The sequence below is a fragment of the Lissotriton vulgaris genome, unplaced genomic scaffold, assembly GCF_964263255.1.
Source record: "Lissotriton vulgaris unplaced genomic scaffold, aLisVul1.2 SCAFFOLD_388, whole genome shotgun sequence".
In the NCBI taxonomy this organism is placed as follows: Eukaryota; Metazoa; Chordata; class Amphibia; order Caudata; family Salamandridae; genus Lissotriton; species Lissotriton vulgaris.
The window spans coordinates 51,385-123,473 of record NW_028250124.1 but is presented as its reverse complement, the minus strand read 5'-3'; positions in this window follow the sequence as shown (position 1 = coordinate 123,473).

Below are 72,089 nucleotides of genomic sequence, written 5' to 3'. Positions count from 1 at the left end.
GTTGATGGCTGCTTCGTTTGGGTCCTCTGTGTTGGTGGGTGTGTTCTGGCTGAGGGAGGCGGTGAGCTGCTCAGCGGTGATCTTGCTCCAGCTCCGGCGGGGAACCTGTTGCGGGTGGTGGTGGGTCACAGTTTTCCTGAAGCTGAAGTGGACGCAGCTGTGGTCGGTCCAGTGGAGTCCGGTGGCGTGGTTGAAGGAGATGTGCTTGCTGGATGAGAAGATGGGGTCAAGCGTGTGGCCGGCATAGTGGGTGGGAGTGTTCACCAGTTGCTTGAGTCTGAGGTTGGGGAGGTTGTCCAGCAGGGCGGTGGTGTTTCTGTTGTTGTTATTTTCCAGGTGGAAGTTGAGGTCCCCTAGGAGGATGTAGTTGGCGGAGGGCAGGGCGTGCGGGCTGATGAAGTCTGTGATGTCTTCGCTGAATTGTGTGCGTGGTCCCGGTAGTCTGTAGATGAGGGTGCCTCGGAGGGTGGTCTTGGGGTCAATGTGTATCTGGAAGTGTAGGTGTTCGGCGGCGGTGAAGGTTTCGTCGGCGTTAGTCGAGATGCGGATGGTGTTCTTGTGTACGATGGCGATGCCTCCTCCCGTCTGGTTGACGCTGTCCCTCTGGGTGATCTTGTATCCGTCCGGGATAGCGATGGCGATGTCGGGCGCTGAGGAGGCGTTCATCCAGGTTTCGGTGAGTAAGGCGACGTCCGGTGCTGTCGCGTCGTGCAGGTCCCAGAGTTCTACGGCGTGCCTGTGGACGGAGCGGGTGTTCAGCAGGATGCACTTCAGGTGGTTGCTGCTGGTGCTCGACTTGGCGGGGGTGGCGCAGGTTTGGAGGCAGGTGAATTGGCAGGCGAAGGGTCCGTGGGTGCGTTTCGGGGTGGCTCGGTAGCAGGCAGGGTTCCAGCTGGCGTTGAGTGCGTTGAGAGTGGCGGCGTCATAGGTCCGTCAGGTAGTCTTGCATCGGCGGGGGCCAGGGGTCCTGGCGCTGGGCGCGGTCCAGGCGCGGACGGGCGCAGACGGGCTTGCCTTTGGCGCGCCTTCGGCGCACAATCGGCGTATCCGCTGCGCGTCCGCTCAGTCGCCATTTAAGGGTAAGTGGGAGGGAGAAGCAGCTGGGAGGCGGGAGCGGGGAGGACACAGAACAAAAGGGGGCGTGGCCGCGTGAGCGGCGGCGGGAAGCGGGGAGCGAGGCGGGGAAGGCACAGGGGGAAAACGACACAGTTTAAACAGAAGGCAATAAAAAAACAACAATTCAACAAAATTCTACGAAAATACGGCGGAACTGCGGGGGCTACGAACAGCGAGGCAGGCAGCTAGGGTGGCAAGGCAGATGGCACAACGAGGCTGCAAGCAGCAGCGAGGGGTGCGGGGCACACACACAGCTGGTGGCCGTGCGGCGCGGGGGTGTCCTGAAAACAGGTCACTTGTCAAACCATATTCCCAGGTATTTATACTCATTGACAACTTCTAATTTTGTTTCCCCAAGAACCAAGTGCATTTTTTATCTCTCTTCCCAAAACACATTTTTGTTTTATCCTTGTTAACTGTGAGGCTCTTAGATGCACAATATGCATCAAACGCATTTAGCTTCCTTAACCTCACCTCCTCGCTTGCTATGAACCCTCCTGCTCCTCTGTCACGAAGACAGAACAGTCTATGCGCACGGTTGCAACTAATCCATTTAGACCACCCACTCTCTGCTACAGAGGGATAGTCAACAGTAACCTCGCTGTAGTCCCAACCTCCGCCCCTAGTCACGACACGCATACCGCCCCCTCTTTATCTGGTCTCCTCATCAACTGCCACTCTGCGGTAAAGCACGCCGCTGATGTAGCCAATCTCATCCTCAATCTAAACACAGACGTAGCAAACCTGATGTAATCCTGGCTTAACGAATCCTCTTCGCCCTGCCTAGACGTTCTAGTTCCGCCCAACTATCACATCTAAAGGCCGGACAGGCAATCACAAAAAAAAGGGGGTGGCATAGCCTGCATCTACCGCTCCAACCTCCTTATCACTGAACTTCTAGCAGAACCTACGGACTCCTACGAATACCTTGCCCTCTCCGTCTGCAACGGCACCTCCCTTCAGTGCAGACTGCACATCTTTTACCACCCTCCAGGCAAGAATGATATCTTCACAGACTACCTCATGGAAATCATCACATCCAAAGCCTCCCATAACACAAATGACATTTTTCTTGGTGACTTCAACTTGCACTGGGACGACCCCAAGGACTCACAGGTCAACGCCATCAGAGGTTTCTTGGCCGAACAATCCCTTACCCAAGCCTGCTCCCTCCCTACTCACTCGAAAGGTGCCATTCTGGACTGGATCATCTCCAAGGAATCTGCTGTCAATCTTACCTCCATAGATCCTTGCGACTGGTCCGTATACCACGTTATCACCTTCGGTCTGCCTGGCACTCATAAGACATGGACTCCGCAACCGGTGATCCCCAAAAGATGGATCCGTGACACCAAGAACCTTGACCACGAGAAACTGGCTGCCCGCTGTGCATCTGACCTCCCCCCCATATCACCACTGTCGACAACCTCACTGAACACTATTCCACAACGATCTCCAATTGATGACCTTGCTCCGCTAAAACTGAAAAGAACACAGATCAAGGACAGGAACCTGATACGAAATCCCGAACGAATCCCTTTACAATGAGAGGAGATCCCTCCTGCAAACAGAACGGACCTGGAAAAAGCACCCTTAAACTTCTCCGTCAGGCCAGAAATGCCTATAACAAAAATATCATCAACTCTAAAAAAGAATTCTTCAGAACTGAACAGGATAACGCTAAGGGGGCCGTCGTGGAAATTAAGTGAGCTGTTGCCCAGAGTCACACGGTGCTGAGCTGAGCTGCCGCTGGAGCCGGGGATCGAACCGTGAGCCCTGTGCTCTGAAGTCAGCTGCCCTAAATCAGAACCCGCATAGGCCTCTGCATGGGGAGTCTCCTAACCGACTGTATATCGTCCCTAATGATTGGGTAACATGGTCAGGTGGACGTCAGCCAATGGATGAGCTTGTTCTTGAGCGGCCCCTGGTTTTCAAAGCTCCTGAGAGGGAGTTTAGGAGCTTTCATGAGGTCGATCTCTATTGAGCCTTCCCAGGCCCTGGGCCTCACAAAGACACCTTCCCATACAGTCCCCCTGACTGGGACCCTCCCGTGATCTCGCATAGATGTGTTTCCTTCATCCATGACCCCTCTCCACCATCTATGTCCCTTCCTTGTGGGGGGTTTCTCTGTGTTTGCTTTAGAGTGTCCCCAATATTGTATGGCAAGCACTGGGTATATCCTAGTCTCGGGTACTATTTATATTTGTAGTGACTCCATACTTCGGCTCCATTAGCAGCCCTGCTCATTGATGAGGCTTGGTTTTGGGGCCCCCTAAAGCCCACCGTCAGCGCTTTCCAACAAAGTGGCAGCCTTCTCTTTGAAGGATGGATCTGAAGGTAAGATGACCTGAGGACTTTGAGGCCATCATAGAGCTAGAAAATAAGCTGTCTGTTTATTCTCTGGAATCATAAACATGAATGCAAGAAAGAATTCAACCCCAGCAAATTCATATCTTAGAACTTGTTTTCAGACATTCATTGTCATGCAATTGTTCCCAACTTTTTTTATAAAGTATACCGTACCTTCGGGTTCGTTTCATCAAACTTAATACAAATCTCAAGACATTAATAGACATTCATTGTTGATTAATTAAAACCTTTACATTAAACCTATTATCATAACGAGGTCACCTCCCAGACACAGCACTGTACCAGGCAAAGCTTTACAAAGTTCTGACAGATTCACATTTAAATGTTGCTTTCCAATGTCCACATCTCGATGGAAATCATTTCATTTCAAAAATCTTTATTTCGATCACAGATCATAAAAGATACGTAACAATATATACACAGTTAAAAAAACTTATTAAACATGATGTGATCCAGTAGTTAAAACATTTTTAAAAAAACAAGGGGTACGATGAATGCGCTATAAACTTTCACGGGGTCTTTTATACAAGTCTTTTCATCACTCGGCTTCGGGTGAACCACAAGGAGGTTAAAAATTTCGAAAGGGCAAAAACTACAGTGGGAGAGAGGTCTGTCTTTAAAACTCTATAAGCAGGTTGGAAAGATCTGAAGCCCAAGTTCCTGAGTTAATGTTAATGTTAATGTTAATGTTAATGGGTGACTTATATAGCGCACGGCTACTCCAAGGAGTGTCCCGGCGCTTTCTGACCCATTACTGAAGAAAGGAGAAGGACAACAGAAACAAAGCAGAGTTACTAATGAAAAAGCCAGGTTTTCAAGGCCTTTCTGAAGGCAAACAAATTGGGAGTGTGGCGGAGATCAACGGGAAGGGAGTTCCATAATGTGGGGGCGAGATATTTAAAAGAACGACCACCTATTCTGACTTTCTTAATGGGAGGTACAATTGCCAGGCCAAGATTTTCCGACCGGAGAGATCTGGTGGGCTTGTAGAAAGAAATCCGTTTCTGAATGTATGAGGCCCCTACCCGATGGAGTGCCTTATGGGTCAGAGTAAGTGCTTTGAATATGATACGCTTCTTAATAGGAAGCCAGTGCAGGGAGGAAAGCAACTCAGATGATCTGGCGTGCCGGGGTAGGCCGAAGATGGCTCTTGCCGCAGAATTTTGGACAACCTGGAGTTTGTGCAAGAGATAGTCTGGCAATCCCAAGTAGAGGATATTTGAATAGTCAAGCCTGGAACAGATCAAAGCTTGAACTGTCAGCTTCCTGTGGGCCAAAGGGAGCATAGGAAGGAATTTACGCATCATTTTTAATAGACCAAAACAGGTGCCCGTGAGGCCTGTGATCTGTGTTTTCAAGGCAAGGGTGTTATCAATTTTAACCCCGAGGTTTTTAGCGACCAAAGATGAGGAGGAAGGGGGGGACATGCAAACCGGCCACCATTCCTGCCAAGGTGGTTCTACCTGACAGCCGAAGAAGAGCACCTCAGATTTATCTGGGTTGCACTTGAGGCTGCCTCCCTGAAACCAGTTGAAGACAGCCCCAAGGCAGCCACGGATGCTCTCCCCGTCGAACTCCATGCCCTTCTTGCAAGTGAAGAGGAGCTGGGTGTCGTCAGTGTATGATATGATCTGGGCACCCATTGACTCCGCCAGTACCGCCAAAGGAGTCATGAAGATGTTAAAAAGGGTCGGGCTCAGCACCGACCCTTGTGGGACTCCGACATCCATAGGCGGCACCTCGGCGGAGTACGGGGGGGCCCAGACCACTTGTCGACGACCCGCTAGGTAAGATCTCAGCCAGCTCAACACCGTCCCTCTGAGACCGATCTCGTGAAGTCTTCTCAAGAGGGCCTCATGCGGGACGGTGTCGAAGGCCGCCGACAAATCCAACAACACCAGCATTGCTCTTCCACCTGCGTCGAGAACTTCCTTAATGGCTTCGTTAACTTCCAAAAGAGCAGTCTCAGTGCTCAAGTTGGAGCGGAAGCCAGATTGGGTAGAATGGAGTAACCCATGGTCTTCAAGAAAGGAAGAAAGCACAGAATGAACGTGCTTCTCGACGATCTTAGCCAGACTGAGCAGGAGAGATATGGGCCTGTAGTTGGCATGTATCTCTGGATCGAGGCCTGTTTTTTTTAGAAGGGGGACAACCATAGCCTTCTTCCAGGCTGGTGGAACCATGCCACAGGACAAAGAAAGATTCAGGATAGGGGAAATTAAGGAATTCAAAATGTTGTCGTTCCTAGCTAAAAAGCTCGCCGGACACGGGTCAAGCGGGGAGCCCGATTTAATCCTGAGTAAAAGATCCAGAGAATTAGATTCCAATAAAGGAGGAAACTCCGATAGAATGGGGCTAGAATCAGGAGATAAAGACGTCAGATTGGAATCATGCAATGATGCATTAGGGGTAGCTGGAGGAAAAGATTCTTGAATCAATTTGATTTTTGTATTGAAGAAGATGGCCAGCTCCTTTACCCAAGGTTCTGAGAACTTATGCTGAGCTATGCTGGATTTGGGAGAGATAAACTCTTTAACAATGGTGAAGATTTCTTTACTGGAATTTGACGCAGACTCGGGACTAACCAGAATTTCCTGCTCCTCTCATAACCCTTGCAAAAGAAAACAGCATGAACATCATCCTCCTTCGGATGGGCACACACTGGGCAAGTTGCTACGGTGGAGCGAGGTGACCAGGACGCTGTGAATGATGCTAGGGGGAGGCATCCATATCTCCATTGTAAAAATAGTTTCCTCGTTAATACAGGGGAGATCGCATCTAGAGTACTTTCGAGGCAGTAAGAGTCTTTCACTTTCAGGAATAGGTGTGTCAGGGATCCTTCTCGAATGTCGTCGATAGCTCTTGTGAGCATCAGTTCATGGTATGCTTTCACGAGTACCTTTTTTGGAGTCTTTATACAAGAGTTTGAAGGATCTGTCCATAATTCCGGGTAGCCCATCTCCTCGAGCCTTCCCTTGACGTAGGTCAACCACGGGATCCTCTTGGCATTCCGTAGCTCTAGGAATTCCTGTAGCTCCTCTCTGTAGTTTATGAGATCTGGGCTACACCACAAGCGCCTCCAAAAGGTTAGGGGTTTGAGTCCTAACTCCTCTGTTATTGGTCTAATTCCCAGATCTAATCTGAGGGGAAGTAGTGGAGTGCTCTGGGGGAGGGCAACGACCTGTCTCAGGAATTTGTTTTCGGTGGACTGTAATTTAGGAAGTTGAGAATGACCCCACAGCTCTCCCCCGTACGTGACACCCGCCCGGGCTTGAGTTTTGTAAATGTGAATGATTGGGGTTAGTGGGCGATAGAAGGATTTATTCGCCAGACGCATAGTGCCACCCGCCAACTGAGCCAGTTTGATGGTCACTTTAGCCTGGTGCGACGTCCACGTTAGATGTTCGTTTAAAGTGATCCCCAAATATTCAATAGTGTGCACTCGTTCTAGTTGGACTGAGCCTAGCCTGGGTGGGGCTCGATTCTGGGGGTTGGGGTTCAGAATCATAAATTTAGTTTTTTGGGGGTTGATTTCCAATCCTCGATCGGAGCAGAAGTCTAAAAAGCCATCCAAGATGTGTTGAATCCCCATAGGGGATTTAGACAGCAGCAGAGTGTCATCTGAAAACATAATTGCAGGCACCCTGCTGCCTGTCAGCTTTGGGGCATCAGAGTTGGCAATCCTGTTTCGGTGGGCAACAACCCCGTTCACAAAGATGCAAAACAGGGTCGGTGCGAGCACGCAACCCTGTCTCACACCTCTGCGAAAGGGGAACCTTTCGGTTAATTTGTCACCTTTACCACACCTTACGCGAGCGTAGTTGTGGTGGAGTCTCATCAGGATTGCCAAGATGTCAGCAGGGACGTTCAGCTCTTCCATGACTCTCCACAGCCTGGCTCTCTGTACCAAGTCGAAGACGGCACGTAGGTCTACAAAGATGGTATATAGAGTGCCGCCCTCGATTACAGCTGTTCTCCAGTAGAGGAGATTTAACCTGAAAATTTGATCTATGGTCGATACACCCTGCCTAAATCCTGCCTGATAGGGGGACAGGATGTCCATCTCTTCAGTCCAGGCCTGTAGTCGATTCAGAATCAGTCTACTGAAGAGTTTTTGGGATATGTCGATCAGACTGATGGGACGATAGTTGGAAGGAAGCAGGGGGGATCCCTTTTTGTAAATCGGGACCACCTCTGCTCCCCTCCAAGTATCAGGCACCTCCATCCCCCCCAAAATGGCATTGAATATTAATGTAAGATAAGGTGCCCATATCCCAGGTTCCTGCTTAAACATGTCCCCTGGCACCCCGTCAAGTCCCGGGGCTTTTCCAGCAGCTAGGCCTTTAATGGCCTCCCTCACCTCTTTTTCAGTAAAAGCATCCCCTGTGGGACTAGATGTATTTATGAGACTAGATGTATTTATGAGGCCATCGCTGTTCTGGTCCCCCCACCCTCCGCATACAACGCCTCAAAGTGGCTCTGCCATACCATGGGGGCTATGTTAGGCTCTATTGCGGAGGATAGGTCCTCCGTGCCATTAGCGACTACGCGCCAGAATTTACGGGAATCTCTGGTTGTTAGTGCTTTAGCGAGATTTTCCCAATAATCATGGTCCCATTCCGCCCTCGTGTTCTCCAGGAGGATTTTATACGATCTTCTTCTGGCACGGATTTCTTCCTTATTGAGGCGTCCCTTTATAGCAATTAACAAGTGGGCCTTGGCTTCCCTACAAGCGGCGTTGTACCAAGATGTCTTCGGCTTAAGGCCATTCCTTTTCCCTGAGGATGAGAACAGATCCTGCTCACAGGTGGTGATGATGCCTGCATGTATTTGTGCAAGCTCTCCTCTGGTAGCATCATCTTGGACCTTAGTTCCTAACTGAAAGGCATTCTCCAGAAATGGGATGATCCTTTCGTATAGCCGAGGTATTCTATCTAGACTGTTGGCCAATTTCTCCCACTTCACTTTCCTACGATTGTTTTCAAGTAGGAGGCCCGCCTTATCTTTATCCGATCCGAGGGATATGGCCTCATTCCCAGGCAGGGAATAAGTCAATTCCAAGGAATTATGGTCACTATCCGTTCTTGGGGTGACTTTGAAATCGACTATTGCTGGCCACATAAACAGTTTGACCATGATGTAATCCAGTCTGGATTCGCTACCGGGTTTGTTATAGGTATGGTTACTAGGTATATCTGATCTGCAACGGCCGTTGCACGCCCTTAGACCAAGGTTAAGGGTGAGGGCAGTTATCTGCAGGGCTAAAGGAGTCCAAGCCCTTGGGGGCGGTGCCACCGTCTCTGGAATGAACCAACAAGTATCTTCCTCATGGAAAGGACCATCACGTAGTCCAGGCAGTGGTTCGTAATGAGAATTAAAATCACCTCCGATCAGGCATGCGAGTTTGCATGGAGTGCCTTCTGGGAGCCTAGCTAACTCATCCACGGTGCCAGATTCTTTGTGCATTGGTACCGGCCTTGAGTAGATGTTGATGACTAGAAACTTCGTGGAGTCTGGCCACTCAAGTAAAACAGCCAATAAGTCATCAGAAGCGGTCTCTAAGTAGGTAGCTTGACAGCCTAAATCCGTGGCTACCCATGTCGTGAGTCCCCCTGATGGCCTACCCCTTCCCCCCCATTTAGCAGCTTTGAAGAAAGAGGCGAAGCCCGGGAATACTATTTCCTCACGCGCCCAAGTTTCTTGAAAGAGAATTATATTTTTGGATCTGATGTAAGAACCCCACTCTGTGCAGTCTATTTTGCTGGCCAGGCCAGCCACATTCCAGGAGATCACTGTTATGTCTAACGATTGGGTAGTGGCTAGGCCCGTAGAAACAGAGTTGTTGGGGGTACACTCAGAGGGCGCCGGTTGGTTTATGGGGAAGTGGTTCGTGCCCGTGGGTCTGTTGACAGGGGGTGGAGTAGGATACGTCGTGCTTGGGACCTGGCTAAATTCGGCTATGCTGGATGCCATAGAATATGTGTCGGTAGCTGGGGGTGTATTAATCTCAGTTGTGGGGGTTGTTTGTGGGACGCTCCCCTCTTCAGCCGCCTGTCAGTCTACCATTTCTAGACTGCTGTATCGGTTGTGGGTAGATAGATGGGCAGGGTAGTGTGTTCTGTGTGGTCCTGGAATTCCCCTCCTATACCCAGCACCCCCCCCCCCTCCTTCTTGTGACAGTTTCCCAGCCAGCCTCATCCCCGTATGCAGGGAACTGCTCTGTTGGTCTTCCCCTGTATAGCGGGTGGTTATTACTCTCCCTAGGGCAGTTTTCCCAACCCTCCAGCAGCTCTTGGTGATGCCCCCACCTATGGTCCTCTAAATTATACAGATTTGAGGGGTAAAAAAATGAAAGGGGAAGTGGTTGGATAGTGCTGCCAAAATCCTCATCAGAAGCCTAGGTGCAGATGTATGCAGCTGTGTTCGGGTCTCTGAAGGTGACCAGAATACAGTCTCCTCTGATGGATTTCCTGGTGTAGCCCACCCACGTTGCCCTCCTAGCCATGGATATATCGCTGGCTGTTCCTCTCGGGAGTGGTCTATTTACAGAGAGCCAGTTAATAACTTTACTCTTGAGTGAAGTAGTGGATTCAAATGTAAGAGAGTTTAGTTCCGGAACGCCCCGCGTAGGGTGCTGCTTCTGGGGGGAGGTTTATAGGCTTTGGTCTGCGATTAGTGTTTGATTTCTCTCCAGTAAGTGGACGATCACCCTTAGCGTTAGTCGAGGGCAAAACATTATCTTTCAATGGAGGGGTTATTTTTGGGGTGGCAGTTGCTATTTGCTGTGTAGGGATAGGAGCCTTATTTGCATCTGATGGTCGCGGAGCGTTATTTGGTAAGGACTGTGAGGGTTTGGGGTTTGTGAGTGGGAGCTTGTTATTTGTTGCTGTAGGAGGTCCATTGCTTTTAGTGGGTTTTTAGTCCTGATCCTTCTTTTGCTATTTTAGTCCCGCTGTTATCGATTTTCCTTGAGTCGGCGAGTTGCACTGTTGCCTTTTCGATGCTAACTAGTCTAGCTTCGATCTTGATCAATCTAGCCTCAAGGGGACTCAGTAGGGACCTAAAAAGTGTACCTATGTCCTCCAGTGTAATGTCATCTGAGGTAATGTCTACTGGCGCCTTGTTAATGAATTGTGGTAGAGAGGTTGGGTTGGTCGTTCTGGGGAGGGTTGGCGATCCCGGCCTCTCCAACATGGGGGCAGAGGTAGCTCCTTTCCCCCCTTTGCCTCTAGCTTGTTTGGATTTCGGAGTTTTGGTCCTATAATCTTCTTTGTTTTGTGGCTCCTGCTTCTTTTTTTGAATAGCCCCTTCTCTGGTTCCCCTATTGCTATCTTTGTTGGGTTCTATAACTTTGGCTGTCTCAGTGTTCTCTGTTGATGTGAGTTGTGGGATTTGGGTGTTGGGTAAGGCCATGAGGCTCATGTCCTCAAAGTCACTCGGGACCTCAATGGTGAGCTCTGGGTTAGTAGTTGTGGTGCCTGGGAGTGGACATGATGCCTGGTCTGTGCTGTGGCTAGTTGGTAAACCAGATCTGTCTTCTGGGGTTCTAGCTTGGGCCATAGGGCCCATTGAAGATCTCCTTACCCAGTCTATTTCTTGGGAAATTCTGCACTCCAGGACCTCGATTTCCTCAATCAGAAGAGAGCCAGCTTTGGCAAAGTAAGTGTCAATGGGGCCTTTGACGGCTCCGGCCGCGGCAAGGGAGGATGTTTTACTCCTGGTTTCCCTGGTACACATTTCACTGGTGTTTCAATGTCCTCGGTGTGGCAGGCAAAGAGGGGGGGCCCGGACCGGACTCTCACGTACTCGAACGGCCTCAAACGGCCCGCTCTTTGCCCGGTCTTTGCCCCGAGCTACGCCCCGCGCGCGTCCCGCGGTGCGGTGGTGGACAAGGCAATGATATACGAGGAGGTTGGGGGCGTGGCCTCCGGGGGAAGAGGCACCAGCTGTGTAGAGCTGAGGCTGCTGGTCCTCGCAGTCCCCCTGGTAGGCTCAATGCGCTGACTCGCCCACTGTTGCTCTCACCTGGCCCGTCCTCCACTGGGAGCGCGTGTACTCTCTGCCGACTGCAGAGCCGCTCACACCAGCGAGGGACAGCCTTAGGGAGCGGATGAGCGGCACCCGCGAAGCGGGTGGCGCGAAAGGTTAAGTCCGAGCAGGAAGAAAAACAGGCTGCACAGTCCGAGCAGGAAGAAAAACAGGCTGCACAGGAGTCTCTGGCAATCCTCGTGGCAAAGGGAATCTGGTAAGAAACACCGCAAAGGGAATCCGGTAAGAAACACGATGGAAATCAATTTAGGCTGTCAAGTCCCAGCGTAATTACATATTTAATTAAATAAAATATGTGGCAACATCAATGGATAACATAGACCTTTTCCTGCCATCACGCGCATTACTATAGACTACTATAGATTTTACCTGCACTCAGTTCGTTAGTTTTTAAATTTGCGTCGCCGTATTTGCGCTGCTGCTTCTGTTGTGGTTTTTGCTGGGCGCTTGCTACTGCTGTCACTCGGGGCTTAGACAGGCTTACCTGCATATAAATTGTGCCCTCACAAGCCGCTCTTTGTGGGACTTAGTTAGTTGGGTCCCTGGTCCTGGTGATCCGTCCGCCATCTTGGGTAGGTGCTGACGCTCTGGGATTTTCTCAGGCGCCATATTGGTTGGGGTCAGAGGCTCTAGCAGCCGGAAGCCCGCGCGGTGTAATAGTATAATTGAGATGTGTAGGCAGACGCGCAGCGGGTGCGCGCAGCGGAAGCGCCGTAGATGCGCCGGAGGTGCGCCAGAGGTAAGCCCGTTTGCGACCGTTCGCGTCCCGGGCGCCTCTGGCGCACCTGCCTCTCCTTACCCGGCTGATTCCTGCCCCGCCTCCACTGAGGACTTGGAGCCTGAGGCTGGTGGGGAGAACTGTTTGCCCATCCCCACCCCGCACAAGACTTTGTTTTGCGGCCTGTTGAATGCTCGCTCTCTCATAAAGCACCATGCTGAGATTGCACTATTAATAGAATCGTCACAGCTGGATATACTGTTCGTGACTGAAACGTGGGCCACGAAGGACTGTGGCATGGAACTGGGCTGGGCTTGCCCGCCAGGCTATCTGATAAGGCACACCCCCCGTACCTCGGGTAGGGGTGGTGGGGTAGGTTACATTTTCAGAGACTCTATCTCCTTGACCGAATTGGTGGTTAAAGAGGTAGCAGGGTTTGAGCTTATGGGCTTTTCCATCGTGGCTCAGGGAGGCACTCTGGTAGCAGGCCTCTTATGCTACAGACCGCCCTCTCTGCCCACGACAGCCCTTCAGTCCCTGATCGACTTGGTCTACGACCTTTCTAACTCTCATACCAATTTCCTAGTACTGGGTGACTTTAACCTGTGGCCTTCTGGTCCTCATGACCTGGCTTTTCGAGAACTGTGTAAAGCCTGCAGCAATATCCAACTTGCTCAATTGGTCCGGGTACCCACCCATGATAGGGGACATACACTAGATTTGGTATTTGCTGATAAAAACTTAGTTGTGGTAGAAAAGGTCGTGGATCAGGGTTGGACTGATCATTCATTGATTGTTATGTCCCTTCTCTTGCCTGCCCCGTGGAGACCTAACAAACCGGCCAGCAGGAAGCTGAATCGGCAATGGAACCGCCTCCTTAGGGAGCCGATTCGACCCGCACCGCTACCGGGAATTTTTCAGGTGGAGGAGAGCGTGGACAAGAGCTATACATCTCTCTGTCGGCATATTGTATCATCTCTTGATGATCTGGCCCCTTTGCGTAAGGTGAGAGACAGGCCTAGAGGCCTAAACGCCTGGTTCAGTGAAGAGCTTGGACAGTTTAAACTTCGCTGTAAACAGGCGGAGCGTACATGGAGGAGAGGATACAGGGAGCAGGATAAGGCGGCTTATAAAGCAGCCCTGCATTAATACAAGGCCCAGTTAAGAATCGCCAAAGCTAAGTTCTTGGAAGACACTCTGGCGAAGGCCCCTAACAAATTTCAGACCCTGTTCAGACTGGTTAAGACTTTGTCTGACCCGCCATGCACGGCGTCTACTATACCGGCCTCGCAGGCATTGTGCGACTCGCTGGCCCTTGCATTTGAGGAGAAAATCAGGACTATCCTGACTGGACTCAAAAGATCTGAACAGTCTGTAACACCCGCAGTCTCTCTTTCGGATTCCCCTGACAATCTGGGATCCTAATGGGCGTCTAGCAAGGAAGGTCTGCCTCAGTTGTCCAGTTTCCCTGTTCCCTCGTTAGAGGAGTTTGTTATCCTGGCAAGTAGTGTATCGTCAGGATCACCGCTTGATCCAATGCCTCATAAGATCTGGAAGGCCTTTCAGGGTGAGCTTTTCCCTCCGTTGCACTCCATCTGCTGTCAATCATTGACCACAGCGACAGTCCCAGACAGCTGGAAGATGGCAATTGTAACACCTCTGTTGAAAAAGGCTTCTTTGGACCCTCTCTGTTCGGCTAATTACAGGCCGATTTCGCTACTACCATTTGCGATAAAAATTCTCGAGAGATGGGTCACAAGAGCTTTATCCAACTTCCTGGAAACAAATCTGTGTCTGGATGCTGCACAATTTGGCTTTAGGCCAGCTCACGGCACCGAGACGGCCTTGGTCACCGTGTTGGATGATCTGCGAACGCGAGTCGACAAGGGCAAGTCTGCATTTCTGGTGCTACTTGACATGTCGGCCGCGTTCGACACGGTGGACCATGAAGTATTACTTGGCCGTCTTCGGAACGCGGGAGTGAGTGGTCTGGCCCTAGACTGGCTCACTTCTTATTTGGACAACAGACAACAAGCCGTGGCATTACCACCATTTCGATCAGCCACTCGGCAGGTGAAACAGGGAGTCCCTCAAGGATCGGCGATTAGTCCGATCCTATTCAATATATATCTCCGTCCCTTGGTAGCACTGATAAAGTCATTCGGCATATCAGTCATCAATTATGCCGATGACACTCAGTTGATTTTTTCATTTGAGGGATCGGAGACTATCTCAAGGGATGCCTTTCACGTTGTATGGCAGCAACAGCAGCATGGCTGCGAGCCAATGCGTTGCAATTTAATGGGTCAAAAACAGAGGTACTTTACTGCTCCTTGGACCGAACTCCCCGTACACTACCGGACGATTGTTGGCCAGCGTCCATCCCGGGTTCGGTGGAGGCGGCAGAATCAGCTCGCAATTTGGGAGTTCTATTTGAACCCAATTTGCAGCTTGATGCTTCCGTAAACAAGACGGCAGCGACGTGTATGGGTTTGCTCCGTGCTTTACGGAAAATCTTGCCACTTCTTCCTCGTGGCTCCAGAGCCGAGGTAGTGCGTAGTTCCATCCTCAGTAGGTTAGACTACTGCAACGCACTACTTCTGGGTGCCCCAAAGACTCTGGTCCTAAAGCTCCAAAGGATCCAGAATATGGCCGCCAAATTGGCCTTGTCCCGACCGCGGTCTGCCTCTTCATTGGCAGCTCTAGCCGATTTGCATTGGCTCCCAGTCCAGCAGAGAATCGCATTTAAAGCTCTATGTCTTGTTTTTAGGGCCCTGCATGGACTGGGACCAATACCTCTTCAGAATCTCTTCTCCTGGTATCAGGCAGCCAGACCTCTGAGATCCTCTTCGGCGTTCCTGGTAAAAGTCCCTAAAATAAATAGAGTGAGAATGGGTGGTCGTGCCTTTAGTTTTACGGACGCCATGTTGTGGAATACTCTACCTCTGGCATTGAGGAGCTGCCATGATCTGCCTACTTTTAAAAAGGACCTTAAGACTTACCTTTTCCCCAGAGTAATGTAGCTTATGTAACAGATGTTTGGATAGGTCTCAGCGCCAGGATACCCTTTGGGTGACAGCCGCGCTCAACAAGCAATAAATACAAAATAGCAATGACCACCCCTCCCTCTGATGATACCACCCCCCCTCACCATTTTCTTTATTTGCAAATGAGTAGAACATTTAAAAACCCTCAAATACCTATTGTTACATTTTCACCAACTATCTTGTCGAACCTCTAGATCATATGAAAATAAAAAATGTGGTTGCATTTATATTGGCAATTTCACCAGCACGTGTATCTCCTAAAATTGTAAGAATTTTAACCCCATTGGTTATTTCTTCAAACTGAATATTTGTGCCTGGACAGCAATAGAGTGAACCTCCAGCTACCTTCAAGAAATTGTTCTGTATACTGATTTCTACCTTGAATTTTTAATGCTATGGTATAGAAGGCAGGGATTCCACGAATTGAACAATATTCCCATCTCTGCAGACTCCCAACATCTCACGGCCTCGCCTCGCAGATCGATGCTGAACACGGTCAAACTCAAAATGTAGCTCCCCATTTCTGCACTGTGGGGGATGACGAGGTATATTAGTACATGTATTAGTGAATTAAGCAGAGGGTGCTCAGCACTCAAGCATGTACATTTTGTGTAGATGAAACTTATTTATTATCCACAAATGTCAAAACAACAACAATATATCAAGATCTTCCCAAAGAAAAATGAGGAAACCACTGATACATCTTGATTGTATTTCCTACCTGTGGTGTTTCAAGCGTGTTCTCTCTGCATAATCACTTGGACCTTACCGAATCAGTGCCCGCCACCTCCTTTGCCGGCATCGCCGTCCTGCCTGCTGTACTCGCTCTCCTCCCGCTGTTGCACCACAGGAACACCTGTGCGGCCGCTGTGTGGGGGAGAGCTCGAGGCGCAGAGGGACTACAACTCCCAGAGGTCTAAGCGGCAGGAAGCCGTTTCCGGGGAAATTGCGCCTGGTGGCGCTTAAAGCAGAGCGTCATTACCCGCGTAGCGCGACGCGCGCGGGAGAAGCCCAGGCCAAGGGCGGGCCCGTTTAAGCCCGTTAAAGACTGGGAAAGACTGGACTGGGCCACCCTATTTTCGCTTGCTCAACGACACTCTCCTCCCCCCCATTTCTGGACACATCCACTATCATGACTACTAGAGGTAGCAGGAGTAAGACGGCACAGGGTGCTGCACGGAAGATTAGTCCCATTGATCACTACATAACTAGGGCTAACGAGGCGATTGATCAGGGCATAATTCTGCTTGAACGAAGGGTATCGCAGGATTTGGCCCTGGCCAAGCGATCCTCGTTGGGTTCCCTAGCCGCAGCCAAAACACCAATACTACTAAGGGAAGCCAGGTCACTATTAGAAGTACGTGTAGAAACACACACTGTGCCAAGCATGGTTGACCTATCGGCATCCCTAGAGTTCTCGGAATCACAATCATCTATGCTGTTGGAAAAACGCCCGTACTCTTTGCAAGTCCGAACCGGGAGGACCCTATTGAAGCTCCAATCAAGGGATTGAGGGAGGGCGCTATACCTAAACAGAAGAACCAAAAGAAATCGCTCAAAGCCAAACATCACAAGAAACACACTCACAACAAAGATCCGCCTATCATCCAGGGAGCAGGACAAGTTAGTCTAACACAGATTACATCTTTTTTAATTGATCAGCGGAACAAACACATTGCCAAAACACCCTATGTGATCTGGGGGGGAGACCTTAATGCTTCACTATGTAACTATTATAAAAACGGTACCTGTGGTCTTCAGGATGAAAATGGATGCCCCTAACACACTTTACGCATACGAACTTAGGTAATTGTCTAAATGAGTGTCTATTTTCTCTAGACCTAGATTACGCGAATGACCTTGTGGATCCACCCGTTGATTTTTCGCCCACATTCCACGGTAGGGGTCTTTCAAGTGTCATCGACTACATACTATGCTCCCAGTCATTAAAGGGTCAACTTGAATCTTTTAATACAGGCTCAGATATCAGTAGTGACCATTTTCCTATTAGTGTCAGCCTGTCAATTAAAAATGCTTTAGCTCACTTAACCAGAGCTAGTTTGCTGAATCAACAAGCGCTGTCCATGGATAAACTAAATGGATTTTCTGTAAAATGGTCCAAAATCTACCCAGTCGCAACGACCAGTACAGTGGTATCCAGAGCTCTTCCTTTGATAAATAACTGTTTAGCACTAGACTCCTCCCCCCAACTGATTATAGCCAGCTTCCTGGAAATAACCAGAATTATACGGGATGAACTGTTCCGTAACCAAAAATCCAGTAAATAAAAAACCAAAGGTTGGTTTGACTCAACCTGCCGTAAGGCTCTAACTAATTTAAAAAGAGCAGTCCATAAACAGGTTAGAGATTGTGCTGAAATCACTAAACTTAGGCAGGATTATAAATTAGCACAGCAAAAGCGCAGAAACGAAATTAAGAAGAACTTGTGGGCCCAGTTACACAAGAGCTGTCTACGCAAAGACAGTTCTCTGTTCTGGCGCACGGTAAAATCACCATTTCTGGCAGACACCTCATCATCCCAACACCTCGATGTGGCGGTGACAGCCGATGAGTGGGTAGCCCACTTCTCTAAGATATTTGGCGGTCCCCCAGAGGATAACACAAATGAGATTCAGGTGGCAGGTGATCATAACAGGGACCAGATACTTCCCATTGACCTCCACTTCGACCACAAGGAGGTCATTCACGCACTGTCATCTTCCAAAACTGGCAAGGCCCCTGGCCCGGGCGGGGTCCCACTAGATATCTTTGTACACAATCGGGAACTCTGGTCACCCCTAGTCACCCAGGTCATGGCAGCAGTCACCAAAATAGGCCTAATAGACTCTTGGTCCACCTCTATTTTGCTTCCAATTTTCAAGAAGGTCGAACGCAACAATCCAGCATGTTACAGGCCCCTCTCCCTCCTGGACTCCTTGGGGAAAGTCGCTGGCCGGCTGATCCTGGAACGTCTCCAGGATTGGGCGTCCACAAATAACATTCTGACTGATCTCCAGCACGGTTTCCAGGAGGGACCTGGTACTGTTGAGCAGGCATTGAACCTAGCCCTTCTGATTAGTAAATATGCGGGGGCCAAAGGTGGTAACCTGTACTTAGTCTATGTTGATCTTACCGCAGCATTTGACTGTGTCATCCACTCTAGGATGTGGTCCATTCTCGTTGAACTGGGGGTAGATCCTCCTCTTATTAAATTTCTCAGTGAACTCTATTCGGACGCCACTGCGTGCGTTAGATATGGGATTGACAGTGAATTATCTCCATCATTTCCCGTGAATAAGGGCGTCAGGTAGGGCTGTGTCCTGGCTCCCTTCCTATTCAATCTATACACCAATGGTCTGGAAGCGGCCATGCTCGAAGGGAGTCAGGATCTTCCATCCATCAATCAACACCCTATTCCCGCCCTGTTATACGCGGACGACTCCGTAATTTTAGCCAGAACGCTGAACCAGCTACAAAGACAGCTCAACAAATATTGCCATTTTATGCTCTCTTTAGGATTAAAAGTGAATAAAAATAAAACCTTTGTTATGCACATTGGCCCCAGGGTTAAGAACCCCAAACCACTATTTATTGACCACGTTAGGTTGGAACGCACCAGGGAATATCCCTATTTAGGAATTTTAGTGGATGACAAATTATCTTGGAAACAAGCCATGACAAGTAAAAAGCTACTCTTCCAGAGAGCAACCTCTGCTCTAGTTTCCTTTTCAAGAAGACTAGGCAAACCTGCCCCAGTAGAGTTGCCAAAAATATATCATGCAAAATGCCACAGCGTAGCAACATACGGCGCAGGGGAATGGGGTTATGCTCCCTCGGATATCTTGCAGACGGTTCAGAACGGGTTTTTAAAATATTTACTGGCACTACCCCAAAGTGCCCCAATATACGGTTGCCACATTGAGGTGGGTATCAACTATTTGTCAGAATATATTAGATGCCAGCCGATCTTATTGTGGCACCGTATCTGGACCAAAACTCAATGTCATTTAACATGCACATTGTAGGAGAGTAGGGTCTGCAATCCTATGATCACCCAGATTTTTTGCTTTAGTTTCACTGGTTTACGACTTTCTCGGGCTGTGGGCCTGCCAATCAGACCCACAGCCTAGCTGTTCTCTCGCTAAATTGATGTGTGTACCTTAGGTGCATTTACCAATTGGTACTGGGCCACCTTATCCGACCCTGTAACTCAGGGCATGGGTGTACCCAGGGCCTACCAGGGGCTGCAGCATGTATTATGCCACCCCTGGCTGGCCTCCTAAATTTGACACAACTGCTGCATGACAGCTGGGGCAAAGTTGTGTAATCACCCTTTGCTGTAGATATAGTATACCTATATCTAACCCTAAAATGGACACATAGATTCCTATCAGTCACTCCTATGGCAGGCCTTGACAATCCTGAAGGCAGAGTGCTTGGAATCGTGTGAGATGGTGCTCTGGCATGAGCTGAGCCTGTCTGCAGCTTGCGGAACCAAGTCCTAATAGCTGTTCCATGATATCGCATACCATATACTCTTAAGTGCATTATAATCCTCGCGGTTAAATGCTATCTTTGGTATTGCTTTATCAAAACATGTCGAGTAAGGTGTCATACGAATTGGAATACTAACCCCTCGCCAATTCTGGCAACGGGGTTAGCATTCCACCCTTCTAGAGGGACACGACATGTATGTAATTGTGAACCCCGGTTAAAGTTAACTCAAGCCTCAGCATCACAAAATGGATGCTGCCACCACAGACACAAGTCTGACCTCCTGCTGCTGGGAGTCCTTCCAGCGAGGGGAGCCTGGACAAAGGGTTTCCTGTCAGGGGCGGTGCTAGCACCGTCCCAGACAGGGTTTTGTGTATCCTGGGTAGGCAGGGCTTTACAGGAAGGTGACTGCTGAGTGGCACCCCGGTGCTCACTACGCATCTGCCGGCTAGAACCAGTTCCAGGGGCACACCAGCCCCTGAGCTGGGGAAAGTCCAGCATGGGAGAGGGGTGTAACCACCCCCCTTCCTGGTCCCACCCCTAGGGCAGGACCTAGTCATGTACCCACCCCTTTCTTTAGGATAAAGGCAGGAGCGGGGACCCTTCCAAATTAGATCATCTTTGAATCAAGATACTACTTTCTACGAAAGGAACTCTCGACTTCTTCTCAAGATTTCTCCCAATCCATGCATTTGCGGTTACTCTTAATGGCTCACAAAATACTTCCTGTCTTTAGTGATGAAGGAGTTTTTGTGACTTCCTGTTAATACACATTTTGCAAAAACCCGGTATTTGTACAGTGCCACCATAAGGGTCTCTAGACTTTGGGGGCCGTGGGGGAGATTACGTGAGCTATTGCCCAGAGTCACATGATGCTGAGCTGATCTGCCTCATTACGAGCAGCACGTTTATTTGCCATATGTGTGGCAACTCCTCTTACAGCAAGTATCACAATTATTTGTTTTGTAATAAATATCATCAGCTCCAACGTGTCGATAATTATTGGGGGGAAACGCTCAGTATTTAGTAAGACATGCAAACAATTTTGGTGCGGAAAGCAAAGAAAACGTACATGTTACGCCCCCCCCCCCAAAAATGAATTGGGTGTTATTTATTGACCTCAATAAACGTTGACGCTGCAGACGTTATAAAGTGTGATAAATGCCATACCATTTACCAGACGTATGTAATGGGGGTATTAGACTTTGCACATTATCTCTCTACATTTGTCAAAGAATCTCTACAATTCTCAGTAAGTGGCAATTCAAATTTTTGAGTCCTTGGTAAATTGTTGGGACGATTCGGGTAATCTCTGCATCACATTAGTTTTCAAGTGATAAGGAGTTTACCAATTTTCCTGAAATGTTGGCATTTGTGAGAAAAGCTGTGTAACAGTTGGACCATCAGCTTTGCCAAGCATCACGCATATGGGGTTAGACCATGCGTGGTGAGGGAAAGCGGGAAAAGGAGGTTCACTTGAAAGGGGATCTCTATGGGCATTGGGGTTTGGGGCATTGGGGTTTGAATATATTAATGCGGCCGTCCAATTCTTTCCGAGCCATCCAATTGTTTCCGAGCCTCTCTTTGGTGCAGCGGATGGCAGCAGATAATTCTAAAAACTGGCATTGACATTTAGAGGCCCACTGGAGTTCAAATAACAATAATTGTAATTTTGGGAACATCGGCATAATACTAATTACCTGAGACACCCCACTGGGCCATCCACCCTTCCATCCATCCATCCATTCATCCATCCATTGACCCATCCTTCATCCATCCGCACCCTTCTAGCCCCACATCCATCCATCCGTACACCCACCCATTCTTCATCCGCCCATCCATCCATCAATCCATCCATCCATGCATCCATCTTGCCTTCCCCCTTTCACTTGTCAGGCCACACACCCTTCGTCTGTTCACCCACCCTCTCACCCATCCATCCACCAGCCCATCATCCATACATCATTCATCCATGCAACCATCTTCCATCCACCCTTTCATCCATCCATTCATCCACCCAGCCTTTCTCCCGTCCATCCAACCACCCAGCGTTTCACCCGTCCAACCATACACCCTTCATCCATGCATCCATTGATGTACATGACGAAACAGCATGAATAATGATACAGCATACAATCTTGACAGTATTAATGCCCTAACATCCTGAACATCGCATAATTTTTTTTCTTTACGTTATTTCTCAAAAATGTGCATGTGGAATTAATTCTTTGTAGCAGTTGTTGCAAGTTCGGGATTCGAACTGCTGACATTCCCCTTCATAAACGTTCCCGTTTAGCTCTTTATGCTATCATACATTTTTAATGGGAAGCTGGTATTTAGAGACCCAACTTGTCTTCTGTGAATGGTTATTTGGACAGTCAGCACTGTAATATATTGTTCGGCCAAATATTCATTTTTGTGCATTACAAGCGACAGTCACTCACTTTCTCACCCATCCATCCACCTATCATTCATCCACCAGCTCATCATCCATACATCATTCATCATGGAACCATCTTCCATCCACCCTTTCATCCATTTATTCATCCACCCAGCCTTTCTCCCGTCCAATCAACCTCCCATCATTTCACTCGTCCAACCATACACCCTTCATCCATCCGTCCATCCACCGATGTACATGATGAAACAGCTTTTCATGTACACGTAACAGAAAAATTATACAGCATACAACATCCTCAAAAATGTCCATTTTGCATAAATTATTTGTAGCATTTGTTGCAAGTTGGGGATTCGAACTCACGACCTTCCCCTTCATAAACGAATCTTTTATCTCTTTACGCTATCATAAATTATTTATGTATCTTCATGTGCCTTCATGTGTTTATCTTCAGGTGCCTCAGCGTGGTATTTGCCGGTATTTATTTCAACAGCGCCATCCAAATCAGCCTCCAAACAGCCACCCGGTGTAGATGCTATGCAATCGCTAGCGCCTTAAAGGTCCATGCGATGTTATAGCATGTTTCCCGACACCCGCCTGCCCCGACATTGTTCCCGGAGCATTACCTGAGCCACCGGTACTCACTTCTCCGCTCCGCCGCTGCTCCTCCCCCGCCCATGTCCGCCGCCCCTCAGGCGCCTCTCCTCCCCATGCTGACGGGAGCACGCACGTCGCGGCCGGCGCTGCTTTGGGGGGGACTACTTTTTAAAAAAATATAAATATTGTAAATAACGTTTTATTTTGTCATTTATATAGCCTATAACCATCTAGACACCCTGACGATTTCAACGGTGTATTGGGTGTGTAGATTGGCGCTGTGGTTCCCGAGTTTACTTGCCTCAAAGCTTGAAAGTTCTTACTTTATTATAGTTGTATAGATTACACTGGGCTGTTTTTCGTTCCACCCTCAATGTACCCAACAATCACATTTTTTTAAGCAATGTTAAGCCCTCTTTTAGCACAAGAGTGCCCTCTGCCCATGCCAACATTTATAAGAAAGGGGCCGCTGTTTTGCTGTTCACGCATTATACACAATCTCATTATCAGTAGCAGTGCTCGGACATTGTCATGTTAGTTTTGAGTATTGAGTGCCGTGTGCGCTAAGTTAGCCAGTCGCAAGAGTTAATGATGGTTAATGAAGAGCATCAACAATCGCAGACTCACGCACGGGGTTATTGATTATCGGTATTAAATAAACGTTGTATTTTATGTCAAGGAATTTCTAAGAGGTAAACACAATGCAAGTTAACTTATTAAATTATAAATATCTGCAGAAGGGCAAAAAGTCTATTAGCTGGCACCACAACACTGCCAAAAATACAAATGTGAAGACATGGCGCCACATTTCATGAAAATAAGTTATTTGCTCAACTTTGACAGACATATTTCACACACACTCTAACACAGGTCAGGCCTGCTGACTTCTTTACAGGGATTTGATTACAATGAAAGCTGTTGGTTCTTTAGATGAAACTTTGTAAAAGACCAACAAGAGTTTTCCTTGGCAGGACACCCTTTCAGGACCTTGAGGGGGTCATGCAGGGCGAGATAAGAGGCAAAGTTAAGCCTGACAATGATGAAAGGGCTGTGTGTGTTTGTCTCTGAGTGTGTGTGTGTCTGTGTGTCTGTGTGTCTGTCTGTCTGTTTGTGTGTGCTTGTGTCATCTCGAGGTTGTCTAGCAGAACATCTGTTGTATAAGATGGTTGCACATTATAATGCGTTGTAAATATCATTTACAAATATATTGTCCCCTTGAGAGTAGAATAGCTGTTTAACTCACATTTTTAGATAGCATTTAGAGTACAATATTTATATCAGAAAATATTGTAAGAACAATATCCTGCTCCCAGACCTTTTTCAGAAGGGATGTTTAACTGGGATATTGTGTCCTGTGCAGCACATCACCCTCACCCAGATGTATCCAGTATGACCAGGCAGGTGATTTTCTTTTAGTGCCTATGGTGGGTGGGGGAATGGGGGGGAGGTGCTAGTGGCCCCAAACCATAAAAGAAGCAGCTTGTAATTGCAGAAACATGTCCATTAACCCTTAGTGGCGAGGATGCATCTCTTTGATTGTGGTGAGTTCACTGAGTTACAGAGGTTGGTGACATTATTTCACAGTATTGAGGTTCCCACTTCCACCTTCACTGTCACGAGCTTTGAATCAGAGAGTTGGGGCAGTCTTGAACCCTGGTGGTGCTGAGAGAGGCAGGTGCAGGCGCAGCTCTCATGCCAGAGACCCGGCTGGACTCGATGTGTGCACGTGACTGTGACCAGCCGGATCCTCAACTTACCCTGGCATGAGAGGGTGCTCAATCTGTCTGTCTGTGTCTGTCTGTCTGTCTGTGTTTGTTTGTGTGTGTGTGTGTTTGTCTCTGTGTGTGTGTGTGTGTCTGTCTGTCTGTCTGTCTGTGTGTGTGTGTTTGTCTGCGTCTGTGTGTGTGTCCAGGGCTCGAGTCCGGGTACCACGCGGGTGGACGGCGTCCCCCCACTTAGTTTACCAGGAGCTCGATAACTGGAGCAAATGGAGCCACACATTCACTCTTTGGCCTCTTTTCGTGACGTCACTTCCTGTTGTGACGTCAGCGTCCCCCCACTTCTTTTTTTAGGACTTGTGCCCTGTGTGTGTCTGTCTGTCTGTGTGTGTTTGGGGAAGACGCGAGCAGAATTGATACTGCTTGGTAAGAGCCTGACTGAATACGAGTCTCTACCCAGGAGTTAGACCAATATTGCCAGGTCGGAACCACGGGTGTGGTAGACACTGCGTGAAGCGCGCTGCATGAATGAGTTAGATTATTGGCAGCTAGCACATTGTTTTTTAAAAATTGTAATCTGAAGTTCTAAAAATTGTAATGTGAAATTTTTAACCATAATTAGATTGCGCATACCTGTTTTACTTTCACCGTTCACCGCCACATTGCTCCCCGTTCCACCGCAGCGAGTGCTGATTGTGTGGAGGGAGACAGCACGGCACAGAGGGAGCGAGCGTCCTCACTTCCTGGGGCACACCACACGCGGCCATCTTGGCTGAGGCTTACGGTCTAGTTGTTGGATAGGACCGCGCCCAACCTCCTACTTAAAGCGCCTATGGCGACGACGCGCAGCGGACGCGCGCAGCGGGCGCACCAATGGCGCGCCGAAGGTGCACCAAAGGTAAGCCCGTCTGCGCCCGTCCGCGCTCTGGCCGGACGCAGGGCACGAAACGCTGTCCATCCGGTCAATACGGTGAAATATAGCAAAGAGGAGCTATTATCACTACACACTAGCTCCCATGCCTGTCAGCACTTACTGGACCTATCTTTATGGAAGGGCCCTGTCAGTTGTCGGGAATGTAAAAAAGCCTTCCCTTTCTCACACATCTCTGCACTCACAGCTGGCAGTAACAAACTTAGGGGGGAATTAATCAATGCAAGGTCTATGTCTAAGCACGCTTTCCACATCTATAACCTAATAACTGAAAATGACCTGGATTGTCTCTTTATCACGGAAACGTGTCTCAAAGCATGGAGTATCCCTGACATAGTACATGCCATACCGCCAGGCTACCGTATACAAAGGCTGGATAGAGAGGAACAACGGGGAGGAGGCGTGGCTATTGTCTATAAGGAATATTTGAACTGCTCTATGATTGAACTGCAAGAACTGAAAGGGGCCGAAGGCATGGGTTTCCACATTAAGGTCAAGGACACCTTCACATTCGCAGGCGCCCTGGTCTATCGCCCCCCAGGTTCATACAAGGAATTCCTGGAGACTATTGGGGATGCACTTAGCAACCTGGCACTCAGATTTTCTAATTTCACGGTACTCGAGGACATAAACATCCATTTGGATTCCCCCAGTGACCCGGCAGCGGCCTCATTTAAAGAAACTATGGATGTTCTTGGTCTTACCACTCACAGGGCAGGACACATACTAGACTGCATCTATTCTAATCTCACCACACTTAAAGTCAACCCCCCATGATCCAGACATGGTCAGATCATGCGCTGGTCCCTTTCAACCTCCTATTGGAAGGGGACTGGAAGAGCAAGCAGCCTGGAAAGAGCTATCAGGCCAGAAATGAGGGATGGAAAGCAATAGTTGGCCATCCAGCATTGACTGCGATGGCCAGTGACTGTAGGCCCCCTATGACATTAAACCCGGAAACTGATAATAATAACTTTAGGGAGTGGATGACTCGGCTCAAAGACAAAGCGGGTCCCGCCAAGGTTAGGAATAGGTCTGCCCATAAGAGATTATCGGCCCCATGGTTTGACCAGTTACTTAAAGAAAAACAAGGAGAGGTACATAGGGCTGAACGTATGTGGCGGAAAGAGCATCATGAGGAAGATCGCTGTAAATATAAAACAGCCAGAAGCGTATACAATGCGCTGATTAAAAAAGCAGAAATAAAATGTTACACGACAGCAATAGAAACGGCTAATAACAAACAAAAAGCTATCTTTAAGATAGTAAATGGCTTCAACAACCCCAAAATACTAGTGCAGGAAATCCCACCTTCTGAAAATCTCTTTAATATAAATGCGGACGTTTTTGTACAAAACGTACAGGGCCTCACTAAGGACTTTGCAGTTCCTGTCGAAGAATTAGGGGAAGTTAGCAGTAGGGTGGACTGCCCTCCGTACTCTCTGGCGATGTTTCAGCCTATAAGCCAGGAAGAGACTCACGGGGCAATACTGGCAACCAAAACAGGGTCGCCATTTAATCCATGCTCCCCAATGCTTCTACATACATTCGTGGATACTGTCAATCCTGTAATTAATAACATCATAAATGCATCACTGGCCACGGCCATCATCCCCTCAGAGTGGAAACTGGCGGCGGTCAAACCGCTGCAGAAAAAACATCTACCTGACCCCACCACACTATCCAACCTTCGACCAATTTCACTGCTCCCTGTATTATGTAAAATTACAGAGTCATTTGTAAATAAACAAATCACTAAGTTCCTTGAAGACAACCAGGCCTGGCACCTTAACCAATCAGGTTTCAGAGCACAACACTCTACTGAGTCAGCTCTCCTGTTCACCACCGATACCATCCGTATGGCTTTGGACCAGGGTAAGAAGGCTGTCCTGATCCTTTTAGATCTGTCGGCAGCCTTCGACACGGTCTCACATACCCTCTTGATTGACCGGCTAGCAACATATAGCATAACTGGAAAGGTCCTGGACTGGATTAAGAACTTCTTAAGTGGCAGGAGACAAGTGGTCACCCTGGGTGATTTCTGCTTGAAGGAAAAACCACTTACGACAGGAGTACCGCAAGGGTCTAGTCTAAGTCTGACACTTTTCAATGTGTACACCACCCCTCTGATTAGGTTGATATCATCCTTTGGTATTGATGTGGTTGTATATGCGGACGATACTCAACTGATCCTAGTCCTTGATAAAGACACCCAGGACTGGGAAGAAAATCTGAAAGGTTGCCTGACGGCCACATTCGACTGGATGGGGAAAAACCATTTGAAATGTAATACGGGCAAAACAGAAATCATGCCAATGGGCCCTCATAATGACTTTGTCCCTAAACTCTGGTGGCCGGTGAACGCAGAGGTACCGCCTCATACCACCAATGCGGCACGTAATTTAGGCATCAAGTTTGACACCGCTCTGTCTTTCAAACAACAGGCACTGGCAGTAGCAGGGACCTGTTTCAACGTCATCAAGGGACTAAGAAAAATTTTCTGTCAGCTAGGAAAATGGTAGCGGTTGCTCTTGTGACACAGAGGTTAGATTATTGGAACAGCCTATATACAGGGACCAATAAAGTGGTCACGCACAAACTTCAGATGGTGCCGCTTGCAGCCACTAGGCTGGTGTTGAAATGTATTTATTTATTTATTTATTTAATTTGTATAGCGCGTTATAACCACCGGGGCCTCTAAGCGCTGAGAAATCCTCTGCAACTGCTGCATTAAATACCTTGCACTGGCTACCAATTATCAAACGGGTCCTTTTCAAGATCCTAGTTATTACATTTAGAGCCTTCCACTCTCAGGGACCAAAGGACCTAAAAGGGAGGTTCTCTCGTTACCACCCTGTGCGTAACTTGCGTTCCTCCAATGCCAACCTGTTGTCTGTCCCTGTTTTCAGACTGAGTTCAAGGGGGGTAAATCTTTGCCAGTTCTAGGGTCAAAGGCTTGGAATAAACTCCCCCCTCATCTCCGTTCCATAGAGCGGGAACTGGAATTTCGAAAGGCACTGAAAACCTGGATCTTTAAGCTTCCTGACACCTATGCAAGAGTACTAGTATGAAGAACTGGCGGAACTACTAATAGCAGCCTGACCAGTGTTTATATCTCCCTGGTCAGTAGTGACACCTAGATGCTCCCTGGAGCGATAGTTGCGCGTTGCAAATATCTGTTTACATTACATTACATTACTGTCTGTGTTTGTCTGTGTGTGTCTGTGTGTGTGTGTGTGGCTCTGTGTGTGTGTGTGTGTTTGTCTGTGTGTGTGTGTGTGTCTGTGTATGTGTGTGTCTGTGTGTGTCTGCTTGTCTGTCTGTGTTTGTCTCTGCGTGTGTGTGTGTGTGTGTGTGTGTGTGTGTGTGTGTGTGTGTGTGTGTGTGTGTGTGTGGGTGTCTGTGTGTGTGTGTGTCTGTGTGTGTGTGTGTGGCTCTATGTGTGTTTGTCTGTGTGTGTGTCTGTCTGTGTGTGTGTTTGTCTCTGTGTGTGTCTGTGTGTGTCTGTCTGTGTGTTTCTGTCTGTCTGTGTTTGTCTCTGTGTGTGTCTGTGTGTGTCTGTCTGTGTGTGTTTGTCTGTGTGTGTGTGTCTGTGTGTGTGTGTATGTGTGTGTCTGTCTATCTGTCTGTGTGTGTTTGTCTCTTTGTGTGTCTGTCTGTCTGTGTGTGTTTGTCTCTGTGTGTGTGTGTCTGTCTGTGTGTGTTTGTCTGTGTGTGTGTGTGTCTGTGTGTGTGTGTGTGTCTGTGTGTGTGTCTGTGTGTGTGTGTGTCTGTCTGTCTGGTGTGTCTGTGTGTGTCTGTGTCTGTGTGTCTGTGTGTGTCTGTCTGTCTGTCTGTGTTTGTCTGTGTGTGTGTGTGTGTGTCTGTGTGTGTGTGTTTGTCTGTGTGTGTCTGTGTGTGTGCGTGGCTCTGGGTGTGTGTGTGTGTTTGTCTGTGTATGTGTCTGTGTATGTGGGTGTCTGTGTGTGTCTGTCTGTCTGTGCGTGTGTGTTTGTCTGTGTGTGTGTGTGTCTGTGTTTGTCTGTCTGTGTGTCTGTCTGTGTGTGTGTTTGTCTCTGTGTGTGTCTGTGTGTGTCTGTCTGTGTGTTTCTGTCTGTCTGTGTTTGTCTCTGTGTGTGTCTGTGTGTGTCTGTCTGTGTGTGTTTGTCTGTGTGTGTGTGTCTGTGTGTGTGTGTATGTGTGTGTCTGTCTATCTGTCTGTGTGTGTTTGTCTCTTTGTGTGTCTGTCTGTCTGTGTGTGTTTGTCTCTGTGTGTGTGTGTCTGTCTGTGTGTGTTTGTCTGTGTGTGTGTGTGTCTGTGTGTGTGTGTGTGTCTGTGTGTGTGTCTGTGTGTGTGTGTGTCTGTCTGTCTGGTGTGTCTGTGTGTGTCTGTGTCTGTGTGTCTGTGTGTGTCTGTCTGTCTGTCTGTGTTTGTCTGTGTGTGTGTGTGTGTGTCTGTGTGTGTGTGTTTGTCTGTGTGTGTCTGTGTGTGTGCGTGGCTCTGGGTGTGTGTGTGTGTTTGTCTGTGTATGTGTCTGTGTATGTGGGTGTCTGTGTGTGTCTGTCTGTCTGTGCGTGTGTGTTTGTCTGTGTGTGTGTGTGTCTGTGTTTGTCTGTCTGTGTGTGTTTGTGACATTCCTACACTAGGTCTCTCTACCAGATACAAAGGTTCAGGGGCATCGGGATCTAATTTTATGCCTAAATCTTTCTGGTGTTTCCATCCCAATAAATTTGACCCCTGTTTGGTAATGTAGACCTTTCCCACCGTAACTATATCTTTGAAGGTAATTTGTATAATACGCATTCCTACCAGGGGTATGGTGTCATGGTTATACCCACCTGGGTTAACATCAGGAGGTAACAACAACACATATTCTTTGTCCCCTGAATTGGTTTTGACTGTGGCTTCATTGATAAGAGTATAAGGGCAACAAGAGTCTGCATAAACATTGTATGGTACATTAGCAAGACAAATTTTACAATCAGGGTAATTACTATTAGATACATTATGAAGTTCTTCCACCTGGAATACTATGTCAATTCAATTCAATCCAAAAAGTGCTTTATTCGAGTTATTACTCATAAAAGCAAAACACACACAAAATATTGTCAATATTAAAATAGGATTAAATTTACAGTCAAACACATTCACAAAGCACTATTGGATCCATAAAATACAATTAATTAAAAAAGGAGTCTCACAGTATTTGCTAAATAATTACAAAGATTAAAAAGAGATTTGATTAATACATTATTATGAAAACATTTATAGTTTAAAAAGCGATAATGTCAATTTCATGGGAACAAGTTTTACATACAGAGAATAGTCAATTAACTAGCAGTGTCTGTATAGCTACCAAGTTCATTATTAATCTAAAAAGCAATAGAAATAAGTTCATAGAGACAGGTTTTACAGACAGAGAATAGTTAATTAACTAGCAGTCTCTGTCTGATCGCCCAAGCCCAGCCAATATATTTAGATGTGGCTATTAATATCCATGTAAGTGGGTTTGAGCATATAATGCGCAGGGCAACAGAACTACAAGTGGTCCCAAGGTTCCTACACATAGGTGCTAACCAGGCGCGCCTTGGGGCACAATATGCTTTACAAGAGAACAAAAAATGACCAAGAGTTTCCTTCCCCGTTCCACAGGCTGGGCAAATGTCACACCCCCCTGAGCCCCATTTGGCTGTCAATGATCCTATGGGGAGGGCTCCAGCTCTCAATTGGAATAGGAGCTTCCTGTCACCCGGCTTTGAGATGATATCCCAGTACGACTCCAGAGCCGGGTACAGTTTTACCTCCAGGAAACCCGCAGACATGGACCCATTACTGGAATTACTCAGACTCCTGCTAGCAACATGTTCCCAGAATATATTTTTTAGGGCAGACTTGGTGGGGAATGACGCACCTGCTGGATCAAGCCATATAGGACTTAACCCAAGCTCGAACAGTATTGCCTTCAGTGAATTGAGCCAACTAATTTTATGAAAACAGTCCGCCATTATGACATCAATAAAACCTTCCGCATAATGCGCAAGCTCGGGAGTAGTCCAGAGTCTTCCCCAATATAAGATTGGTCGTAGTCTGGCTAGGTCCTTGATTTGTTTCCTACCAAGCTCATATCTTAGAGGCAGGAGTGGAGTACTTTTTGGGGTGCCCGTGAGTAGCCTTAAAATTTGTTCTCTGACCCTTGTAGAGAGTTCAAATTTTCAAAGCCCCACATCTCCCCACCATAAAGTGCGGACCCTATAGCCTTTGCTTCATAAACCGGCAAAGCTGGCTTAACAGGTTTGGTCAAAGACTTCCTATGTTCCGAATTAATGGCACCCGATAATTGCTTATGTCGCAGGGTAGCAATATTTATATACTGGCTCCACCTATTATTGTCTGCAATGAGAATTCCCAGGTATGTGAAGGAGTTTACCACCTCAAGAGGCCGCCCACTCATAACAATTTCAGACTTAAAGCTACGGTGTGGTTTAAAAGTCATGAGTTTAGTTTTAGTGGCGTTCACCTCCAACCCGTGTTCCCCACAGAAATTCTCAAAAATGGACAGAGCATGACAGAATAAGCGTATCGTCCGCAAACATTAGTATAGGGATTTTTAACCCTGAAAGAGATGGAGCATCTACTGGAGCTGTTACCATCCGGGGGACAACACCATTTATGTACAAAGTGAACAAGGTTGGAGCCATTGAACACCCTTGTCAAACCCCTCTTTCTACTGGAAATTCATCTGTGACCATATCATGGCCTCCCCACTGTATTTTAGCAAAGGTAAACTCGTGCAATCACATTACCAAGGTCAATAATTCCTCAGGGACCCCCAGACTCTGTAAAATTTGCCACAATTTTGCCCGTGGCACCAGGTCGAAGGCAGCCCTCAAATCAACAAATGCCGCATATAGGCTGCCTCCTCCCAGCACCACAGTCTTCCATTGAATCAGTTGAAAGCGGAATACTTGGTCCACCGTGCTTGTTGCCCTACGAAATCCCGCTTGATAGGGTGATAAGATATTATTGTCCTCTGCCCAGCCAAGGAGCCTGTTTACAACAACCCGGCCAATTATTTTTTGTACAGTGTCAATAAGGCTTATTGGCCTATAATTACCCGGCTGTGCGCGGTCTCCCTTTTTGAGCACAGGGATAATCACAGCTCCTCTCCATGAGGCCGGGACCTCAGCACCCTTGGCAATGAAATTGATAAGTAGATGAATATATTTACAGCACCGCTCTTTATCATTTAAAAAGATATCTGCAGGGATGCCATCCGCACCAGGGGCACGCCCTCTATTCACAGCATTTATAGCAGTCATAATCTCTTTGTCATTAAAAAGATTACCGTGAGAAAAGGACATAATAATACTGTCCTCACCTGTAATCTGAGTATTAAGAGTATACTGTGAGCTAAAAAATTCTACCCAAGCCTCCTGAGGTACATTAGCAAGACACATTTTACAATTAGGGTAATTACTATTAGATACATTATGAAGTTCTTCCACCTGGAATACTATGTCTTCATTAGGCACATCTTCATTATGAATTACATGAGTTACTTCTTTTCTCATATCATGATACACTTTAGAAAAATGACCATGCTTGTTGCACTTTCTACATACCACATTCCTAGCAGGCCATTGTATGTAATTCGCTAAATGATTTGGGTTACCACAGCGAAAACATTTACATTTTGATACATCAGACTTTTGTTTTACGTTTTCCAAAGATGAAGTCTTACTTTTGTCTTCCTTTGTGGATACTTTGATTACCTCCTTATCATTTATTTGTTTCACATCAAAAGTGTCTTTCATCTCATTCATACAGAAAGCTGTGTGCTCTATGCTCTTGGCTATGTCAATTGCCTGTTTTAAATTTGGAGCATCATCTAACACCTTCACTTGGATTTTCTTTTCTGATGTGCACCCCACTACCTGATCTCTGATCAGGGAGTCAGTTGGTGTGCCAAAGTCACAATTGTATGATAAACCATGCAACACAGCTATGTAATTTGCTATTCTCTCCCTTTTTTCTTGTGACCTAGAGAAGAATGTTTCCCAAATTGGGCCTCTAATTGTTTCAGAGTGATTTGATACACATCAATTAAAGTATCAGGTAGATTATCATAAATTTCTCTAGCATGTTTCCCTAAATTATGCAATAAAATGTGTTGTTTGCATACTGATGAGAATCTATCCCCACCAATAGCAGTCAAATAAGATTCGAAAATGTTTACTTGATTTTTCCAGGGAAGGAAAGTAGAGTACATGAATCATATTACAGTACATGAAGAGCTGTGCCTGTCAGTGGTGTGATGGACAGGCAGTACTGGAGGATCAGTTAAGAACCTGTGCCTGTCAGCGGTGTGATGGACAGGCAGTACTGGAGGGATCAGTTAAGAACCTGTGCCTGTCAGCGGTGTGATGGACAGGCAGTACTGGAGGATCAGTTAAGAACCTGTGCCTGTCAGCGGTGTGATGGACAGGCAGTACTGGAGGGATCAGTTAAGAACCTGTGCCTGTCAGCGGTGTGATGGACAGGCAGTACTGGAGGATCAGTTAAGAACCTGTGCCTGTCAGCGGTGTGATGGACAGGCAGTATTGGAGGATCAGTTAAGAACCTGTGCCTGTCAGCGGTGTGATGGACAGGCAGTACTGGAGGATCAGTTAAGAACCTGTGCCTGTCAGCGGTGTGATGGACAGGCAGTACTGGAGGGATCAGTTAAGAAGCTGTGCCTGTCAGCGGTGTGATGGACAGGCAGTACTGGAGGGATCAGTTAAGAAGCTGTGCCTGTCAGCGGTGTGATGGACAGGCAGTACTGGAGGATCAGTTAAGAACCTGTGCCTGTCAGCGGTGTGATGGACAGGCAGTACTGGAGGGATCAGTTAAGAAGCTGTGCCTGTCGGCCGTTGAACGTGGTCAATGGATAAAACAGTAAACCGTTTTTGAAAACAAGGAATAAAGAAATGTGGGGAAGCACTTCTTTGGTATCTACACTGAGTAAAATAGAGTGATGGTTGTGGAACACTTCCAGCAGAATAGGAGTGGGATTCGAATTCTGACCAGTGTTTATATATCTCACAATTCCACAGGTGGACATGAACAGAAAAAGAATTGTTCAGCAACGTAGAAAGTCAGAGCTATAGAGATTCTCCACACTGGCATGCGTTATGAAACTATGCCACAGGAGGGCGCCAGGTACCAACTAACGATGTGCGCCACACTCTGATGTCACTGAATTCCGATGGAACCCTTGGAAGGAGCAGCTCTCCATGTGCTGCCTCCAGGCACAGTCGGGGTCTTTACCACACATAAGCAGGGTCCAGAGGAGACAGAAGACAGGCTGGTGCCGGAGAAACAGGGGGAGGATCAGGAGCTGCCCCCAGCGCAGCAGCGGCGCCAATTTGATAAATAAACTGCAACCATTTGAAGTAAAGAAGAAGGCAGTTTTACTCAGTCCTGTCCTCAAGCACCAACAGCTCAGTATCATCATTCTAAGGTAGCGCAAACCAAGGGTAAGGGAAGGGAGAGGGGAGGAAGGACCGTACCAAGTGTATGCTAATGCATTATATGAAAATATAAAAGCCAGTGACAGATTATAACAATTTCTAATAAGAGGTAGAAACAGATGAGATTAACGATTTCCCTGCCTTTGTTTACTTTAATTATTAGTCAGGGGCATTGACGCAGCCCTACAAAACGTTTAACTGCTTGCAATTTATATTTGGCTTTAAAGTATGTGCAGATAAAAGCTAACAATACCTCCTTTAACAGTGTTTTGGGACTCTCGAGGGTCCACATGCCCGCGTCTCTTCCGGGCATTCTGGGGCGAGTGCATGTCCAAAGGGCACGGTGGGAGTCTAAGGAGGCGGGTGGCCCGGCTGGCATGCCGCTGCGGCTAGGGTGACCGATCTTCCATAAATTTCACAGACAGTCCGTCATTTCTGCCGTGTGTCTGTTGTCTGTAAAGGATTCTTTAACAGACGCTATTTGTCCGTAGTTTTAAGCGGGCACAGCTTCCACCCACCTCCCTTCTTGACTCTGATGCTGCTGAGGTCGGGTGCAACAGACTCCAATGCAGGACCGAAGCTCAAATACCCAGCAGCATTGCAATATGACTCCTCACATAACAGACCTTATTGTTACTCAATTATTCAGACACAGCAGAGACAGACATGCTTCCCGAACTGCCAAGCCATGTCTTCCCTGGACCGGAAACAAGCTTCCGAGGACCCAGATCTTTTGACTGGGTGTGAGTGTTTGATTGGTTCAGATGCTCCGTCCATCACCACCCCCTTTTGTACCGCGTTTGGCCGCCATAAGTGTGGCAGGGTATGCTCAGACGTGAGTCCCTTGCTCACTTTGCCACTGGATTCAAGCAAGCCGGGCTGAAGACAACTGGAATGCCAGAAACCCTTCCTCGGAAGCTTGTTTCCGGTCCAGGGAAGACATGGCTTGGCAGTTCGGGCTGGACTGTTCCCATGAGGCACAGGGTCAGACTGATTTGCATATAGCCTTGTCTGAACTGGGGTGGCGGACTGGACTAAAGAACGGTGATGGATTAAACCCAGATCTTTTGACTGGGTGTGAGTGTTTTATTGATTCAGATGCTCCGTCCACCACCACCCCCTTTTGTACCGCTTTTGGCCGCCATAAGTGTGGCCGGGTATGCTCAGACTTGAGTCCCATGCTCACTTTGCCACTGGATTCAAGCAAGCCGGGCTGAAGACAGCTGGAATGCCAGAAACCGGTCCTCGGAAGCTTGTTTCCGGTCCAGGGAAGACATGGCTTGGCAGTTCGGGCTGGACTGTACCCATGAGGCACAGGGTCAGACTGATTTGCATATAGCCATGTCTGAACTGGGGTGGTAGAGTGGGCTAAAGAACGGTGATGGATTATACCCAGATCTCTTGACTGGGTGTGAGTGTTTGATTGGTTCAGATGCTCCGTCCATCACCACCCCCTTTTGTACCCTTTTGTACCGCTTTTGGCCGCCATAAGTGTAGCAGGGTATGCTCAGACGTGAGTCCCTTGCTCACTTTGCCACTGGATTCAAGCAAGCCGGGCTGAAGACGGCTGGAATGCCAGAAACCGGTCCTCGGAAGATTGTTTCCGGTCAAGGGAAGGCATGGCTTGGCAGTTTGGGCTGGACTGTACCCATGAGGCACAGGGTCAGACTGATTTGCATATAGCCATGTCTGAACTGGGGTGGCAGAGTGGGCTAAAGAACGGTGATGGATTAAACCCAGATCTTTTGACTGGGTGTGAGTGTTTGATTGATTCAGATGCTCCGTCCATCACCACCCCCTTTTGTACCGCTTTTGGCCGCCATAAGTGTAACAGGGTATGCTCAGACGTGAGTCCTTTGCTCACTTTGCCACTGGATTCAAGCAAGCCGGGCTGAAGATGGCTGGAATGCCAGAAACCGGTCCTCGGAAGCTTGTTTCCAAACCAGGGAAGACATGGCTTGGCAGTTCGGGCTGGACTGTTCCCATGAGGCACAGGGTCAGACTGATTTGCATATAGCCATGTCTGAACTGGGGTGGCAGAGTGGGCTAAAGAATGGTGATGGATTAAACCTAGATCTCTTGACTGGGTGTGAGTGTTTGATTGGTTCAGATGCTCCGTCCAACACCACCCCCTTTTGTACCGTTAAAACTATAACTTGGCCTAAGAAGGCTCTCTCCATCCTATGAGACCATATCAGCCGGCTTTTAAAATGCATATTAGGTATTAACCATGCAAAGCCTCTAACATGCGATCTGGTGTTTTACTCCATTTAGGGGTTTCTAGCTCACCCTGTGGTCACAGTGTGACATTGACCCCTAAATTGGTCACCATGAGAAGAGAGCCAATATCTCGTGACGGCACCATGTGTGTTGGCAAGGCTGGGTCAGGCCTCTCTCGTATATTTACTTTCATAATTATAAATAAATAACATTTGTAAAGCGTGAACTAATCATCCCTAAGGGTCTCAAGGTGCTGGGGGCTAGTGGGGAGATTAAGCGAACTATTGCCCAGAGTCACATGGTGCTGAGCTGAGCTGCTGCTGGAGCGGGGAATCGAACCGCGAACCCCGTAGTCAGGAGTCAGACGCTCTGGCCACTACGCCACACCACTAGAAAGGTGACGTGGTTTTGGATCGAAAATCCTCTTTACGCTAAAAAATTCTTAGGTAGAAACTAAAGCTACCCTTCCCATCTAGGCCGTGTCCCCATACACTGAGTCTTGCACATATATTGGCCTCTCCGCGCTTGAGTCAAGAGTGTATGCACTTCAACAACGGGATTGTGTTTTCTGAAGTGCCACGCTGATTCGTAAACTCCTTGAGTTAGAAAAGATACTACAGAGGTAGCAAATTAGCGCTGCAGAGAACAAAATGTGATTACTGAACAGATGCAGAGAACCCTGTGTACGTCCGTGTCATGAAAGTGTACCTTTGCACAAGGCGCAGCTATGCGCTGTTCTCAGGCGCGCAACGCCCATTGGGCTGAAAGGACATCAGCCCCCCCCCCCCCCCGCCCCCCCCCTCGTGTGTGTCAGTCTGGGCTGAGACAGCCTTCCTTGGTACACACAGCTGCACCCAAGCACTTCACAGGTCTTTAAAAGACCATTTACTTGCTAAAGAGGCTTAGTTGTGTTTTTATCCCTTCATAGAGCCCCCGCATCGCCCCTCTGGCTGTTTTTAGATCTTGCGTGGCGTCGGGTGCGCACATGCGCACTCGACCTTGCGAGATTTAATGTCTTTGAGTAGCAAGGTTAACCCCGCCCCTCTTCTCCTTTGGCTGGCCTCCTAAACGGCGGCCAGCCATTGGAGAAGAGGTCCCAGTGACGTTCTTCTTTGGATCTAAGCCCCGTCCTTTTCGGATTGGGGGGCGTGTTGTTGACTTTCTTTCTCCATTCTTTAAACACCCCCCAGTCTGAAAAGGACGGGGCTCACAGTTCCTTATCTTCTTTACTTGGTGCCTTGGAAGGGGGAAGGTGCTATAAAGGCGCGTGTGTGAGAGTGAACGAGGGATGTGAAGTTGTCCTTTGTCAATGTTCGTTAATGTTTTCAATACACTGTGGTGTTTATTGTAGTTTTGCTCAGTCTAGCATCTTCTAGGGGCTACGTGTGCCAGAACCCAGAGAGATCCTCAGGGTTGGACGTGGGCCTCTCCCTGACACAGCGAGACAAGGTGAACGGCCCTCAATGTCACTGGGTGAGACTTGCAGGACCGTGGACAGCGGCGGCACCTGCCAGGGGTGCACGTCACGAGCAGGGCTCAGGGTAGCCCCCGGCTGCTGCCCGGGCCTCTCTCTCCCTTCTCTACCTCTCTCTCTCTCCCTCGCAGGCACACATGCTGCTTGCCTCTCGTCCCCCCCCCCCACCCCCCCTCCCATGAACACTTCGCCAGGCTCCATTCTTTACCGCAGCATCCTCAGACACCCTCTCCCGGCGCTGGGTGGGCTAGGGGGAGGCAGAGAGACAGCTCCTAACAGCTAGCTCCATTACCAGGCGGCGCTGCACCGGAGTAAGGCAGGAGGGCAGCGGGAGAGCCCCCCACCCTCGCACCTCCCCGAGGGTCTCCTCTCACCGGGGCGGCACCCCCAGCCCTCATCCGCTGCTAGGGCGGCGGGAGGATGAGGGGAGATGGGCCAGGCGTGCGGACACTAAATCCTGTACCAGAGCCAGCAGTACCAGACGCCCGCATCTGACATGTGAGTGTCCCCGGAGGGGGTGGGTGGGGGACACTTGAGCAGAGTTTGAGAGCAGGTCTGCCGCTTGCAGCGCACGTGGCACCGGGGACGCCACAGGGGCCATGGCTGGGGAGGAGAGAGTGGGACACAGATGGGCAGAGCTGAGAGAAGGATGGGGGGGCTGACGGGGATGGATACATGACATATTGAACATATATAGCTAGCACTGCGCACTCTGTGAGAAAGAAGCCGGGTGGCAGGCGTGGGAGGCAGGGAGTACTTCAGTCAACTTTGACCCGAGTGTCAGGGTATAGAAGGGGCTTTAATGGAAGTACAGAGCCTGTCTCCACTTTCCAGGTGGGCTCCAGCACCCTCCACCCCCAACTCCACCCCAATTCAATTCAATTATTTTATTATGATTTGGAATTCCGAGGAATTCCACATAAAATATCCAAAAACAACATTTAATACAGATCACAATATTTAAAATACAAAAAGGGTATAAATTCGATTTTCCTGGATTACGCCCAAGGAAACATAATCATTTTTCTTCATTTAGACTCTGTACTATTGAGAGCAACGGAGGTCAATGTCCAAAATACAGAAAGTTACAAGTTCAGTTTCTTAATTGCATCCTTCAAGGAATGGAAAACATTCATCACTTCCAATGGGCATCAATGTTCTAATAGAGTACACTTCCGGCTAATAACGATCATTTCAGGTGGGTAAAACTTTTAACCCCTTAAGCGCTGCGCCTATACCAGCGGCCGACAGCATTACTACCTCGGGAGTGCTGCCGTCGGCCGTTGGACGTTCCAACTGCACCTGCGCAATGGAACGTTCAGCACTGAGCTGGACGTTCCAAAGCAGCTAAGGTCTTAACTATCTCCCTAATTTTATAAAATAATCTACGTTTAGTTGGCACATATTCTAAAAAGAATACAGTTATCATCCTATATACACATAACAATTTAGGAGAATAACATAGAATCACGATAGCAGCAAATATTTTTTTTTTTAAACTGCTAAATAAAGTGCTAATGCGTTACATAAAGTGCTAGCGCATTGAATACCCTATTCTAGAGCATTTCTCACAATTAATTGCTCAGTAGCTATACTTCTAAGAAGATGCGTTTGGAAAAAATACTTTCTTACAGGAATACTATTCCACAATTAAAAATCCGGTATTGAATATCATGTTTAGTAACTGATTAAAATGCGTACAGTACTTAAAAAGCTAGAGCATCAAATCACATCATACAATACTATAGAAACCTAAGGATCACCCTCACCCACTAATTTTTCTAATAGACATTCAAAAATTCTTTAAAAAAACGAAAAATGTTAAAACAAATCAATTCAGATGGGGGGATCAGGAGAAAGTTACGAGCTTGTTCTGCTGTGGAAATTTTATACTGTAAAAAACCATGCCTTAAGTATTTGCGGCATTTTGAAAGAAGCGCTGGGCACACAATCAGAACATGATTGAGATCTTGTATGCCACCATTGCATAGATCACAGTATCTTTCGTTTTTGGGGATACCCTCCCAAGCACCTGTTACAACCCTTAAAGGCAACTGGTTCAGTCTTAATAATAAAATCACTCTGCAAACTCCATGATTCAAGTTCCAAACAACATACGGCTGAGGATTTTTAACTATAGAGCTCTCCACGATACAGTCCAACCTTCCATTCGTACGGCATATTTTCAAGTCTCTTTCCCGTGAAATAACATACATACTTCTTTTAATTAAATGCTTTAATGCGATTTTGTCCAAACCTGCTGCCCCTTCAGAGTCTAAACCGAAACTGCATAAAGACATCAAATAATTCCTAAAAATTACACTTTTCGAATGCATATTAGTGGAAATTTCCTTATGCAATGCCAACCTTAATAGGTTCTCCTGACAATTTATCAATGCATTTCCCCACCTTAAACAAGCTGCCATTGTTAAGCTTAAGGGCGGCGATTGAGGCAGCATGACTCGGATTACATAATTTTCGCCAAATATTACCTTCCACTTTTTCGAACTTTACCCAATCGCATTCATCTATTGTTTCATTTGCATAATTCAAAGTGGGGGGAATCTTTATTTTATACACTGCAATAGTATGCGAAAAAGGTCTTTTACCACATTGCAGGTACAAGCGATTAATTGCAGAGGCTTGTGAAATAGCTTTACTTTTGCAGTGGTCCATATGTCTGTTAGCAGAACACCTATTAGTGAAAAAGTTTCCTAAATAAGGGTAAAATTTTACTATTTCCATTATTTAATTTCCTAAAAACCATTTTAACTTTGCTCTAATCTTACAGCCATTATAACTAAAAATCATCACTTTACTCTTTGAGACATTTATTTTTAAAAAGTATTCCTTAGTGTACCTAACCAGTTCCATCAGACGTCTCTGCAGTCTAATTGGGGTTAAATCCATTAGTATAGCGTCATCTGCATACAGCAAGCAACTTATTTTTAGGTCACCCAATTGAGGAGGGTCCCCTTTGCTTTCCCCGATCCGTCTCGGTAAATCATTTATGTAGATTGAGAAAAGTAAAGGAGCCAATAGACACCCCTGCTTCAAACCATTGTTAGTTGAAATTTTCTTTGAGAGACCTTGAGTCCCCCCTAACAAAACTTGCGTCCATGTTGAAGAGTGGAGAGCAATTATTACTCTTAGCAGGTTCCCCGGGATCCCCATAGTGATCAATTTCCTCCTCAGCGCCTTGAGACCCTACGGGTATGTAGCGCGCTCTACAAGTGTCATTGATTGATTGATTGATTGACAGCGTCCCCCGATCCACCCTGTCGAACGCTGTGGAGAAATCAATAAATGCTGCATACAATGGTGTCTTCCGACCAACGGGATATTTATCAATTAAAGTTTGCAGAGCAGAGATGTTATCTAAAGTACCACTATTTTTCCTAAACCCTGTTTGTTCAAGGGGAATTAAATTATTTCCAAATACCCACTCTTGTAGATGAACCAGGATACTTTTCGCAAACAGTTTTCCCGTCGCATCTAACAGGGAGATTTGCCTAAAACTTGCCGGGGAGTTTTTAGGGCCCTTCTTATAAAGCGGGACTATTATGCTTCCTTTCCAGGAGTAAGGGATGTCCCCAAAATTGTAGCAATGGACAAATAAAGGTTGTAGTGCTTTTGCCGAATCGCCGCAGTCCTTTTTTATTATGGCAACAGGGACATCATCCGGACCCATTGCACCCGAGTATCTCGACCCCTTAATATATAAATAATAATAAATAATAATAAATAATAAATAAATAAATATATCCTTCAATTTCCCTCTCTGATGGCGCTTCTACATCACCCACCAATGCTATAGTATTAACAGACCCCTCAACCTCCTCATCTAATAGATTTGGGGCATACAGTAAGGAAATATAAATAGACCACTCTGTTTCTGAAATTATCATGGGTTGAGACCTTTCTCTGCTATTACAGAATTTAGCTATTAAGGCCCAGTACTTTCTAGTATTCCCCGAGCGTGCCACTTCCCTAAGCTTAACCCATTTTTCATCTTCAGAGGCCCTACGGACTGCTGCTAGTTTTCTTTTCCGGACCTGTTTTAATCTATATATCTCTTTTTGTCTTACTGGTCTAGGATCCATAAATTGGGATCTAATCAACCCATTAATCTTATTATTAAGCTATTTAATTTCAGTAGGGAATATTACTTTAGGGGCGGTTCGTATGACTTGCTTCTTTCTACCCAGATTTCTTATGGCAGCCATTAATCTTTCGTAATTCATAATCGGGCTCACCCAGATTGAACTAGGCACAATATTTTTAAATACCCACTGGAAGTTCGGAAGGTTCTTGTATGACCAGCAGGTGCGACCCTCCAACTCCACCCCCAACTCCACCCCCAATTCCACCCTCCAACTCCACCCTCCAACTCCACCCCCAGCTCCACCCCCAGCTCCACCCCCAACTCCACCCCAACTCCACCCCCAACTCCACCCTCCAACTCCACCACCAACTCCACCCTCCAACTCCACCCTCCAACTCCACCCCCAGCTCCACCCCCAACTCCACCCCCAACTCCACCCTCCAACTCCACCCTCCAACTCCAACTCCACCCACCAACTCCACCCTCCAACTCCACCCTCCAACTCCACCCACCACCCTCCAACTCCACCCTCCAACTCCACCCCCAACTCCACCCAACTCCACCCCAACTCCACCCTCCAACTCCACCCCCAGCTCCACCCCCAACTCCACCCTCCAACTCCACCCTCCAACTCCACCCTCCAACTCCAACTCCACCCACCAAATCCACCCTCCAACTCCACCCTCCAACTCCACCCTCACCATAAAACTCTACCCTCATCCTATACTCCAACCTCCAGTACTCTACTCTACTACTCTCTACTACTCTCTACTACTGCCTACTACTCTCTACTATGTTCTACTACTTCCTCTCTACTACTCACTCTCTACTCTCTACTACTCACTCTCTACGACTCGCATGGGTTCTCAAATACCAGACCTCGAGTCACACCACACTCATGAGTGACGGGCACCCCTGTATGGCGCAGCTTCACCAACCCCCTTCCAGCATTAACAGACCGGCGGTCATCCACCAGCACCACATCCACCACATCCACTACCACATCCACCTCATCACTGGTTAGAGGCGGCAGACCCAGAAGCAGAGGACGGCCCGGGACCAGGGTTCAATTCCTGAAGTGGCAGGGTGTTGGGCCAAATGTCAGCGGGCTCGATAAACCTCGCCTCGGTGCCGCTCTAACCATGGGTCCCACTCAGCAACTCTGGGCAATAGCTTGCTTAATCTCCATAAACGGCCCCATCAACGCGCCAGGGATGCCTGGCTTCACCTTGGGGCTGCCCAGTAGGGACCATCTCACAGGGAAAGCCAGGACGGGTTCCCCAGCGTTATACAGCGCCAGGAAACCTACGGGTAGCAGTGCGCTTTACAAGCTCAAATACATTTACATTTACATCCACCACCACCTCATCCACCACCACCACATCCACCACATCCTCCACCACCACCACCACATCCACAACCACATCCACCACCACCACCACCACCACATCCACCACCACCACATCCACCACTTTCACCACCACCTCATCCACCACCAGATCCACCACATCCTCCACCACCACATCCACCACATCCCCCACCACCACATCCACTACCACCACATCCACCTCATCCACCACCACCACCACCACATCCACCACCACCACATCCACCACCACCTCACCCACCACATCCACCACCAGATCCACCACATCCTCCACCACCACATCCTCCACCACCACATCCACCACCACATCCACCACCACCACATCCACCTCCACCAGCAAGACATCCATCATCACCACATCCACCACCACCACATCCACCTCCATCACCACATCCACCAACACATTCATCACAACATCCACCACCACCATATCCATCACATCATCCACCACATCATCCACCTCCACATCCACCACCACCACCACCACATCCACCACCACATCCACCACCACCACATCCACCTCCACATCCACCACCACCACATCCACCTCCACATCCACCACCACCATGTGTGTGTGTGTGTGTGTGGCTCTGTGTGTGTGGCTCTGTGTGTGTGGCTCTGTGTGTGTGTCTGTGTGTGTCTCTGTGTGTGTGTGTGTGTGTGTGTGGGTGGGTGTGTGTGTGTGTGTGGCTCTGTGTGTGTGTGTGTCTTTGTGTGTGTGTGGGGGGGGTTGCAAATGCAATAGGTCTGGCATTTGTGAGAGATTAAGCTATTGGCATTGTAAATGGCAATGCCATTTATTGATCTGTTTTCAAAACCATCACATAAATAAAACAATTGTCATTTACAATGCCAATAGCTCCAACTTTTGCAAAGGCGAGACCGTTGCATTGAAAATGCTTGTTAAGTAATTTCGAAGAATATGAACAAAAAACTCTGATGTAATACATAAGCTGCCGGTTGCTCAGCTGAGAAAGAGAAAAGGGCAACCAGCGTTGACTCTGTAGCGGTCTGAAGACACCAGGACACACTGGTTTATTCATTCAAGGCGTGCCATCTGTCAACCCCGGGACTCTTTCTGCATTTAGATGCTAAGGCTCTTTTGTCACGGAGCAGTAACCCACAAAGCTGTTTACATTAAACACAAATCAGTGACTTACAAGTTAATCTTGTGCTTTGCAACAGGCGCATTAACTCTCTGTGTTTTGCACCTGGACCACACACAGCTCTCTCAAACAATACACTAACCACCACAATTCACTTCACCCATGTCATATTCTGTAACTTACTGCCTACACGAACATCTCTGCAGCAGGTGCCTTATCCCTTAAGGCATTTTAAAGGACTATGTGTGAACAATTATTCAGCCAGAACAAATTCGCTGCCACGTTTGTCTTTGCTTCCAATTTCTTTGCAGCAGAGTTTGTAAATATAAATGTGTAAGATGACTGTCAGGCTTCGCTGCTCTGACGTCTCACCCTCGTGACTCCAACCCCTTCCTGCTCCCAGCCGGGACCAGGGGGCACGAGTTCTGGCGGAGGACAGGGACCCCCACTGCTGATGCCTGTAGTGTCGCGGGCAGCTGGGGTGTACCACTGCCGCACACGGCCCCTCCCACTGTTACTAAGTGTTATACCCCTGGAGCGTAAAGGGGCGTTGGTTTGTTAGTTTGCCGCCACCAACCAAACCACATGTGTCCTGTGTCTTGTGTATCTAGGCCCGAAGCTAGGACACTACACTGGCGACGAGGTGGTCCACGACCCACCACTCCACCAGCCCTGCTGCACCACGACACCGCGTCCTGTTCGCGGCACTCTGCCCGGCGTTCCTGAGCGCCGACAGCCTGCTGTGGCCTGTTTCGCACCACTCCCTGGTGCCCCGTGACGTCCACAGCCCGCCTCCTGCCTCCCAATCGACGACGTCCCGGCCCTCATGGCCACCGTGCCACACCTCGAGCCGTTTGCGGTCTCAGGCCCCCCCCCCCCTCACAGGCCACCCGTTGGACAAAAATGGGTAGAGCGGCTAGAGAACTACTTCATTGCAGCTGACATTGCGGTGGGGCGACGCCGCGCTATGCTGTTGCATCTGGGAGGTGCGGCCATCCACGACATCTCCAAAGACATCACGGAAGGCGACCCGCCACACACCTACGCCACCCTTCGCGACGCCATCACCAGGTACTTTGAGCCGTTTGCCAGTGCAGACTATGAACGCTTCCTGCTGCGCCAAGCGCGCCAACTCCCGGAGGAGTCCGTCAACGTTTTCTAGGCTCGGCTCAAGAAATTAGCCAGCACATGCACCCTCCCCGATGCGGAGGATGAAATTCACGCCCAATTCATACAGGGGTGCGCCTCGCTTAAGCTACGAGAGAGAGTTCTCGAAACAGACGCCATGTCCATGTGCGACATCCTGGCCCTGGGGCAGTCCAAAGAACTTTCGAAAGCCCGCGCCGCCCATATGGAGCCGAAATCACCAGTCACGGTCAAGACAGAGCCCGTGTGTGCCATCAAGTCTCACCCAACGGACAACAGGGCGAGGACACCCAGGAAAGGGCGCCCGAAACAAGGACATTCCACCCAAGACCAGTCCTGCATCTGGTGCGGAGGCCCCACCCCCCACAAGGGTGCCTGCCCGGCGCAAGGCAAAATCTGCAGCGCGTGTGGAAAAGCAAATCATTTTGCAAGCGTCTGTTTAACGTCCCAAAGGAAAAAGCAGAGTGGCCCACCCAGGAGAGTGCGGCAGGTGGCGCCGCAGCAGGACACGTCGACCAGCAGCGACATGGACGACGACGGAGATGACGCAGCGTCCGTCCACGTGGTGCGCATGCTCAACACCCTGGCAGCAGCGTCTTCGACCGAACCAATGTGCTCCATCCAAGTGCATGGCCAGGCGATCCAAGCCCTCATCGACACAGGTGCCATGATAAACCTCATGGCCGCCAGCGTGTACCAAAGCCTCGAAGACGCCCCCCCACTCCACCCCACCAGAGTGCAAGTGTTTGCCTATGGAACCCGGCGCCCACTGCGCCTGTGCGGAGTGTTTCGGACAACCGTGTCCCACGACTCGACCCTTCTACAAACGAAGATCTACGTGTCCCAAGAGGGGTCAGGATTCCTTCTTGGCTGCAGGACCGCGCGGGAGCTGGGACTCATACACTTTGCCCTAACTGTACAAGCCCAAGGACTAGACCATCTAGTTGCAGAACATTCCTCGCTGTTCGAGGGCATCGGGTGCCTACGTGGACCCCCTGTCCGACTTCACATCGACCGGTCGGTCGCCCCAGTAGCCCTCCGGCACAGGCGGATCGCTTTCCACCTCCGGCCCAAGGTCGAGGCTGAATTAAAAATGCTGGAACAAGCAGGCATCATCGAACGGGTCACAGGACCCACACCGTGGGTATCACCCATAGTTGTGGCCAAAAAGCCGAAGCAACCCGACGCAGTGAGAATATGCGTAGATATGCGCATCCCCAACCTAGCCATCAAAAGGGAGCGCCACCGTACACCGACCATTGATGACATCATCGGGGAGCTCGCAGGGTCCAAGTGGTTCTCCAAAATGGACCTGCGGTCGGGATACCATCAGATCCCTCTCCACCCAGACTCGCGCGCAATCACAACCTTCTCCACCCATGCGGGTCTGTGGAGATATACCAGGTTAAACTTCGGCATCTCAAGTGCGGCAGAAGTTTTTCAGAATATCGTACACAACGTCCTCCAAGGCCTTGACTGCGTGCTCAACGTGAGTGACGATATCCTAGTACACGCCCCAACCCTGGAAGAGCACATCAGATGGGTCCAAGCGGTGTTCAGCCGACTACAAGAGAAAGGACTGACACTCCACAAAGACAAGTGCGAATTCCTGCACAGAGACATCAGTTTTTTTGGATACAAATTCTCCGACCAAGGAGTAGGCCCCGACCCTGAGAAAGTCAAAGACATACACAATGCTCCGGCCCCCACATCGGTAACAACCGTCCGCAGCTTCCTAGGCATGGTGACGTACTGCGGGCGCTTCATCAAAGACCTGTCAGATCTCACCGGGCCCCTCCGCGACCTCACCAAGTCAAATGCCACCTGGAAGTGGGGCCTGGAGCAGCAAGAGTCGTTCATCAACACCAAAGCAGCCCTGTCAGCAGACACAACGCTAGCCTATTTCAATCCACAACACGAGTCCCAACTGATAGTGGATGCCAGCCCCACTGGCCTTGGAGCGGTCCTGTCGCAGCGTCAGTCATGCGGGGAGTGGGCCCCAGTAGCATACGCCAGCCGCACGCTGACACCCACCGAACAGCGCTACTCACAAATTGAACGAGAGGCTATCGCTATTTTATGGGGGTGCCGCCACTTCCATATCTACCTCTATGGACACCCTTTCTCCGTGATCACCGATCACAAGCCCCTGGTACCTCTTTTCCAAGGATCGTCATCTCGACCACCACCAAGAATCGAAAAATGGGTACTTCAGTTGCAGGAGTTCCAGTTCACAGTGGAGTACCGGCCGGGCACCCGAAACCCAGCGGACTATCTTTCGAGACACGCCCATCCGGTCACAGACGCAGAAGCGGCAGAAGCTGCAGCCACGGAAGAGTACGTCCGGCTCATTGTCGAGCGGTCGAAACCACGTCCAATGTCCCTGGAGGAGGTAGCGAGGGCCACCAAAGACGACGACTGCCTCCAGATCGCAATCCATGCCCTGAAGTCCGGCGACTGGAAGGCTCTGCAAAGCCCGGCGTCCTTCCGCACTCAAGCCGCCCAAGCAGTCCTTAAGGCCCTATACCAAGTCAAGGACGAACTATCAGTGTCTACCGAAGGGTGTCTCCTGAGAGGCCCACGCCTCGTGTTGCCCAGCAGCCTCACCCAGCAAGCCGCCCTGTTGGCACATGGGTCACACCAGGGGATCATCAAGTCAAAAAGCAGACTCCGAAGCAAGTTGTGGTTCCCCGGACTCGACAGGGCCATCGAGGAAGTCGTCCACAGCTGTCCAGTATGCCTGGCGACCAGCCTACCAAACCCTCCGGCACCGGTAATCACCGAAGAGGGACCAACCTCCCCGTGGGCCCGAGTAAGCGCAGACTTCGGTAGCCTCCCGGGAGGCAAGTACATGCTTGTCGTGGTGGACGACTTCTCCCGCTACCCCGAAGTGGAAATTGTAACATCGACAGCAGCAGCGGAGGTGATCCCGAAGTTCGAAAAAATCATCGCCACCCATGGGATCATGAAAGAAGTCCGCACAGACAATGGACCCCCGTTCAATGGCGGCGAGTTCACAGAATACCTGCAGAGCCACAGCGTCAAACACAAACGGATAACACCAAGGTGGCCGCAGGCGAACGGGGAAGTCGAAAGGCTAATGAGAACTTTAAACAAAGTCATCCAAATTGCAGTCGCCGACGGTCACTGCCTAGAACTAGCGATCTACCAGTTTCTCCGGGAATATCGCCAGACCCCACACTGCACCACCGGAGTCGCCCCAAACCGCCTATCCTTTAACCGGGCCATTGTGGACACCATCCCGCACCATCCCAAGTGGGAGACGGCCCCAAATCCCAGCAACCGGTCCATGGAACAACGCTCCAAAAACAACCAAGAAGCCTCCCGGAGGCGAAGGGCTGCAAACAGCCCCATTCAAGTGGGTGACGCAGTTTTGGTGAAAGACCGCCATCCCGGCGGGAAATTCCGCCTGCCGTTCGAACTAGACTCCTGGAGGGTCACCGAAGTGCAAGGAACAATGGTCACAGCCGTCAGGAACGGAGAAGTAGTCACGAGAAATGTTTCGTTTTTCAAACAAGTACGTGAAAGAGGAGAAGACCTGGAACCGGACGACTGGCACATAAACCGCCCGGAACCAGAGGCTGGACACCAAAGCCCACCGCACAGGCCAGCGGAACCCCTGAGACAAGCACCCCAGCACGACGGTCCGAAGACACCACCCCGAGCAAAGGAGAGCCGGCGGGACTAGCAGAAAACCTCGGCAGCGCTGGCACCAGTGAAGCGGAAGAACCTTCCCAAGCCACAACCGAAGGCCGCAGCCAATCGAAGTACAGTCTACGTCCCTGCCCCAAACCCTCGCAGAGGTACCGAGACTTTGTGGCCCAGTGCTTGCGTTGAGCTGATCCAGACGATGGACCCCGCCGAGACCGAAGTAAGACTGTTAAATTTTACGTTTGATATTTTGGGTTTGTCAAAGTGATTTCAGAGACTGCACCCTAGACTGTCTAGCAACTTTGGTGAACTTTACAGCTGGTGTGAACAGTTGCCCCACCATTCAGAGACATGTGTGTATTTTGCTTCTGCCATTTTGTTTCATCCCTAGGTAAAGGAGGAATGTAGTGTTGCGGGCAGCTGGGGTGTACCACTGCCGCACACGCCCCTTCCCACTGTTACTAAATGTTATACCCCTGGAGCGTAAAGGGGCGTTGGTTTGTTCCAACCGTGTACGTGCGTACGCAGGTTATGCAATAAAAAGCCCGGGGCTCCGGGCGTGGTCAGGTTAGTTTGCCGCCACCAACCAAACCACATGTGTCCTGTGTCTTGTGTATCTAGGCTCGAAGCTAGGACACTACAATGCCTGCACCCGGCTGCCAGCCACGAGATGCCTGAGATGGGCAAAGAGGGCTCTGGCTGCTGGAGCCCGCTATGTTCTGCAGAGGGTCTTGCCCTGATGACCGTGACTAATTTTTAAACAGATTGTTGTAAAACGCGTTATAAATGTCATTTATTTTTAATGTATGAGAGTCTATTACAGACATTTTACAGACAAAATGTCCTTATGTTTTATGCAACATCCATATAAAAAGTTTACCTTAGATGAATACAGGACCTCACGCATGAGAAATGGGGGGGGTGTGACAGAACATTTGTTGTAACATTAGTGAGCTGCTGCTGTGTTACATACTGAAAACACACCTCACTGTCCCTGAATATCAGATGTACACTCATTTAGTATTTGACCAAAGAGGGCACGAAAGAGCTGAAACTGGGTCACAAAATCAGAGCTGCTCCGAACAGGGCCCCCAAAATACATTTGACCCAGGGACCCCAAAATCCTTAAAACTTCCCTGCTGTCGCGAGGGAGGTGACATGACCAGTGCTGCACCATGCAGCTTACCACAGTGAGGTGCGCAGAGGGACGAGCTGTCACCAACAGTGAGAGCCACCTGGCCAGGACGGCACACACGTCCCTGTAAACGCCTGGCAGAGGCCCCGCGGTGCAATCACCAATGGCTAACACTCACCCCAGCCGACAGCTACACAGAGAACTGCCCTGAATCACCTGCAGTTACCACGCCCCAACACAGCTGGCGCCATGCCTGCAGCCTGAGGAAACCTGCCCTAGCCTGAGAGGAAAGGTGGCTGCAGCACACCCTAGCAGGCAGGTGCTGACCGCACAACCAAAAGACATGACACACTAACAAAAGGAAAACAATACTGTCACTGCAGGACTGACAAAAAATGTGCGTCACAACACCCTGACCATTCTCTGCCCCAGCGGAGCCATGAGACAGACTGACCAAAACACTGCCATCCACACTCCAGCGAGTTGCCTACCCTTTGGCAGGTCAAGAGACGTTTAACTTCATTCACAAAGGAAACCTCGAACAAGAAAGAAGAGCAAGCATGCCAAGGGCCAGAAGACGCCGCCTCAAAGAAGGACCAAGAGCGTGGAGTTGCGAGGTGGACCGACGCCGACACCCAGATGCTGACAACACAGGCAGGTGCCCAGGAGATAGAGACATCTCCGCAGAGAAGCACTGCTGGAGACAGAAGGAAGATCCTCTACATCTCCACCACATCCGCGAAGCCCCGCAGCGGACCAAAGATAGCAGAGTATCCTCCATCAAGATGGGGTCACCAGATTACCCAAGACTAGATGTCCATGTGGCGCAAACATGAGACATGTGGCTGGACGCCACATCCAAGTGAGGACCTGGTCGGAAAGAGGAAATGAGAGTGGCAGGATGCGACTCCGCAAAGGGAGAAAGAACAGTGGCACAACGCCACAGGGCAGACAACCACCACAGGCGCGAAGGAGAAAAAGGAGCAGAGCAACAGGGCAGAGGACTCGTGCCACCAGAAGATGAGCGCACCCAAAGACACCAGACAGTCATCAAGCCTGACTGACATCCCTGGAGACACCCCAATGGGAGAACCAAATATAAGCCGCAGCCAGCGTGAATTGCGTCTCTCTCCAACGCTTCCCAGCGCGACCGTCCAGTCCCAAAGCCAGACCGACGTCCCTGGAGACAGCCCAATGGGAGAACCAAATATAAGCCGCAGCCAGCATGAACCGCGCCTCTCTCCAACGCTTCCCAGCGTGACCGTCCAGTCCCAAACATCGCCAGTCCAAGTCGGATGGCATATTTGCTTCTTACCGCAGATGCCACGGGTGAAGAACAGCCTCAGCAAGATGTAGATATGGGCTGCGAAGTCCCTCCAATCATCCTCACTCCCCGAGGTCACCTAAAGCCAGAGATCGCCGCCTGTTGCTCAACTGAAGGAAAATTACTGTGTTCGTCATCGCCATCCAGGTGCATCATCACGAAGAAGCATCACACCACCAAAGTGGATCTCCACACTCCAGACAACCAGAGTTCAACGAGGCTAGCCACCCAGGAACCTTCTGTGTGCCCCTGTCAACCTGAAACCTGCTGAAGTAGAGCATACCAGACCATTGGAATATCCACCCTTGGGGTTACACGAGGCTTGGCCGTGGCCCTGTAGGGAGTTCCACAGCGACCCCTCAGCGCGGCTTACAAAAAGGTCCGAACAGGCCATGCGGTCACGTGGCAATCCAGGGGTAAGGGCCTTGACGAAGTTCTTGTGAGAGGGGAATGCGAATGGGAGCGATGCGTCGGCAGCAGCTCCACGACAGGCACAGGAAGCACGGACGTCACAGCCGAAGACTGGTCACCTAAAGATCATCAGAGGAAGGCATAGAACCAGAGTCCTGACGGCGAGAACACCTAGACTGAGACACCACCCTCTGCGGCTACATGAGTGACTTGGCTGTGGTCCTGTTGGCAGTTCCTCAGCGACGCCTTTGTGCGGCTTACACGAAGCCCGCACAGTCCACGGGTCACATGGCAGCCCGGCAGGAAAGCGCTCCAGGAGACTTCAGTGAGAGAGGAGTCCAGGCAAGAGAGGCAAGTCTGAAGCTGCTCGGCCGTCAGGAGCTAGAAAGACCATCAAGCATGTTGCTTCCAAGGAAAGACCTCACACACCGAGATCATTCCCAACAGATGTAGGTTTGTTGTCCACCGGAGCCTGAGCGCCTCCAAGATCTCCGAGGTGGACTCCACCCCCGCTCCAGATGCACCGATACTTGAACTTTGTAAATAGACTCCAACACCGCGAGACCAGGCCGGTCTGGAATACATCGCAAACAAAATCATCCTGACCCTGTGGTCCAAAGCTCCAGCGCTGCCTGGCTGACGGCCTGGAGAGACTCATCTGGTGCTGTCTATTGTTTATGTGATTTCTTACAGGTTGGACTTTTGTTTGTTTCTTTTCATTACAGTATGGGAGGGATGGACTTGGCCCTTCGGGCAGGTTCACCCCTGAACTTTTTGCTTTTAATGGTGACCTGGTGATGGTGATATTTGGGTTGTGCGCACTTTCACTGTGTCCCAGTGGAAAGTGCGTGCGCACTCTGAGTGCGTGTAGTGAGGTTGGCCTGCCCTCCCATAGGAATGCATGGGGAATGACTGTGTCCCTGGTAGTTCCTGATGCGTGAGGTGTGCATGCTCGAATTTGGTATGTGCGAACTCGTGAGAGTGAATGCTTCGCAATGATGTATGTGGCATGAGTGTGTCTTGTGTACAAATGCCACTTCTAGGACTTGGCATATTAGTGTAAAATATGCCTGGAGTGTGATTGGCTGGAGCTGGCTGGTGAGCCTGGCTCCAGGAAGGCTGTATGGGTCTGCCCGGTGGTGAGTGGGAGATTAGCATGCTGATGGCTGGGGAGGAGTGCACCTGTGTCCTGAATGAGGCTGGATTTTCCCCAGACAATGCTGGCTCCGCCCCCTGTGGTGCGACTGATGACCCTAGCCCTGCCAGTGAGTAGAGTGAGGTGATGAGCACATCAAGAGTGCTCACCAACCAGCTGCGACTGGTTTCTCCCCTCACACTGTGCCAGAACAAAGGAATGTGGTGTATAAAAATGGGGCTGTGTCAACACACAAACTGTTCTCTTCGAGGATCCTGCCTGAGGGGGCTGCTGCTGTTGCTGGGCCAGAGGACCGCCACTTGGACTGTCTCCCTGCCTGGAGACCCAGTGAGCTGGCTCTGGGCGCAGCCTTGCCCCCCCTGCCTGCCTAGAAGGACTCTGCTGGAGTTTACTCCTGCCTTAGCGCTGAGAGCGCTATACTTTTACCCTGTAGCGCCTGGGAGCGCTTGATTTCCCCTGTGGTGCAGAGGGAGCGCTTTATTTGGCCCATAGCGCTGTGAGCGCTTTACTTTTGCCCTGCAAGGCGCCTGGGGGCGCTTTACCTGTGTTCATCGCGCTGGGAGCGCTCTGTGTGCCGTCAGCGCTTGAGAGCGCTTCACTTCTACCCCGAGCGCTGGGAGCGCTTTATTCGTAAAGGCCGGTGCCTACCCGGCATTGTCCCCGTCGGAGGGAACTGACCCCGTGTATTATGTAATTCAAGGGAGCCTACCCTCGGGTTATTTAGCCCCCGCCTCTAGTGCCTGGACGGGCCGCCGCGCTGCCTGCGACGACGCGGACGTGGTTGGGCGGCCAGCCAATCCCCGTGCGGCCCGACGGAAGTCCCGCCTTTGAAGCCAGGCACGAGGAGCAGGGCTGCGGTTCTTGCGGGGCTCCCGTGAGGAAGGGGTAGGCCCGCTGCAAAGACTGCTGCCAGGAGACCAGAAGAAGCCCAAAAGCCGACGTCCCTCCCCCGGGGCTCCCAAGAGCGAGGGAGAGCCCCGGGGTGCAGCCGAGCCCAGCGAGTACAGCAAACAGCCGGTGAGTGACTGTGGAAGGAGAGGGAGGTGCCGGGGCACATTGCCGGTGCCCGCCCCTCCCCTCCAGTGCGAGGCAGGTGGTGTTCAGAGGCCCGTGGGGCCTCCCCTGATTCCGAGTTCCCCGAGCGGGACTCGCGCGTCCTTGGGGCCAGATTGGAGCCGAGCCCGGGAGGCGCCTGTTGATTTCGAGCCCACGAGGGCTCTGCGGCAGATTTGGTGGCGAGCCCCGAGAGGTTACAGAGCGCCACCAGTTATTTTTAGAGCCAGAGGGCTCCAGGCAGCATTTCTCTGTTTGGCGAGCCACAGAGGCCCAAGGGGGCACAGTGGTTTTAGGAGCCCTGAGAGGCTCAGGAGGGCCAGTCATTTGTGTAGAGCCCTGAGAGGCTCAGGGGGACATTTTCTTTGTTCAGGGCCTGGAAGGCTCGAATGTTGTCCCCACCATTTTCACCAGTTGCCCAGCACTTTGTGGGCAACTGCCACGTTTAGGCCCCTGACTCTGGGACACAGGGCGTCCTAGCCCTAGAGAGGCCAGTTGGCCTAGGGACAGTCACAGGTGGTGACTAATGTGAGTTCTGGCGCATATATGATTTAGGTGCTCCCTCTGTGCTGCGGCCGGTCTCCCTGCAGGACTCCTCCGGCGGTCGCTCTGGTGCCGGTTACCACGGGGCTCTCCCTTACTCCTGGGAGCCCCGTGGAAGGCGCAAGCTGCGGCCCTCTTCTTCTCTCCTTTCCTCACCGGAGCGCGGGGTGGGCTCCCATCCGCTTCCGGTTGTCCCTCGGTCCTGCCCCCGGGTCTGCCTGACTTCCAGTTCGGCCGGGCGGCGACGGGGACAATCTCGGAGTTGGCTCCCGATTAGGAAAAAGGAATTTACAATGCCGGCAATGCCCCTGGCGGGGTCGGCACTCGTCAGGGGCCAGGCACACAGCAATCCGCGGCGTGGGAAGCCACAAGAGTAGAATAAAAGCGCTACCAAGCGCTTAGGCAGAGACATCGCTCCCAAGCGCTAGGGGGGGGCAGGAAGATCAGGACAAAGCGCTCCCCAGCGCTATAAACAAAAATAAAGCTCTCCCAGCGCTATGGCCCAGATAAAGCTATTCCAGGCGCTTGAGGACAGTAAGTCCAGCCAAAAGTTATTTTAAGCAGGCAGGGGGGCAAGACTGGGCCCAGAGCCAGCTCACTGGGCCTCCAGGCAGGGAGGCAGTCCAAGTGGCGGTCCTCCTGGCACCCAGCAACAGCAGCAACCCCCCTCAGATAGGATCCTGGAAGAGAACATTTTCATGGGGTCACAGCCCCTCTTTTATACACCTTTTCCCTTTGTCTTTGCTGAGGGTGAGGGGAAAAACCAGTTGCAGCTGGTTTGTGAGCACTCTTGATGTGCTCAGCCCCTCACTCTATTCACTGGCAGGGCTAGGGTCATTAGACGCACCACAGGGGGCAGAGATAGTATTGTGTGGGGAAAGCCCAGCCCTATTCAGGACCCAGGTGCACTCCTCCCGAGTCATCAGCATGCTAATCTCCACACTCACCACCGGGCAGACCCATCCAGACTCCTGGAGCCAGACTCACCAGCCAGCTCCAGCCAATCACGTGCCAGCACACTCACTACACACGCACACCTATGTCAAGAAGTGGCACTTCCCCACTAGACACATACACGCCGCACATATCATTGCGCAGCATTCAATCACACGAGTCCGCAGATACCAAACTCGAGCCTGCACACCTCATGCATCAGGAACTACCAGGGACACAGACATTCCCCATGCATTCCTATGGGAGGGCAGGCCAACCCTACTCCACGCACTCAGAGTGCGCACGCACTTTCCACTGGGACACAGTGAAAGTGCGCAGAAACCAAAAATCACTACCACCAATTCACATTCACAAAGCAAAAAGTTTAGGGGTGAACCTGCCAGAAGGGCCAAGTCCAACAGTGCTCGACACTGTTACTTAATTATCAACACCGGTGCTGGTGACAGCCTGCCTCAAGTTGGCGCTGTCTGTCTGTCTGTCAATTTCAGAGAGGACCACAACAACAGGCATTGATTAATTCAATATACATTAAAATTCTAATTCCTACTGCCCAAGCCATTCTTTTAGCTTTGAGGGCCTGGAATAGTCTGAATCGTCTCACTTGCACATGTGTCAGGGTCAGTGGTTGGGATTTTCCTATGATCAGCAGCACAGGAGGAGCAATGTGTGGTGCAAACTTGAGGGGCCGCTGGACGCCGTCCTGGCATCTATTTCTCTCCAATTGAAGCACTTATCATTTGCTATCTGTGAGGTCTGTAGGCACAGCTGAGCTGCTGTTAGGGCAACGATATTTGGGGTGTTGCGTGTCCTTTCCTGCCCGGGTTTCAAAATGCGTGGCCACCACCCCTCCTAGGTGCTGCACCACAAGATGAGCGCTGCCTTTCCCTAGGGTTCGGGCCTTCTTTGTAGGATAAGGCTGGTTTTGGTGCGGGATCTTAGGGGGAAAACTGTTTTTTTTTTTGTTCCCGTGAAGCAATCATTTAAGCTGGCATGTGAGCTCGTTCTTTTTGCCAATTGGGGAGAGCACTGTTCATCTGTGTTTTTATTTATCTTGCATGGTATCTGTCTGTGCTAACTGGGAGTTGAACCGTTCTATGATGGTGGCATCTTGCTCGCAGAAAGATGGACCAGACATTCCAGATGGAGTAGGGGCGGCAGCGGTGCCAAGGATGGCGAGAGCGCTAGGAGGAAGACGGAGGTGTCAGCATACACGGGTGAAAGGCTACCGGGGCACGCATTCTAGCGGTTGTATTGGTAAGGCAACCAGAATTTTAGGTTAGCAGAAAGCTGTTCTTGGCATCTTAGTACACGCAGTTGCCATCTTGGGGAGGCTGCAGAGACATGGGTTTGCTCAGAGGAATTAGTTTCCCGCAGTCAGGATTCTGAAGCAGCGCGGAGAGACACAGCCCATAGGTCGACACAGAACCTACCTTCATTTAACTTGGCTAGCCTCCCCTCCCCTTCCAAATAGCAGAGGGGCGTACAGTTCCCAATTTGTTGGCTCAGCCTATGAAAGATCTTATGGGACACCCTTTCCAGGCTCATGATTTGTAATTTTCCATGATGGGCCATCAACTACGTTTGTCATCTAAATCTATTCCTTTGGTGCAGCTACAGCGCACAGAGCTTTCGGTCAGGCGCAATTTGACTCAGTCAACCGAAGCCATTTATTGACTCCTGGTAGTCTGTAGATCTCCTGCGTATTCACCCCTAAGCTAGACGAAGGGATTGAACAGCTGGTATGTTCTTCCCGTAGGGGAGCTGGCCACCAGCGTACATGGCAAACGCTTGCAGTATGCCAGCAGCCAGTAATTGTTAGTGGTGCAGTTAACAAGATCCAGGAACAGCGCTTTACAGGATTTCCTTCTGACGGGGACAGTGTTTGGATGCAGGGTGAGAGGATACCGCCCCTTCGGGGGTATGCTTCCACTACCAATTGATTTATGCATGGTACAGGCCAGGAGGTAAGCCAGAAGTACCTGATAGATCTTCAGTAGAGAGTGGTATGTGTCAGGCAATACTTGGTACCAACCAGTACAAGGAAAGATCACAGGTTGCTCCAAAGTATTTCGCACATTCAGAATACCAAAATGGATCGCACACCGCTAGCCTCTCCTCCGGATCGCCCCTAAGCACTCTGGTATTTGAAGTGCGTGTAGTTCGAAGAGTAGAAACAAAGTTTGTAAGTGGTACACCAAAGTTGGTGCAAGTAGGTACTCGTTGTCCCCAAGATCTGTAGACCCGAGACATGGCCCGGGTTTCAGGACAGTTTCCCTCATCAGTAGAGAAGTATTTGGGGTGGATGAGAAGGCCGCCAAGTATCCGTCACAGGCCCTGATGCCTCTCCGGCGTGCAGGTGCGTCTCCAGGAGCTCGTCAGCTCGGGGCTAAAGAGGGCGCTATAAGTAGATTCCGCACATTCAGACGGCAGCAAATTTATTGACCTGTCATGTAAACGGTCCCCTTCTAACCTACATGAAGTAAACGTCTTATCAAGGGGGCAGGCGCAGTAGGGGCAATGCGGCACTTGACGTTAGACTCGGCCAGCAGCAGTACGTCCAGTTGGGGCTGTGGTAATGACTCTCAGGCAGGCCGCCAAGCGATCTGGACTAGGTACCTATGTCATGCACATTAATGCAGAGGTGTCCAGTGGAATCACATACATGGGGACTGCACCAGGACCTGAAACTGCACATGTTCGATTCCAACGTAATGTTTCTGCACCACTGATAGTTTTAACAGTGAAAGGCATTCCCTAAGGCCTCTTGTTTAGAAGCACCAGTAACTGGGCAGGTGCGTACTTTGGGGAGGATGGTTACAAATGTATATTAGCCTGTGGTGGCCAACCTAACAAGACATTTTCACACTCTTCTACTAACGGGAGGCACTGGGGGAAACAGTGGGTGGTGCTTGCTATTCTGGCAGGGGACAGAAGGTTCAATGAGCTTTCCAGGGTTCCCATGTGGAATTTTAGTTTGCGAACTGAACATCATCTGCGCCATCTTGTCATCCATGTACAATATGTACGGCAGCTATTTTAGGTACCATGGTCTCCCTGTTCACGATCGATCGCCAGCGCGCTCCCCTGACCCTGCGAGCATCCCCTGCACACCCTGGCTGCCCCTGCTCTCACATGCACAAGTCATAAACCCTCTCCTTCCGCATGACTCTGTCCTTGGGAGTTGCACCCGCGCCTGACCAACACTTCCTTTCCTTTCATGAATACCCCTCTTTTGATAAACTCTTCCTCTACGCCGTGCAGACCATTCCTTTCATGAATACCTCTCCTTTGATGACCCCTTCCTCTGAGTCCGATTGTCCGCACGGGTCCCAGGTCATCACCTAGCCGGGGGATACAGTTTATTGCCCCCCCTATTGTATGGAGTCGCTCCTCTTCAAAGGAGCTACTATTGACCATGGCCTCCCCACCCCCTGGGATACGATCAGGCGCACACATCCTAAGAATCGGCGGAACACTCAGCTGCGTGATAGCCCCCTCCTATTGTATGTGGGGTGAGGACCTCTATTGTGGATACATGTGGGGGTGGGTTTGAAACGAGGATTCCGGGGATGTCTTCTCATACTTCAAAGAGTCTTTTTCTGCAATAAAGAATGCTCACATGTCATAAACCAAAGTATAAAAGGCCAGGCCTCAGAGAGGCTGTTAGAGCACCTCGAAACGATACCTTGTTGTCTAATCTGATGTGTTCTGCTCCGTCGGAATAAAACTTCTGTTTCCTGCCTTCCAGTCTCCAGCGCCTGCCTCTTTGTTTGATAACTAGAATGGTATAGAGGCGGTTAACGCCGGGCAACTTTGAAAAAGGCCATCAGCCCTACCTTTTTCCACACCCATGGCCTAGCCAAATGATCATTGCGCAGGAGGAGGGAGGGGACTACAATGGGCATTGGAAACGCCAGACTGTCAGCTTGCTGAATAGAATGTTTCATATCACCAAGCTGGAGGCTACAAGTGAACCAAACCAGTGAATGGGCAGGCCTTTGTTCCTGATGGAGGGAAATTCATTACGAGGACAAACTTTTGAAGTGGGTCCAAGTCCTGGTTTAAGCATCCATGGTTACAGCCCAGTAAAGGCCTCGCTGTTGTCATCAGTGATTAACTACAAGGTACTTCAGATAGGGAGCATATCAGCTACCCAGCGGATGTGTATCACAAGGAGAACTGATACATGTGATTGTAAGACCTTATTGACGCTTGTCATAGCAGTCCAGAGCACGACACAGAGGATGAAAAATAGGCCAATTCCCTTCTAAATTTATACCTTCCTTTTATTCACCCGGGATTGGTGCTTGCAATGCCATTAAAAATTTGCAGCCAGGGGGGGTGGTTTGCAGCCGAGTGCAATGGGCGCACTCTAGATGTGCTCCGAAAGACCCGTGGCACTGAAGAATGACGCAGCCCACGGAATCGGCATAAATTTTGATGGAAACGGTGTGCCGTGCTGCCAGGTGCCCCTGGGAGGCTCGGATGAGGGACTGCTGAGTCCGGGATCCCGAGTGAAGGAGATTGGGTCCCCGACGGGGCAGAGGACCGGCCCGAGCAAAATGGCGGCACCGGAGTGAGACGGAGCTGAAGCTCCGACGGGAGCTGCCTGTGCCCTGGTGCGGGATGGCCCTTCTGCCTGCTCATACTGACTCCGGTTGAGGTCTGCGTGGGAGACGCGTGGCAAAGGGGTGCTGAGAGCCCTCAGGAGTTGTCGGCGGAGCGATACGGTGGTGAGGTAGGGCCGGCCCCGGCAACAGCTGCAAATTTAGGCCCCGGCTTTGGGGCCTACTGCCGGCCAGTACAGGGCACGAGGCTTAAGGTGCCTGAGACCGGAGTGCTTCGGGCCATTCCTCCCTCCCCTCTTCCTATCTTGGACAATAAACCTGTGTGGTGTGGGACGGAGATGCCCCACATGGTGTGACGAGATCGGGAGACCGACTCCCGGTGACCGGAAGAGCCGGAAGTAAGAGGTGCACAACGCCGCAAAGGGCCTTCTCGCCGTTTGCCTCCTACGGACCTTGCCGGCCTGACGGCGAGGAGGGATAATTGTGTAGAGCTGCTGCGCACCCTTGGAGGTGCGCTTTGCAACATCGTGGAGGTGGGGACCAGCTTGCCTCGGAGGCGGCTACTAATCGAGGCCTGAGTCTCGGGGCCTATTGTCATCGGAGTGCCGGACACAGTGCTCAGAGTACTGGGGATCGGGTTGCTGCGTGCCGGCTTTCCCTCCCCCTCATAATCGGCGGGTTTCCCTCACAGGACTGTGTGGAGGGGAGCGGTGGTACTTGGGGCGGCGCAGGAAGATCTTGGGCGCCAAAGGACGTGAGGTGCGCTAACTCTTCCCCCCAATGAATGCTGGCGCAGGGACCGTTTGGTTGCTGACTTGAGGTGGCAGCGCCGACTACGACCGGAACACGGCCTGCCGAAGCTTGAAGCACAGCAACGGGGAGCATTGCACTCGGCCTGGACTATTGACATCGTGGACCGGAGGGTGACTGGTGGCGGTGACCCTGGGATAGGGATGCAGCTCTCCCCCCCCCCACTCCCCCTGTGAACGGATGCGACATTCTTCTGCTCTCAGGTATTATTGATGAGGTATCCCTATTTAGTAATGTGAGGAGCACCATCCTGCATGTGCGACACAGCGGTGAGGGGGACTTTCGACACTCTTGGTGTTCGGGGGCCGGGATTGTTGAGGCCTTTGTGCGCCGACGGAACCGAGGTGGAGCGGAGTGGGATCGTTTTGGGTCTGCGCTTCCATCCCGGAGCCATCTTCAGGGGGATGATGTTGTCTAGAGCACGGAACTACCTCTCCCTCCTTCATGGACACGAGATGCTTATTGCGGACGCCTTGTTTCCACATGGCCGGTGGCACTGAACTGATCACCTGCTGCCATACACCGCATGACCTGCTCTGAGACGCAAGTGAGGCTAGTTTACGAATGCGCCCGGCATGTATATCGCTGATACATGTTGAGGTGAAACCTGCTACTGCAACGTGTTGCTGAGCTTTGGAGCACCGTGGATTGTCTAAAGTGCGAACTGTTGCTCCTGTCGATCTGCCGGTAACATAGCAAGCTGTGAGAACTGTTGGTAATGAGCTTTCAAGGATGTTATGAATGGGATGGCAAACGAGGTTCTGGGTGAGCAGATAGTAGATGATCCCGTCCCGGTCCTGGCTCCGGTGTCCCCTTTAACCCTGGTCACCTGGAACGTACGCAGACTGGGAGATAAAATCAAGAGGGGATTGGTGTTACAATATGTACTCCGGGCAGCCCCAGCATTGGTATTTCTTCAAGAGACGCATCTGGTGGGTTCGACATGCAAGGCTTTGGATCGGTGGGGGTATGCGATGGCAGTGCATTCTGAGTTTTCCTCTGGCTCCAGGGGGGTGGGAATCCTAATGCATAAACGCTTCCCTGTGATAATACAGCAGATGTGGAAAGATGCACAAGGACAACTTGCAGCAGTCTCCTGCTTGTGGGAGGGAAAGAGGTTCAATGTGGTATCGGTGTATATCCCGCCCGCCCTGCACTTGGTTGCTCTCCCCACCCTCAGTGCATTTCTACTGACCCTGTCGGAGGGCGAACTCATACTGGGCGGTGATTTCAATGCTGTTCTAGATGAAGGAATTGACCGTCACCCCAGCAGGGTGACAGGGCTGCATAAAGCCCGGCTAACGGCCTATGTAGAGGCTATGGGTCTTACGGATGGGTGGAGGTTTAAACACCCCGGGGATCGAGGCTACACCTTCTACTCCGGGGTACACAATAGTCTCTCACGTATTGATCATTTTTTTGTCTCTGCTCCCTGAGCCGCGCCGTTGTCTGTTGAACATTTGGGAGCCGAATGATCTGAGCAACCCCCTGCAGGATTGCGCAACGCTGGGTATTATGTATGCTAAACGAAATGTGGCTAAGGCCTGGGGGTCCCCCTTGTTACCAGCGCTTAGGGCCTGGAGTACGGATATGGACTCAGCGATGGTTGCCGAAAAGGCGGTATATTTAAATCGGAAATGTCGGCGAAAGTGGGCAAAAATTTGGGGAGCCTGGAATGAATATAGAGGATATATTTGTGAACCACCTCAGATGAAAAGTGATACTGATTCGGAATGATAGGGAGGGGGGATGGGTTATTCCTGGAGGGGAGGGATTGTGATGTATAGATGCCATGATTGAAATATTGACGTTCCTTTGAGATAATTTGCTGTGTCCACTATGTATCGCCTTATTAACTAGGCTCGATTGATAAGTACAATGTAAACCTTGAAAATGCCCATTGTTCACTTTTCTTAAAAATAAAAATTGTTTTCGGAAAAAAAAGAAGAAAAAAAATGTGCAGCCAGAAACGGAAAAGGCAAAGAAATATCTGTGATTGTGTGAGGCGCACTCAGCAGTGAAGTAAGCTAGGATTCAGCATATCCTGGTCTACTTTCAGTGAAAAACGTAGGGTTATGGGTTACACACAAATAGGCACTTTCAGTCAGCTGGGGCGTGAGTGTGTCATTCCTAAAAGGGTGCGGGTACCTCAATAGTGCTGAAATAGAGAGGTTGGATCACAAATACGGACAACTACCCGAAGCACATTTGGCATTCATAGTTAAGAGGGTACAGGTACATTGCTTGTAGGTTTACTCCATGTACCCAGATCCAAAAGCAGTGCATGTTACCAGTTGCTTCAGTTAAGCAAAAAATCAGTGGAGTTATCAGCTAACAAGGGGACTACTGTCCCAATTTCTGTCCCAGGAATTCTGGATGGTGTGGTACTCCCATACAGGGCTGTAGTGAGAAGATCAAATCCGCCCAGGCTCGGCAAGGGAGGGTATTCTGGTTGTATCAAACTGGGGGGGATATGTGGTATGGCCCAGTGGGTCTGGTCACCTCCTAGTTGGCCCTTCGCCCTTCTGGAGAGGGTTACTTTCTGGTTCATGCTAACAGCAGGTCCCTTACCAATTTCAGGTTGAACAGGTAATGGAGGCATAATTAAATATGTCAGGCAATGTGAGACCTGGCGGGAGCTATTGCAGACACTCTTTTTTGCAGGGAAAGCAAAAACAGCGTTCTGGGTGAGCTGGTCAGCGGAGCGCATCATGCAGGTGGGATGATGGGAATCCCAAGGTTTTAAAAGGTACATCCGTCCGTAGCCACCCAAGGGAGTGGCCAGAAGACAGGTTAAGTGTATTATGTACCCGCAAATTTTGAGTATACCAAAGGCACTCATGTGATGCAGCAGAGGTTTGATGGGGTGCTGTGTTATTGTGTAAATTATGTTCAAGCTTGAGTAGTTGTGTAGAATGGTGTGCAGTGCTCAATAAAGGGTGTTAGCAACTTCTTTATTTTGCCAGGATCAAAGGTCTGCGTGAAGGGCCTTCCGTGTGTCTTGAGAGTAGTGCGATGGGCGGAATTCAGGAAATGGTGGCATGGGTTTTTCCTCGACTGAGTTAATTTGGTTGGAGGTCCCAGCATGTGCTGGAACAGCTTGCTGAAGAAGCTGCGGCACAGACCAAGGGAGGTGTCTTCCATCTCAACATTTTGGTCATAGACCTGGGAGGCAATGATTGGACTTTCCTGGGTAGGAAGGCTCTGCTGTAAGAAATGCAGTCCTCCATGTGTAAGTTAAGGGACCATTTGGGGCATGTGAGTTATGGTGGCAGAGACAACCTCACTTTTATTGTGGCTAGGGGCCCTGTCAGGGGATGCTGTGGAAACCTCATGCAGCAGAGTTGACAGTGCCACTGACACATTTACTGAACAAAAGGGGTTTGGCTTTATTACTCACAGTCTGCTGCATGCCAAGTCCACAGGGTGTTTGGTAGGGGATAGGGACCACCTGTCTAGAGTGGGCAAAGTCTGGTCTACCTGTCTACAGTGGGCATGGACTTGTTTTATGGGACCTGGGAGAGACCCAGGAATCAGCAAGATGTAGGGAAGAATGCCTGCCTAGGTGGGGGGGCCTTGGTTGTGACAGTAGCCACACCAAGAGCTGTGGTGGAGTTACAGAGTGATCCTGAGGCTGAAAGGTACACAAGAAGGGTGCAAATGCCAAATATCCTCAAGAAGACCTCACAGTGGATGCTGGAGGAGCGACAGTGTCCCACTAGTCCTACGGGCGGTTGTAAACCATAGCAACCTGGGGCTGCCTGGAATGCTCTGCCTCCCTCAGGGGGCGTGAGATGATGGGTGGACTGGTGGTCACAGGTGGGAGGGGATAAACCCTCCCCCAAAAGTGGTAAGCACAAATTGGCTAGGGCCACAGTGCAATTAGGCTCTTCAGGTGGGCAGGCGGCAGAGGGGCTGCCTGCCCTTGGATCGCCCGTAAGCTAACCCACCATGTTGGCATATTTTGGTATGCAAATAAACCTGCAGCAATTTTCAAATACCATATTTGATGTACATCTCAGAATTCGGCATACCTTCTGGTGGCGCCGACTGACTTGCTTTCAAAATGCTCTGCTTATCGCAGCAGCAACAATAAAACTTCCAAAGTGTGCTAAATGCAGGCATGTTGTATGAGATATAAAAAACTTATAAACAGAGAGAAATGCAAAAATATTCTCACATTACCTGTAAGAAAAAATGTTAATCAATACCAAATAGCAAATTCCAAAGAAGGTTCTAAACAAATTCCAAACATTCCAAACAAATTCCAGACAAATTCCAAATAACCGAAAGAACCGGTTCAATATAAATCTACCTTATTCGTAGTCTTCAACTCTCACCTGTCGATACTCCCTGATCCAAAAGAATGACCATCCAAGGGCCCCAGTCAAGGTTAGCAGCCGCCACGAAGATCAGAGTCGGAGAGCTGAAAAATCACCTTGGACACGAGAACTAGTCTCTTCAGGTGGTGCGCTCCTCAGCGAAGTTCGTCTTACTGACACGATCTCCTCCCCCGGTCCGACTGCAAGCCTTTGATGGGGCCCCACAGGTTGGGCGCCAATTTGTGGAAGTGGATTATTAAAAACCCACTGGTCCAGGGTCACCCTTTAGTCCACGGGTTCTTAACAAGTAAGGAGGAATCAACACTGGATTGAAGTACAAACCAAGAATCATTTATTTAGCATTCATGAATGGAGGCCCATCCCACAAGCACCATGGAGATACTCTAGAAGCATACTGAACAATGGGTTACATGGGTTTTTCATAGCAAAAAATAACAAACAAGCGACGCCCAGATGTAAATATAGCTTTGGGAAAGACACACAAATGAGGTAACGGCAAGAATCGACAGCCTCACTATCTTGTGCAATTGCTACGTCCTAAGGCTGAACAACAAGATATGCTATCTGAGTAAACTTTACTTGAGGATTAACCATTGTCTGAAAAATCTTGAGCAGACGCCTGCTATTCTTTTGCGCTGACTCTGCATGTATACACATCCTACAATGCCCCAATCTAGATTCTTTACTCATGTTAAACATATGCGGTGTCAAGGATAGAGCCGGGCTGGAAGCAGGGCAGGGGTGAAAAATGGATGAGTCATAGCTTAATCAAAAAATGAGAGAATTAGATTTTACATTTTAACAGTAAGCATTATTGATGAACACCTTATGACATATTCTGGGACCTTCATGCTTTAGGTGGTGATACTGACTGAGGTGATGGCCTTTCATTTTTACCTTTAACTGACTGAGATTTTGCATTGAAAATGTCAAGTTGTTCACCCCCTCATTTCTTCACCAGCACTTACTTACTTCTCAATTTTATGTGTAAACTAACATGTCTTCTGTTTATGTCCCAATGCTTTACTTTGGTAGGGTTTCGCAAATGTTATATTACCCATTATGTTACATGCTTTTGAACATGACCGTTCTATAAGTGCTCTGTTAAATATGTATAAATTGAATCTCCCTAATGCCATTTGGCATATGTGATCACTGTAGTCTCTATCTGCTGTGTCAAATGCTAAATTGGGATTGGATGTTTTAATGTACATGTTTTATTTTGTGTGGTTTTGTGTATTTTATCCTTTTGCTATGTTAATGGTAAATGTATATTTGTATGTGTTTGTTATGCACCTGCAGCCCTGAACAAGCCCTTGTGTTAGGGTGAAACGCGTTGGCTGCATAGTATGTGAATAAGAAGATTTGTGGCCATGTGGCAGCTGGCCATTTGTGGTGGGCAACGCTGTTATAAGAGAACTTCACAAGTGAATAAAGTGGGTGGTGCAGTAAGTCATTTAGCCTAGCTGCTGCTATTTCTTCAGTATACCAAAAAGTGATATGCTGTGCAAAGAGTCCAGGTATCCCTTATAAGTGGACAGGTGCTTGCCTTAACTATTCCAAGGTGCTCTATTTGTTGTAGTGTTGTCGAGCATAGCAAAACTAGCCCACCTGTCTTGATGCCAAATGGGCCTCAGGGAAGGGGATGGCATCCTTCCGGCATGGGGGATGCTGGGGTCACGTATCAACGGCAGCAGAAGCTTTGAATCCTTTGGCCTTGGTATGCTAATTTACTAGCCATCCTGCTGGAGGAGGTGTAAACACCTCCTGCCAGAGCATGCATTGTTCCTGACCTCTGAAAGAGGGCTCTCACCTCCTAGGGGGTCAGAAGTGCATCTGTGGTGCAGGCTGGGCTGTATCAGTCTGCCAGCACACTAGAGGACTACAGGACTAGTACGTTTCAAGGGTATCTCTAAGGTTTTTGTTTGCATATGTCACACAGCCTGCAATGGCAATGTGGTGGGGGATCACTTAGGGTGTCACAAGACATGCTGCAGCCCCTAGGGGCCCTCTTTAGGACTCATGGCCTAGATGCCTGGGGTTCCATTTACTAAGGACTTAAAGGGGTGCTAAAGGACTTAGGGAAAGAAATCTAGCACTGGGGCAGTGGCGGCCGGCACGGTTGGCAGACGGAAGGGCGTGGGTGTAGCACGAGGATGCACAAAACAAAAAATTAACTTACCTTCCCGCTGGGTCCACCTTTTCTGCCTCATGCCGCAGGATTCAGGAACGACAGCCAGGCCCTACTGACCAATCACAATGCTGCAATGCAGCGTAGTGATTGGTAAGCACCCAGGCTCCCCTGACCAATCTCAACTATGCAATAAAGCACTGTGATTTGTTTAGAGCGTCCTGGTTTGTCGCTCAACCAGGGAATAGGGGCCTGGGCATGTTCCTAATGGAGAACAGAGAAAATAATCATGACTGGTGTGGGCGGCCTGAGAGGGCTGACCTAACAGTTGTGCACTTAGGAGAGGGCAAACCACTCCTCCCTTCCCTGCTGCGAAAGCTGAGCAGAGCAGACCCTAACATAAAATAATAACTGAAAGTTATCATTTTATGTTTTCTCTTCTCGCACTGCTTGAAAGCAGTGGTGCAACGCTCCTCCGCCATAGTGGAGGAGCCGCCACTGCACTCGGGCCTGGTTAGCAGGAATCCAGTGCGCTTTTGTCAAAATTGCGTTACACCTTGAAATCAAGGAGAGGGGACTCTTTAGTCCAAAGGTATAGAGCGCGCAGTAACTAAAAGAAATGTTCCCTTTGGATGGGATCTGAATTCAACACATCACACTCCAACCAAACTTATATTTCACACATATCGTACTCATCAATGATTAAAGCATTTATAAGTCGACTGCTTACTTTATTCAAATTATTAAGATGTTTTATTTAGTAAAAAAAAAAATCTTTTTGTACAAGTTTATATGACACACAAGATTAAAAAACACATACATTCATATGTATTAAAGATACAACAATCTAAAAAGACAGCTAAAAAAGAAAATACAAAGAGACAAACCACTATGTCTTTTGTGTGTTAATTCGGCTACATAATAAACAGCATAGAGCATGGATCTAAGTTCCCTGTCTGTGGCTTGATGCTGACTCTTCTAAATTTAACACAACTTATATTGTGGGTGTCGACGCATTTCAGTGACACATTCACAATAGGACCACCTTCTTCAGGACATTAACTTTTTTTCTCCTCTTATGTTAAAAATGATAATATATCAACTTTCTGTCAAACCTATAGTACAAATGGAAAGCACAATAAGCATGTGTGTTACTGCATGGACATTAATCAACTTTTAGATATACAACAATTTTAAGCTTCCATGATTAATACTATTCCTATACAATACGATCTCATTTCATTTATATTTAGTCCAAATTGCTTTAGCATATACCTCTCGGTTTATAAGTGCTTCAACCATTCACACAAAGGGATTCAAATATAAAACCAAATATACCAAGGTGCACAACCGCAGTGATTGCCATTTTTTTTTAAATGAAGAGAAGCTCACTGGCGCAACTGCACTCAGTTTTGGGGTTTTGGGGTTTTCAGGTCACTACAACTGATGATTGTGGTTGAATAATGGTTTTCATAATATCTATAATGTTAAAGGACATTCATTACTCCTTACTATTCGCTCCCTATTTATGCTTACAGTCAAAAAGGTATTCTTAAGTAATCTGTTACCTCTATGTTTTTTTCAATCTCAGATATTCATTATAAAAAGAGTTTTAACTCAGGAGATTTAGTATGCCTCTAAGATAGTTGACCCCTAAGGAAAGATTTTTAGTACAGTTACTTCCAGTCTCAACATATTAAAACACTATATTACAAAAAGATTTTTGTCGACCCTCCTCACCTCAAGTAAATACAATTGAGACCATAATCCAAAATAATTAGGTCTGTTAGAACAACGACCGCCCTCAGTCGCGTTTCCTGTTCCAGTAGCGGGTATCAATGTTTTCCCGTAACTCCTAACCATAGGGTACCTCGTTCGTGGCTGCATGTAATGACAAAAGACGCCATGTTACCCCGTATAATCATGGATCAATGTACCTAACTATTTGTACAATTATATGTACCCCAGTCCTCTGTCTCACATCTTAAATAAAGCTCTGATCCAGTATTGGTTTCAGAAACGCACCCACCCTGATATCATATGCTTAACTAGGCGCAACAATAGGACTTAATGTGTTTCACCATTTATTAAACATTAAATCCTGCTCAATGACCCCCAAAGCCTATATGGCCTGTGGAAAATCATTCAAGTATCCAGTTATAGCCAGTAAAGGAAGATGGAGACTTTAGTATTGCAGCGTGCCTTTTATTGATCCTCTCCAGACGAGTCAGGTACAGTACAGCATCACAAACCGCCACCCACCATGCCTATATTCCTTCCACCACATCTAAAAGATGCCACCATGCACGCGATGACATTTGAAGTCGGCACGAACGCCGCCGTGCTCGTGTCCACTTCAAATGATAACAAACTACGTATATGACACACCACCCCCCTTTATTAAGCAATAGATTAAGTAAGTACAAAGTCTTTGAATTTTGTAGGTAATCTACGAACTCTTGAATTCCTAGACGAACATTGTGGAACAGTTGCACATTGTTCTCCCGCAGATAATTCCCTGCACGAGTTGTCCACTGAGTTTTCCTTCACATCCAAAAATACACTAGAAGCAGCACTATCACTAATTGGAACTTTCCTCTTAAAAATTGAGACTCTATTAAAATTCCAGACATTCCCATCCTCCACCCGTACAGCATTCCTGAACACTTGCACAACACGTACAGGATCTGACCAGATAGACAACCCTTACGTAAGAAATCCATCTTTCTTTAGCCGCACTAAATCTCCAACTTGGACAGAATAATTCCTAACAATTCTCCTTTTAACAAATTCTCTTTCATTCTGTGTTTGTAAGTGTCTACCTTGCGACAAATTTCTTTGAAATCTATCTCAGCAACTTCACCCTGTGCTTTATTCTTGCCCTTTAACCACCATGGAACCAATTTGGTACTAGGTTTACGGCCTCTCAATAATTCAAATGGACTAATCAAAGTTACAGAATCAGGAGATGGCCTCCTTAACAACACGGTTAAATCTCTCAATTTGACCATTGGCTTCAGGATGAAAAACTGAAATTCTTTTATGAGTAATGACACATTTGGTTAAATAATTCTCCATTTGCCTGCTAACCAACTGGGGCCCATTGTCCGTAACTAATTCTTGATGAAAACCTTCCCTGCAGAAAACATCATCTAAAAATTGTATAAAAGCCTCGGAAGTAACTTCCTTAACCATTTTAATCTCAGGCCATTTTGAAAAATAGTCCATTAATACAATACCAAGCGAATGATGAGGTAATACACTAAATGGACAAAGGATGTCAATGCCTAATTTGCACCAAATGAAACAGGCAAATCCACAGGCTGAGGACTAGATGTTAAAACTTTGGCTGATTTTTCGCTATTAACACTCAAATCATAGGATCTTTCATGATGCTCAACATAAGAATCAATGCCTGCCCACCAAAAACTTTCCTTTAAGCGTCTCCTGGTCATAGAAATACCACAATGTCATTCATGGGCAATATTAACAATCGATTTCCTGAGGTCAAAAGGTGGAATACATTTTTCTCCCCTCAGAACTATGTCATTCTCTATTGCTAATTCATCAGGAACTTTGAAATCACCAACAAGACTCCCAGGCTCTTTCCTTTCTTCTGGCCAT